The sequence below is a fragment of the Lagopus leucura genome, unplaced genomic scaffold, assembly GCF_019238085.1.
Source record: "Lagopus leucura isolate 7727_CA_CO unplaced genomic scaffold, USGS_WTPT01 Super-Scaffold_100016, whole genome shotgun sequence".
NCBI lineage: Eukaryota > Metazoa > Chordata > Aves > Galliformes > Phasianidae > Lagopus > Lagopus leucura.
In genome coordinates, this window is record NW_024962270.1 from 2,498,199 (window position 1) to 2,569,548 (window position 71,350).

The window sequence follows — 71,350 nt, forward strand, 5'->3', positions numbered from 1 at the left end:
ACCCCAGCTGAAACCAGGGCAATTAGTAACTCAAGGCTTCATTTTATTAACATTCCCTAGTCTATGCTGTACATGTGGCTAGATGTGATTGGCGCTAACATAATTACATTTGAAACAGCATTAGAACATAACTGCTCTAATTATATTAAGGCCATTTTTTTCTGTCCTTTGTCCTAAAATATACCTTCATCAGGCCTTAGTCAAAACCTTAGTTTCATAGACATTGCAAACTGGAGCAGTATTTTATCGTCCATTACACAGCTTACACAGTCACACACACTCTTGTTGCAAGTTCAGTAAGACAGATCTTCTTCCAAGACTGAATAATACATTACAATTCTAATGCTTCTTTCTTTCCTTCTTTGTATTTTTTTTAGAAAAGTTACAGAAATCTTTAGGGAACAAACTGCAGCCTGTATGGAAACCAATCCTTCTTATACTCAAGTCAAAAGTTCAAGGCTGATGAGCTATGACCACTTATTTTGTGAATGGTATCTCAGCTTCTAATTTTCTGATTGGAAATTAAAACAGCAGTAAAAAGCACCTAATGCTGGTCCCTAGAGTAGGAAACCAACATAGATGGAATAACATTCTGTAAAAGGTGATATTTTATGAAGTTTTTTAATGGCTTTCACCTATAATGTCACACTTATGTTGACCATATGAAGTTTAACAACATATTTAAGCTTACAGTACAAACAAGTTTATACAGAGGGCAGTACTTTGGTACATGCTTGCACATTCTCATCAAACATATTGGCATTTTACCAAGTTCATCATACTTGGGGTTTAAACTGGATAAGGGGATCAGGAGAGCCTGGAGGATGAGGACTAGTGAATACATAAATAATCTGGTCACATAAGACTCATTTGTGTGGGGTTTTGTTTTCATTTTTAGAAAACCAGGACAAAAAGCGTAGAAAAAAAATCACAGAAATAGATCTGCACAAACAAGCCCAAATCAAATAAGCCTAAAACAAAACACAAAGCACTAACTCCATGTCTCCCAATGTCAGAGCAGAGAAGGAATTAGAAGTACATCAGGAAATGCAATCAGAATGGATAAAAAAGGAACATAATTCCCTTCAGAAATATAGTAAAAAAAAATTAATAACCAAAAAGATCAGTTTAATACTTCCATGACAAAGAGCAATGTTCTGGGCAGCTGTCCCTTCATGGGTATTTATAGAAATTCAGAATTTTACTTCATAAATTCAGGCTACAGGGGATCAGAGCAGCCATTCTTTCTGGCATTGACTTTGTCAGTTATTTCTAAACTGCTGCTCCATGATGCATTCCTCCCAGATCACCTGCTTGGGAGTCTAATTGTGGATCCTTTCTAACAGTACAAAGTGGATCACAACCCCCTCAGCTATAAACGGAGCTGCCTGAAATAACAACTCAGGTTCAGCTGAGAAGGTACAAGAGACAAGCAATTATTGTTTTCCCTTTATTTCATCAGCCCATCCCACCCAAGCACAGCATTCTCAGCGAGGAGCCCTCGCGCCTCGGGGTGCCCTCACTCAAGATGGCGCCCATCGCCTCACGCGTCATGGCGCAGGCGCCGCGCCGAGGCGCCGTTGTGACGCTGCGGCCTCGCCTGGGGCCGCCTCCGAAAGGCGCTGCCCGGGGACGCGGGAGCTGTCGCCTCGGCTAATGCTGCCTTCGCTCCTCCAGGCTGGAAGATGAGGCTGCCGGCGGCCGGCCTCCTGCTGCTGGCCCCTCTTTGTGCGGCTTTCTACCTGCCCGGCTTGGCGCCCGTCAGCTTCTGTGACGACGACAAGGAGAGCGAGGGCTGCAAGGTGAGAGCCCCGACGGGAGGGCCCGGCACGGTGCTCCCTGCTGCCCGCGGGCACCGAGCGGGACTGCGGGCCGCCCCGAGGGTCCCTGTCCTTACTGCCTGATGGCCCGGCCGGTCCCTTCCAGGAGACAACCCTTCCACCGGGATGGAACGCCGCGCCGGCTTCTTCCCCTGGCGCAGCCGGCGGTGGCCGTGGGGCAGCGTTCCGTGCTCCCACTTCGTTTTGCGGTCGGTGCTGAGGATCCTTCGCCAGTCCTCTCTTCCTTATTGCAGGCCCTGCAGAGGCTCTGGCGTGGCCCAGCGCCGCGGTCGGGCTCTGTCAGAAGTGTGTAACTGCCCTGCGATAACTTCTGGCAGCTCCTGCCAGCCGGCTGTGTGTTTCATGCTGGCTGTGCGTCTGCTTTCGCAGGTTTGGGTTTTTCACACTTCGTTTCTCCATTGCAGTCGCTGATTGAGCTCTTTGTGAACAGACTGGACTCAGTTGAATCAGTTCTGCCCTATGAGTATGACGCGTAAGTACATCCCAGTGTGCACTTGTGCTTTCTGTTCTTAGTTCATGGTGCAGCTCATGTCACAGAGAGCATTGGATGTACCGGTGAGTTTTTCTAAGGGTCTTTATGTTGGAGCTGAATTTTAGATTTAGTATCAACTCTTTGCCACATTTGAAAGTCCTTCCTACACGTGAAGCCTAGGAAGACAGGTTTGTGTTCCTTCTTTCTGGAAAATGAAGGAAAATATTTTACCTGCAGCCACCAAAACTTTGTATCTAATTCTTGTTTGTTTTACTTTAGTTTTGATTGTTGCTGGTGAATACTGTAATTTTTTTATGAAGGCAGGTAATCGGTCTTCTGAAACTGATATGCAATCAAAGAGTCTTGTTCTTGAGCATATAGAGAAGAGAAATTTGTCACTGTTGTATGTCGCACACTGCACTGTTGAAGTCTTACACTGTGGAGTGTGAGTGTAGCAGCAAAGCCACAAGCTAGCTCAAAAAGCCAACAATGTCTTTATTTGCATTAAACTTTCTCAAAGGCAATGAAGTCAGGCCCATGTATTGAGGAAAAAGTACGTATTCAGCAAAGATATGTGAATTTCTCTTTTTCATCACTTGCTGCTACCCATATTTAAATAACAGACATTGGGAACAGTTGTATCTTCTGCTTTATATTCAGCTGTATTGGACTATACTGAGTTGAAAAGAATTGGTTAGTGGCATTTGGCAGTGTGGTGAGTTAATATTGACAACACTTCCCTTCTTTGGAACATGATTCACATTAAATGCTCTTTGTGAAGATTCTTTTGGGAATGGAGAGGGGGAGGAGTAGTAATTTTTCTGGTATTTTTTGCAGAAGAGTGGGTAATTTGTGGCATAGGCTTTATTTTTTCTTAATGTGAAACACGCTATTGTTTGTTTAAATTGCCATTTGGAAAGAGTGTTTGGACTAAAAGCCTTGCATTTTGCTAAATGTACTGTAGCTAGGAAAGATCTTGTTTCAAACTGATATCAAAATAGAAGTGTTTCTAAATAGTTTCTGTGAAGGCACTCAAATTTTTGTTGACAATGGCTGACTTGTTGAAGGAAGCACAAAACTGCCATGTTACGAACAGAAATTAATAAGTTGTTTTAGGCTATTATTTACAATTAGACGTTAATTAAAAATTAAAGGTAACCTTTTCCCCTTTTTCCAGTTTTGACTTCTGTCAAGATAAGGAAGAGAAAAGACCGTCAGAAAATCTTGGGCAAGTGCTGTTTGGAGAGAGAATAGCATCGTCGCCTTATAAGGTTATTTTATACCTTAAACGTGATCCTGGTTTAATTGGAGTGCTGTCTTTTTGAGGGCTATAATCCACAGGCATAGATGAAGGGTTAATAACTGTGTGGCGTTGTTGTGTTTTTCTCTGTTTAAACTTGACATTGTTTTTCTAATAAAAACAAGCAAAAACTGTTCTTACCCCAAGGGCATCTTAGGATGGCTAATGGAAGTTAGGATGCTGGGCCAGCATTCACTCTTCTTTACCGTTCCTTTGTGACAGAGGAATCTAGAAACTATAAGTAATGTTAGGTGATATGAAATCATTCGTTTTTAAACTGTAATATTGGGGGCTGTAAACTGCTGGTTCAGGAACTGTTTCAGGTACAGCTTGTTTGTGCTGTCAGGAAATTTCCAGAGTAGGAATGAAAGCCAAGCTGGGGCTTGATCCCTGCTTTATCCTGCTTGTGTGCATTTAATATCTGTTGTCTAAAATAAAAACTTTCATTTTTGATGCATGTCATTTGTCTATGAAGTCTTCGGTAAAATAAAGATATGCAAGTGTTCTGTAAATTAGGTGTGCATTGCTTTTCTGTCTTGTGTACAGTTTTAGCAATGACTTAAAAGGTAGCATCTGTTAAATACTGGGCAGTCAATTTAGGAAAATTACTGGTAGTAAAGGAGATACGGTCCAACCAGGGCTCTTAATGCTGTTCACCTGCAGTTTCCAAATTGAGAATTCCTGATGAAGCTGAAAACTGAACTATGATTTTGTGTGAGCATTTCTAGATAATCGAAATCCCCACAGAACAGTGAGGCAGCAGAGTTTGAGGCTACTGCTGCTCAATCACTGGGGACCTAGCCACTTCTTTTCATAGAACTCTTAAGGAGATGATGCCTCCTCCCTTGTGTAAGCCGTTCCTGGAAACCTCCTCTTCCTTGGTTGACAGTTTCAAGTCTTACAACTGCTGGCCACTTGAAGCTTTTAAATGTGAAGCATGTGTTAGTTGGGTTTAATACTCAGAGCAGGTCAAGTATTGTAACAGTTACTCTTTTTGAAATGGTTATGCAGTATGAGAATTGAAAAAGCTCTACCATTTGTTAGCACTTAAGCCTTGATCACGTTAGAATTTTGTGTCATGGTTTTAATTAAGTATATTAGCTCAGTAAAGCAGGTAAATCCTAACTAGGTTAGGAATGTTATTGTTTGGTGGTATCTGCTCTTAAGTACAGATGCTTTGCAGCCTGTTGTGTTTTTTACAACATTGTCTGATAACTTAATCATAATGTGGAAAACACAGCTAGGATTAACATGGAATGTTCAGAAAAGGTATAGTTATGTAGCAGATGATGAGATTATCAAAATAAAACGAACCAGTAGAGAGAAAAGCAATCATTTCCTACTAATGTTCAAATTTTAATTCTCAAGGTTTATTTGAAGGTAGTTTATCTGGCTTGTTACAGACATTTCTGGCACTTTCAGAATGCTGGCTCTGGATGTATAAAACTCTTGAAAAATTGGTTAAAGCTACTGTCTGGGAAATTGTGGTTGGGAAGCTTTTATAGCAAGGAGGTGAACTATTTTAAAGAAGTTGGCTTTATGTGGGGGGGAAAAAAAAAGACAAGGTTTTTGAAGCAAAATCTAAATTACTCTTCTTGTGTATTTCCATACCAGTTCACTTTTAAGAAGCAGGAAACATGTAAGAAAGTTTGTACGAGGTCTTATGACCCAGAAAACAGTGCTGATAAAAGCAAGCTGGCTTTTTTGAAGAAAGGAATGCAGCTGAATTATCAACATCACTGGTAAGCTGAGATACGTGTTTGATCTTTCTTTTTCTGTTCAGTTTTTAGCATGATGTTATCTATATCCTAAGTGATTGCTTTCTTCCTTTTCCTATCTGATTGTTGTCCTCTACTGTGCATCTTTTAATGCAGAGTTTTCAATAGTGTACGTGTGTGTGGTAAATGTCAGTGTGAATAAGGTGCAAGGACTTGTTCTTTGATTATTTCTGTCTAGGATTATTGATAACATGCCTGTGACATGGTGCTATGATGTGGAGGATGGACAAAAATTCTGTAATCCAGGATTCCCAATAGGATGTTTTGTTACTCCAGATGGTAGAGTTAAAGATGCTTGTGTTATAAATGTAAGTAATGGAACTTTGTCTTTATCGTAGTAGATCTGATTTCATTTGAGGTTTTATTTCTGAGCATTGTTTTCCTGGAAAAAACAGGTAACCTTGTAAACATAGTTAATGTGTAGAATGTGGGTACTGACAAGCCTGGATGCTTCTTCTCTGTGCAGCATCTCAGTTATGTAACTGTCCAAAAATATTTATTTGAGTGGGTTTTTTTTTACCATTATACGTGAAGCTGTCTTATTGACTAAAAGCCTTAGGAGATTTTGTTGTTGGAATTTCATATGTATCCATCCTCGTACCTATTAACTGTGCCAGTGCAACTTAAAGTTGTTTCTGTGTGCAAGACCTGCTTTTTATCAATTTCACACAGAAGCTTTCTAGTGAAGATCTAGAAATGAGCAGTGTTGTAATTGTAAAAGTTCTATGCCGAGCACAGATTACAAGCTAAATATGTCAGGATTTTTTCCCCAAATGGCTGGAAGAAGACACAGCTGTGATAGAAGAGCTATATTCACAACAATTTGAAATGTGTCACTCATCCTGGGAGTTGTATGGTGAACTGATACCCTTAGGTATAATGGTGATACAGTTTTACTTCTCCTGATGTGGAGGACCACACTGTTCTCAGTGAGAATCTGCTGTGACTGTGCTCTGCCACATGCTGTTTGCAGATAATGCATTTGTGTACTTGTATTTAGCAGAATTCATGCGTTTATCATGAGTGTTCAGTTAATTCTGTCCAGCTGGATTCCAGCTGGGTTACTCCTCTAGCTCCATAGACTATTGAAAATGGCCAGCGACTTGAATAATTTGTTGTAGCTAAGTGTTCAGCTCTATCACTTCATGATATTATACTGTAGTTTATGGAGAGTAGTTTTTGTATTGATTTAATATTGGTGTATGCTGTCTTGGAAGCTATGTGATACATGACAAAGTCAGCAATTTAAATGAAAATCTTGTCTTGGAAGAAGGATCTTCATACATAATTGGCAATGGTTGAATTTCTTAATGAGTGCTTGGGGACTTCGTAGGGTGCATGGTGAAATGCTGCACATGTCCTTTGTGCTAGCTGTGCTGTGGATGCCTGTAGCTAATATAGCTGCTGTGCTCAGCCTCCATTGTAGACTGTAGATTCACATTGCAGTGAGAATGTTGCACTGCGTAGCAATAGATAAAAGAATTGTTACATGGGCAAGTAAAGACATGGCACAGTGGTTGTAACTGCAGTCTGGGCTGTGTTGGGGAGTATCATCTAGAAATATACCCAAATAACTACTCCAAGAGATGTAATTATTTGTTTTAAATGGGCAGAAGAGAAGCTGTTATAATGCAGTGGCAGAACTATGATTAATCCAGCTAACATTACTGCCTCAAGTGTTACTTTGAAATTGAAGGAAACAGATAAAAATACAGGGTTATAGTGTGATGCAGGTGTGATTCTGGTCTTCTCCTGTCAGTGAAAGATGAGATATCTGGATAACTTTAGCTCAATACACTTTAATATTAGTGTTGGGAGGGACAGGTGAGGTATGTTGTATGGCAATTGGAGAATGTCTGATTTACAAAAGAAGAAAGGAACTTTTAAACTTCAAAATTCAACCAGAAATCTATCATCTTGGTCCCTTGGTTCAAGTTCTAATTGAAGATTTCTAAACAGTACACTTTTTAGAAGAAAACTCGAGTCAACTTGAATTGACTCTGGTATGTATCATCTGTGATTTATTTTCTTTTTAGTATGAGCTTTATGCAGTTCTTCATAATTCCAAATTGTGGAAGGGTGTGAGTAGCAGAACAGCTACTGAAAATGAAACGTAGCTTTTAGAAGGACGTGGTTGATCAGCTTCAGTAGCTGGAGTGTTTTCCAAGGAGGTTTTATACTGTAGGAAGTGCAGTGGTGAATCTGAATTATGTGTAACTCGATTGAGATTTTTGAACTTGTTTTGGCAGCTTTTTATGGTAACTACAAAAAGGTGGCAAATACTTTTAAAATCCTGTTAGCAGTACGTTATGCTCTAACTATTAAATTAGCTCTTATTTATACAACATGTTACTATATAGTATATAAGAAAATGCATGTGTCTTCTACAAGCGTGTAGACCGATGTGTTTACAGTCTTTCCTACTCCTCTGTTGCACATGATCTTATTCTGAAGTTCATGACTGCATTGCGCCCTCTGCTGTTGGCAGTTTTTAATCTCTTTATGGTATTTTGCAGTCAGAGTTTAACAAGAAGAACACTTTCTACCTCTTCAACCATGTTGATATAACAATCATGTACCATAGTGGGAAGGATGAAAACTGGCCTGGTGCAAGATTGGTGATGGCACGACTGAGACCACAAAGGTAATTCTGCTTTAAAGCTGCAAAATTTAGTGCTAGGGAGGCCTAACAGTAGTTTTAAACTTAGAAATGGTTCTTGGTGTCAGTGAGTTCTGAGGAACTGATGATTCTGAACTGTGGTGAAGTTTTCATTATACTGGTTCACAGCTGGAACTATTTGCAGTCATGGAATTGCTCTCTGCAAACATCACAGAACTTGACTTTTCAGATGTTCAGCAAAGTCCCTCCTGAATGGAAGAACTGCATAGGTGGAGTCTTATAACCTGAGATAAATAACAGAAGAATTCTCATGTTTATATTGATTTGCATCTGATTGTTGATTTATTTCAAAATGCGTGCTTTCAAATCCATGAGAAATGTCTGTTAGTTATTGTTTCCCATGTCACCTCTCTTATTTTTGATGCATTGCCTCCTAAACATACTTAATACAAATTAGTATTTGTACAGTTATGTTTTTTCCTGTGTTAGTTTGGATAGTGAGGTACAGGTGAAATGTCAAGTTAATACTGTCATCCAAAGTCGCAACAATATCTAAGAAGACTAACTTATCTTCCTAAACAGCAGCTTTGTAGATTCTGTTGACCAGAGTTGAGATGCAAGAATTCAGAGAAATAGACTGAAGCAATTATGGCCTCTTGTCAGTCTGTTTGTACTTACCAGTATTTGGGAACTGCTCGTCCTCTTTTTCTACAGAGATTAAGTGCGTACTTAACCTATGAGACTACAACTTCTCAAATCATGCAGGCATCTGCAGTATAGTGTGATTTAGATAGAGCTCATTTTGTCCTGTTGCAAAGATATGGTGTATATTTAGTGGACTAGACTTCCTGTGCAAGTTTGTTCTCCTATTTTCCTCTGTTCCTGGCTGGCAGTGAGAACACTGTACCAACCATCTCCATTTTTGATTAATGCTTTATCAGTTGTATCCTAAGTGGTTGAGAAGAAAGAATACCTGTCTGTTCACTAGTGATGCAGACCACAAGGGGGCACAATTAGGTTGCATGTAACCTTAATTTTGTCATTCTGACCTGATTAAAAACCTGTCCTGATTACCTAAAAATTCACTCTAAATAGTAGAGCAGATGTGATTGTATTTTATTTCACTATTTTTTTCCTTAGCTACAAACACACGGATGAAAACAACCTGAGCTGTGAAGGTCCACCTATGGAGATTCCTGGAGAATTCACCAACAAACTGAATTTGATCTATACTTACTCAGTGACATTTGAAGTAAGTATTGAATCTGTTGTAAAATACATAATTCCTGAGAAGAACAAAATTGAAACAAGTAGGTAATATGTTGGCAGCCATAACTGGGTAGTGTAAATTCCCTGGGGATCATCTTGTGAAGCAGTTTTCCCAGAACCTATTAAGGTTTCCATTACTGTAATTTAAGTGATGCTTGGAATGTGTAAAGCCTTTTTCCCCCCCACTGGCATCCAGTTTCAGATAGGAAATCATATCTTTTTTTTTTGTAAACTATATCCATGTTTTAGAAAATTGGGCAGCGTGATTCCCAAATAATTATGGTCATTCAGGATTCTGATGGTCAGATGATATCCTCAAACTGTAATCTTTACTTTCTTATTGAGAACCAGCTTTTTTGGTTTTAGAAAACAAATAAAAATATGTAGACTTTGGTTTTGTTCTATTAGGAACAGGTTATTAGATTGATTAACTGGAGTTGTTGTATTCCTTGAGATACACTCTATGTTTTCAGAGTTCAGTTAGGTTTGTGTGAGTCTCACGTTGAAGAAATGTCTGTACAGTGTTTGGGGACTTATGTTTTAAGTATTTATGAGCATATCAAGAGGCTGTTTTTCTAGTGAGGTTGCAGTTGGTGTGTTGTTTTGCTGTACTTTTCTTTACTTGCTTCCTGTTTGTTTGGAGTGGGTTGCCATTCGTCTCTTACTGTATTGTGCTTTATTCAGCCTGCTGCAACTTAGGCAGGAGGAGATCACACTTTCTTGAGAGACTGAGTTCTTTACCCCAGCATGGAAAGTGAGCCTCATGTGGGGAGCTGTTTCAAACTTTGGAGCCTCAGTTCCAGTCTGTCCTAAAAGCCTGATTTTTCTTCTGTTTTGGGCTATGATCTTAAAGGATTTGGTTTGAGACCACCAGCTTATTTTGCATAGCTAGTTGAATGGCCATCATATGGTAACAGCTTTTGTTGTACCAAATTGAGTTTGATTTGAACCAGTGACCCTGAGGTGCAAGGCTCTATATCCTCTTACTTTTCCCTTGAGTCTCTAAATCCTCCTTAAACTCTCTGATTTTACTACATGAATGAGCTTCCTATATATTAACATTTTTGTTTAAATCTTGATGATGAATTGCAATGCAGAATTGCAATATTTACCCATTTATTCACACAGTGTGTTAGGCCTTTGGGCTATCTTTTCTCTTTTTCTGCAGCATAGAGCAGGTAAGGCTTAACTGCTGCTGATTCAGACACTTCCAGCAGATGGCATTCAAGGCACTTCAAAATTAACTTTCTGTGTTATCCATTAGTCTTGATTTGGAATGAAATAATAACTGTTTATTTTGAAACTTCAACAATTAAAGTATATTTAGAAGGAGAATATTTGTTGATGAAGAATATTTAAAAAGAGAACATTAGTTTCAGTAAGCTTAACTACCTAAATAGGTAAAATGCATAAATAATTAATGATCCTTTTTTTGATATGACAGCTGATTACGAGAAGGCTGTGGTGTTTAATTCATTGCAACAGGCCAGATATTCAGCTCTAGATGTGTGAGAGGTATACATGGTTGTCTCACTTGTTTTGTACACTCGTGTGCTGAACTTCTAGCATGTGAGCAATTTGACACTCAAGTAGGGAACTTTAGGTCTGGTAAATCTGTCTAAAGTAGCTGTGAGCTACTGATAGCTGCTGTGCTGGTGAGGAATGATTTGTAGCAATTACAGCTGTTTAGTTGTATTGGGTTTTGCACCATTCTTGATCGAGGACATGAAATGTGTTGAACGAAGTTGATGTTTCAGGTGTATGCTATGTTGGGAATACCTTGAGGTGATGACACAGGTGTTTTCCAGCTTGGGAACTGCAGGCAGCTATGTACCAAATCATGGAAAGATGAAGGGGTTGGTGAAGCTTCAGTTTAAGGTAAAATTCTTTGAAAGGCTCAAGAGATAAAAAGAACTAATTCAATAGGTAGGCCTAACATCCAGGGTTTATACTGAGCTTAGGTATTATTGCTGAATGGAGGATTTGTGGAAGAGATTTTATGTGTCTTCCTTCTCAGAGCATGCAGCAAACTTTAATTTTTGCTATTCAATGTCTTCGTAGGAAAAGAATAATATTAAATGGGCTTCCAGATGGGACTACATCTTGGAGTCTATGCCACACACAAACATCCAGTGGTTTAGGTAAGATTTGCATTTATTCATTGAACAGCACTGCAGGGGAACACAAAAGGCTTCTGGAGATATACAACTCCTGCTGTAGTAAAACAAAATCTGTTAGCCTTCAGGCAAGTAAAGTTTCTTGTTTTCATATGCATAGTAACTTATCAGTGTTGCATCTCCTGGGACTAACTATAGTATTGCATTTCACCAAAGGAATGCACCATTAGCGTCCAAAAGGAAAGCAGCCTCTGTGGGCTTAGTTCATTCTGTAAAACTTTTGAGAAGCTGCTGCTCTGCAGCATTCTTATTGTTACTGTCTGGCTTCCTCCATCTGTGAAGTGAGAGGTATGTATGTGTACTGCTTGTTTTGTACTCAGCAGCTACATAAAGTAGAAAGAAGGGCTTCTTTTATGAGGAAAAGAGGCGTATCGAGTAAGTAAATAACTTATCTTGCAATGTTAATGTTTTGCAATATTAAGTGTTTGAAAAGGCTGATTAAATATGGATTAAATATGTATCCACAAACTATTTACTGCTGATGGAGATTTAATTTGTTCATAACAGCTTTGATTGATTGGTAACTTCCAAATCAGCTTTGGGAGCTGTAGCTGTTTCACAGGGAAAATCACTTTGGCAATATGTAAGAAGGAAGATGGTGAAATGCAATATGTCTGTCTTGAGAAATAACATCATAAACTGCTATCCTTCTGTCTCCTATGAAGTCATGAGGATACAGAACTTGAAACAGCTTATTGTATCTGGGTGGGAAAGAACTGAAATGTCTAATGGAATTGTTTAGCTTACATCTGAGTATGTAAGACTATTCCTTGGACTTGAGCTGTGTTTGGGGTTTTGAATTGGGGGTGCATGCCCTGAAGTCTGAGTAAGTAAACTGAAAGTTTGACTTTTTCTTTGTCCACAGTATAATGAATTCCCTTGTGATTGTTCTCTTCTTATCTGGCATGGTGGCTATGATCATTCTGAGGACTCTTCATAAAGATATTGCAAGATATAACCAAATTGACTCTTCTGTGAGTAAGATTTACACTTTCTATGTGAGCACATTTTCTGCCAATATCAGTAGTAAGCTATCAGTTACTTTCTGAATACAATCTGAAGAGATGCGTAACTATCAAGAATTTATACATGCTAATATATGTTGGGGTTAAAAATAGCTTTATTGCCATCTTTTCTCACAGCAGGAATAAATGGGCTGATGTGACAGCCTTATTCCTTGGGTGTCACTTGGTAAACTTGTGATATGCAAGGGCAAACTCAACAAAGTAAAGCTGTTGTCTGTTTGCTTTTTTTTTTTCTTTTTGCTAAACCAATGGCCACAGTATACAGTGCAGACATTGAAAAGCTGAAGGAAGGTGTTCTGGCAGTGACTCACCATCAAGAGGTGCCAATTGCTTTTGAGAGGCTGCGTTTTGGAGTCAGCCTGAACACACAGCTAGCAGTTATGACGCTGATGTGAGCGGCCATATGTTACACACTCCTCATCACTCAGAGTGCTCAGAAGCCATTTAGACATGGTTCTGGGCAACCTGCTCTCAGTGGCCCATTTTCAGTAGGGGATGATCAAGATCACTTTGGGAGCTTCCTTCCAACTTCAATCAGTCAGTGATCCTGACAGTGGCAACCTGGGGTGACACCAAATATTCCTTCTCAATGCAGCCTGTTTTCAGTAGTATTAAATGGCTTTGGTGTAAGTGCTGCACTAATTGTTGCAGGCACGTGCATAGCACAGAAACAAAGATTTTGCTGTGGTCTTGATGTGTTTTCCTTCTAAGCATTCATTTTGAAGTCTGAAAAGCCAAATTTGAGAAGAGCACAGATATTTTTACTGATAGGTGTCTTCTTTCCCTTTGGTAAGAAATCAAGCTTGAAAACTGTAGCTGCCAGGTATTGTCCCCATCTGAAGCTGCGTTAAAAAGCTCAGTTATTATAACTTTTCTAGTTCCAGAGTGGTTTGTAGTAGTTTGTAGTTTAGTTTATTCAGAAAGTGAGTGAGATAGCATGTGGCTTGTGAAGTTTAGGAAGTTTGTGGTCTAAATTTCATGAGAAATACTGTTGTATGCAAGAGAAAATAAATACTATAAATAAATAGTATTATAAAATATATCAATACTATTGTAGGCAAGGGAAATCCTTTGAAAATAACTTTTAACAGGTGATTATAGCAAAAAGCAAAAATAATTGAGTGAAATCAATGTGAGGACTGGTGGTTATCTTCCTAAATATTACAGGAGGGATTCTGATTAACATAGGCTAACATAAATTGGTATCTGCAAGTCAAAGATGAGGAATAAAGTCATATACTACAAAGGCTGTAGTTACTGGCTATCTTGATAAAGAAATACTTTAAAAGACACAAAAATGTTTCATATTGAAACTAAAACATCTTAGAGTACTTCTTTTCTTCTGTGTGTTTTTGATATTTAATATCTTATGTTAATGCAAATACAGGCAGCAATTAAAGTGGAAGCATTTTTCAGCATTTTTTCAGCTCTCGTTCTGTGAAGCTCTTGTTTGATCTCTCCATTAAGTCATGTTCAGTATCTATAACGCGTCGTCTTTGTTAGCTGGTCATTCTTCATGTGATGGAGTTGTGGAAGTGTGCTTAGTTTTTATGGATAACAGCAGCAATAGGTGTGACTTTCAAAAAAAAAAAAACACCAACCCTCTTTTTCAACCATTTATAAGGGACTTAACAATGTGCTGCAGTTCAAGGAACTAATTTTAGAAAGGTGTGAAGTAACAGTACAGGAGAAGAGCAAGGCTGAAGCTGCAGTGAAGGAAATTAGCATCTCACACATTGTGAACATTAGTGGTTCCACTCAAAGAGATAAATGCATGACCCTGTGATTATAGTTCTAATATGTGTGTTTAATGTTCAGTTAAAAGCAACTGGCACTAACTTTGTGTGGTGTAGATTTAGTGAGACAAAACATTAGTGAAGTATTTAGTTTAGCAAACTGTGTGCAGTACTTCTGGGTTGAATGAAAGCCGTGTGAGGAAGGAACTGATCTACTTCAGTCATTGTATGTGGTTATGTGGTTTTATTTTTGTTTCTCTGAGGGGAAGTATTTGTTTTTTTAGCAACTTCAGAGAAAAGCAGAGCTGACTGAGGATCTCTGCCATGCCATCCACCCGTTCACCTCTGTCAGTGGAACAAAGAATGTTTGTGCTTGTCCCTAGTGAGTCTAGGGAGCAGACTTTCTGCTGGAGTACAGGGAACAAACCACTTAATCCTTTTCAGTATTGTCATTGAGACTGATATGCCTTACGAGAGGGAGGGAAAAAAAAAAAAGCTTGAACTAGATTGGAATGGTATAATCAAAGTTAAATGGAATGCTTTGTTTTGGTTTAAATGTAGAATGATGTTACGTGATTTGGCTAATCGCATTTTGTTTCTTTTCTCACTCTGAGGATCTTCTTGATAAATCCTGCTTTTTGCTTTCAGTGAAAACCATTAGGGGGTTAAAAAAAATCGATGAGTGATGAATCAGATGCAATTAGTCTGTCTTCAGAACTGAACTGGACTTTAAAGATGTATTTCACATCTTGCTGGTGTTAATTCCCTACTGCGTTATGTATCTTTGCTAAAGACGTTGCTGATTTTGTACAGGAAGATGCCCAAGAGGAATTTGGCTGGAAGCTGGTTCACGGAGATGTGTTCAGACCTCCAAGGAAGGGAATGTTGCTGTCTGTCTTCTTGGGTCAAGGAACACAAATTTTTATCATGACTTTTATTACTCTGTGTAAGTAACTGGTTTATTAAGGTAATGTGTTTGTAGCACAGTAGTGTAAGAAGGATACAATGTTTTCAGGCAGTGTTAGAAGCTTTCTCATGTAAGTTTATCCTGTTGCAGGTGGTACTGTTCAAAATGTCCTGGTACCTGGGTTACCTCGTAGTCTTTCTGACTGTAGAATTGAATCTTCACAAACAAAAACCAACCAAAAGCAGTTCATCATGGTGTAAATTATCCAAGGATCCAGTGTTGCAAGTTCAAAGACACATAATCAAAGCTTTAATATTCTCAGAATGTTTTTTTTATCTAATATGTTTGACACAACAGCCTGCAGCCATATAGAAATAAGAGCTAGAATGCATGCCAATGAAATAATTCTGACACAACATTGGGATAATGACAGCCTGCTGTAAATAGCTAGACAGATACACGACACTGGTACCTGTCACAAGTCACTGCTTTAGTATGTTATCTATAAAGTATATTATAATTCCTTTTTTTTACTGTACCAAAGAATTGGAAAGTGTATGGATACTTATTACAAAAGCAGGATTTTTCAAACTTCACTCTTTTTTTTTCCTAGACACAATGAGCTGTCATTGCTGCCAGAGATCTGCTCCTTTTTTTCTTTTCATTATGTGATGCTCTGAAAATAATATCAAGTTAAACATTTTTTTCCTGAGGGATTTGTCCCTCGTTATTGATCACAGTTATTGTAACTTCAGTAGTTTCTTGTGCAACTGGAGTGGTGTTGAAAGAAATGAAGGGCAGAGAAAATCCTTCTTCTGCCAAAACCCAAAACTTTCTACTAGAGATCACTGAGAAACTTCTTTTGCGAGGATCTCAATTTGTTGGCCTTAATAATTTGGACTTGGACAGCTTTTCCTTAATAGAGTTATTTTCAAAGCAATACCTTGAAACGTGTTAACCATCATGGTGGCCGAGGACTTCTTTAGAATTTCAAACAACTAACTTGGTCTTAAGATGTAAGATATGTTTGTTTGCATGATATAAGTATCATGCTTATACGAGATACATACAAGATAACATACAAGTATGATACCTTCATACTTATTTCTAACTGGAAAGGCAAACAAACCACAACCCTTAGTGTTGTCAAAGTTTTTGGCTTCTCCAGACTTAGTTCTCCCATTCTTTATGCCATATACTGAACTTATTTTATTACTTATCACTCAAGAATAGTGGCCACATATGTTTGCAGCAAGCAGGAGTGTAGGGATGTTGGAAGCAGTCTTTTTCAAGCTGCACTTTAGTTCAAGTTCATTCATCTATGGGAGGTTCTGTTTTTCAGTCTTCTGGCTATGGCACAGTTTCCCTTTAAAAGATAAGGTGCTTTGTAATTTAAAAAAAAAAAAAAAAAAGGCAAGCATTGACAGTAGGGGTATGTTCATATAATGGAATATATGAGAGCTTGTACCGAGCATCGTTTGAATATTTGCAAGTCTTTGTTCTGATATATTTTACAGAGGAATTTAATGTGTCAACATGTCTAAAGATTTTTTTGTATCTTTAGTCCTAGCTTGCCTTGGTTTTCTTTCTCCTGCCAACCGTGGTGCTTTGATGACCTGTGCAGTTGTGCTGTGGGTCTTACTAGGAACTCCAGCTGGTTATGTGTCTGCTAGGATGTACAAGAGTAAGTACAAGCATTTGTTTAATGTGGCACAGCAGGTTAAACTCAGAATTGCTGGGCTTATATAAACTTCACACTGGAGCTGATGTCTCAGACAGTAAACCTGCTTTGTGCCATGTTGCTGAAGAGTTGGAAAAAAGTCTGCATCTTGAAATTGTTTTTACTTTTTTCCCTCAGCATTTAGAGGCGAGAAGTGGAAGACAAATGTTTTGCTTACAGCTCTGCTTTGCCCTGGGTTAGTATTGTTACCCCTTGTTATTTTCCTTTATCCTTAACTCTAAATGAACACTTATTTCTGTGCTCCTGTAGCTTAAATGCTTTAGCTCACGAAGCTAGAAGTTGTTTTGGTTTTTTAGTTTCTGAGGCCACTCCAAGAGCAGGTTCAGGATATAGAAATGGTGAGATGCGTGGAATATCCTATCCATCTCTTGCTACAAATGCAGAAATAACATCTGAATGTACTGTACTGCTTTAGTTGGTCTTGGAGTTCTTGTGAGTGACCTGTTGCAGAATGTTGCTGAGGAAGTTATCACTGGCAGTAGAGCTCTGCCTTTAAAGACAACAGAACTTAAACCAAAACAGATCTAATAATCTGGAAAAGTTTATTATGGTTTTGAATAATCAGAGTGCAGAGATTCTCATGAAGTGGTTATAATCTTTTTGAAATTGATCATTACCTCACATTACCTGTATTTATGAGATTGCTGTGGTGTGTATCATCCTATGACCAATGCTGCTGTGCTTGGGAAGTGGGAAAGCACTGCTACCTTTTGTTTTCTCATAGCTTGCAAGACCTTTTGAGAATTAGGTCAGTGAAGAAAGGGAATATATTTTGTGAGTCTCTTGTATTTCATTGATGCATCTTTGGCTGCATGCAGTACAAATGTTTTTGGAAAAGGTTGAGGAGAAGGTTGGAAGTCATTTCTTAAGGTATTTTTGCAAAAAAACCATGACAATAAAATATAAATTGGTAATGTAATGTGAATTAATGTAGAATTTCATGAGATGAAATGTGATGCATTTGTTAACAACTGAGTGTAGTATTTTTTGTGAGGAAATCTTGTTTCTAAACAAAATGGGCTTCAGTCTCCCTGCTGTCATTTAGATATTATCTGGAGAGAGAAGAATTTATCAGTGGAAGAAATATCATGCTGATCATTTAAACTCTCAAATAAATTAAGTTTCACAGAGGAAGTAAAATGATTGGGGACGGTAAAATAGGAACAGATGTCTTGATTATGCTGTGCTAGTTCATGAATTTGCATAATATCATAAACAGCCTGGGGCATTTACAGTCTCAGTAGACTGATGGGAGTTCATATTGCAGTATTTTTCTCTAACTTTGGAGGGGGTAACTGGGGTCTGTATTACAAGTGTTGGCAGATTATAAAGGCTACCAAGACTCCTCAAATGGATTTGATTTTTATTTCGTAATGTATGAGATGCTTATATCACAGGTAACTTGGGTGTGCTTATTTAACAAGTCTATTTCACCAATTTCAACAAGCATAAGCTTTCACCTAGGAAGAAAGGAGCCTGACTATCAATCTAATTCCCCCTTCCTCCTTCCTTTTTTTTTAATTAAATACAGCAGAGTATGCATGTTCACTTAAGGGCAGCATAGATTCTGCCTAAGAAAGTGTTCTTCAGTGAAATCCAGAGAGCAGTGCATTTCACCAGAGCCCTTTCTTTTGGATCTGCTATGACAAATCTCTGGCTTCATAGGCAGTGGAAATTCAAGCAGGCTATGGGGTTCTCCTGCAGAACAGTTTGATTATTCTCGCAATGGGATGTTGGGAATCTTCAGCAGACTTCTTGTAGTTGTTCTCCCAAGGCAAGGCAGATGCATTTAACTTGGGAGGAAAGAGCAGGTCTGGAGAGAAGTCACAGCTGGTGATTTCTTTGTTTAACTACTTCAGATCCGTGGGCTGCTTAACTGTGCAGTTTCATGAGGGGTCAGTACAAAAATTCTTGTTAGAAGGAAGAGTCCATGCTGTAGTCCATCCTTCTGATGCCGTGTTGCTGTGCCATGTGCTGTGGCATGATGTGTTTGTTGTGAGACTGACAAGGCCTTCTAAATATGGGATTTTTCTATCACTGAGTATGTGTTTTTAGAGAGAAATCAGTGAGAGAATGAACATAAAGGAGTTAAAAGATCAGCCATAGTAAGAGAAGTGATTCAGATAAGTTTTTAATTTGTTTTATTGTTTAACATACTGTGTATAGATTTTTATAATAGAATCTTTTTGTTGCTTTGTGGTTTTACGTGTGGAATCTTTCCTTAAATGATGGCTTTACCATAGATGCTTGCATTAGAGGCATTGAATGTTGCAAGTGTTTTTAAAAACTGCAGCATTGCTGAAAGTAACTAAGGCTGTTAGAGAATGAAAGGCTGTATTAGGAAAAAAAAATGTTGGTTCTGGCAAATATTTTAACTGTTTTGTTTTCAGTACTAGGTATTTATTGATATATTATTATTCCAGAATATTTTGATGTATTTACTGATTTATTTTTTTTTTCTTCAGGATTGTCTTTGCTGATTTCTTCATTATGAACCTTATTCTGTGGGTGAAAGGATCTTCAGCTGCCATCCCTTTTGGTACTTTGGTTGCTATCCTGGCCATGTGGTTTGGAATTTCAGTCCCACTGACCTTCATCGGTGCATATTTTGGCTTCAAAGAGAAGGTAGGGCTCTTAGCTTACACTTCAGAAATAGGTCTGCCTTCTGCATCTAACCATTGAATCCCTAGTGCAAGAAACAAGGCCTTGTAATTGTGAAATGATTGTTTCTGAAGATTTTAAAACTGTTTATGTGCTCATAAAGTTTCGCTAAACTTTTTTTCTGACCATTCTTCAGAGTCAGAATTTGCTGGTGCTCATGTGGAAGTCTCACTGCCTGTTATATTTCAGTAGTATTTCAGAGTACTTCAATTTGTACTTCAGTAGTTTGAGACAATGCCAGGCTGCTAAGAATTATTTTTCTATTAGCAATTGAACAAGTTATTTTCTTCATGTTCTGACTTGCCAAATAACCAATAGCTGCAGTGTCTAAAGAATGTGTGTGCATTTTTGGTAACGGTACAATAGGAGTGTGGGTTGTTCTTTCAGGTTTAGTAACCTATGATGGCTTATGGCTGAAAATAACCAAAATTTAAGTCCATCTTTAGGTGTTGCATACTAGGGGAAAGTAATCTTATTTATGATGTAACAATTTATCTTTTAATCACATTAATTTCATTCAAAGCCTATTGAACACCCAGTTCGTACAAACCAGATTCCTCGCCAAATCCCGGAACAGTCCTTTTTCACAAAACCACTGCCTGGTATCATCATGGGGGGCATCTTGCCTTTTGGCTGCATTTTCATTCAGCTCTTCTTCATTCTGAATAGCATTTGGTGAGTATTGCTTTTTTTGTTGTTCTGGTTATACTGGTTTAATGGCATATGCCCAGTGGGTTTGAACATCCCAAACCATTGAGTATGAGGGATAGCAGATTCTTCTTCTTTTTTGTTTTTTTATCTTCTTGCAGACTTTTTTGGAACCTCCAGAATCTGTTTGTTTGTTTGTTTGTTTTCTCCTCCATAGAATAAAAAAATGACAAAACTGGTTGTGTTAATAAGAGTAATGCGTGAAATTAGAGTTCCTTGTCCTATCACAACAGACCCTGCTAAATGCAAGCATGAAGGACTAGATAATTAACAGAGCACATTCAAGCAAAGAGAATAAAGATCATAGGAACTGGCCAATAGGCCAAGTTTTCCCTGTGATAGTTTTTTGTTTGGTTGTATTTGTGGGTTTATCTGGCCATGTAACTTCAGAACCAAAAATGATACTCTTTTCTTTATTTCTTTTAGGTCCCATCAGATGTACTACATGTTCGGTTTCCTGTTCCTAGTTTTTATAATTCTTCTAATTACGTGCTCTGAGGCTACAGTTCTGCTGTGCTACTTCCATCTTTGTGCAGAGGTAAGAAGTTTCAATGTAGCTAATGCTTTTCAGCTGAAAAAAGGTTGAGGTATTCTCCCATGCTGTGGTATGCTGGACTCCGCAAACGAATTGTACTGTCAGCCCTCAGCTTGCTTATCCTAGCCACTTCTCTGAAATGTATTTTTTGATTCAAAATGTTGGAGTAGTTTTTCCAGTAGTTCTAAGGCTGTCATTATAAACTGTGCTGCCTTTAATGGTGCAGGCGTTTCTGCAAGTACGTGGATGTCAGCACCAGCTGTCTGTTTCTGTTCATAAATCGGAGACTGCTACAGAAACTTGTCAGGCAAGGCTTCAGCCTTCATTTGATGCTGGTGTTTGACTTGGTAGTAGAAAAATTTTCACTTACCTGAGACAGTGTAGGTAAGGACTTTATTTTATGCTACCATTTGCAGTAGTTAAGCACAGTTGACAGCCTTGATCCTTGAACAACTTAATGTTCATGGTTGAAGCAGTACAGCTGACTATGAGCAAGGAAAGGTGGCTGTGTGAGAAACATTTTGGATTTACCTTTCAGATAATCAAATTTATTTAATAAAACAGTGATGTTTTTTCAACTAACTTTTCCTTATTTTCTGCTTTCTATGTGATGTCTCTTATTGAAAGGTTTATTGTTTCTTGCAGGATTATCACTGGTGGTGGAGGTCGTTCTTGACAAGCAGCTTTACAGCTGTTTATCTCTTTATCTATGCAGTTCATTACTTCTTCTCTAAACTCCAGATAACAGGAACTGCTAGCACCATCTTATACTTTGGTTACACAATGATCATGGTCTTGATTTTTTTCCTTTTCACAGGTGAGTATGGTACTCAAAACTAATGCAGGAGTTTCATTATTTGTTGTAAACTTCACCTAGCATTTCTCAATTCAATCTGAAACTTAATTCAGTCAGTGTTACTTTTGTATCACTCAGTGTGTGGTGTTATAGCATGTCATAATGAGATATCCATTTCGGTTTTTTGTCTAACTTGAAATTACTTTTATTTACAGTGCAATTTACCTTCATTATATATTAGCAGTGAGCTCAAACCATTGCGTTTTCAGGGAACTATTCTTGTTCTTGTTCACTTGTTCTTAAATACCAAGGGTATTGAAGTGATCTCTAGTTAGGTGGCATTACCTGCTGAGTTGTGGTACCCTTTTTTAATGGCAGGAATGGACCTTACCTGGCAGAACCAAGGCTCTTATTTTTAGTAGTCCAGCTTCTGTTTCCTGATGGTGTTCGAGCAGACTGCCTTCTACACAATTACTCCATTATTCATAATCATGTGGCTCAAACTGTAATTTTGAGGCTGATTTGACCTGTGCCAGTTCTACTGTGTGAAATTAGAAGCGCTTTGAAGCTCCTACTAGTCAGGAGTGTTTCATGTTGGTGTTACTCATACTGCTGCTGTTATATATGGAGTTTTAATACGCTAGGTTTAGTAGTACCACTCGGCTTCAGGTACTAAAGTACTGCAGTGATAAAACTAAACAAAATGCTAGTTCCTGTATGATAGGTTGTTCATAAAGCCTTTATGTTCATTCCTAAGACTGAAGAGAAAAGGGAAGGAAAAAAAAAAAAAAAGGTCCTTGGGGACCATCATGCCATCCATGTTATTACTTAACATCCACCTGCTGTTTGAAACCTGCTTTCTGTTGCATCCCTTGATGCAATTTAGAAAAGAATGGCTGAAGTAAGTAACGAAAGTAAGTCTTAACATCAGACTTTGCCAGGTCAGTAGAGAGAGGGACCTCCCTGTTTCTGCTTCTAATACTGATTCAGTGTCAAGAAAAAAAACCAAACCAACCAAAACCAGCAAAACACTGAAGAAAATGTCTTTATTTGTTTTAATAATGATAACTGGCACTTATTCCTAGATTTTTATCATTGTTGTTATTTAGATGTGCCTTTCTTCTAAGGAAAGTCAAGAGAAGCTTTTGTTTTTTTTAAGAGGACTTAATTCTTCTAATTTTTAATTATTAGAGGGCAAACATAGAAGTTGGCATATTGCCAGTTGAAATCCTGCTTAAATCCTGGCTGAACAGACAAGCTCCAGATGTCCTCTATAATATATATATATATACTAAAAACAAAACAACAAAAAAAAACCCTGTAGTCTGAAATGTTTTAATTACTTTTAAATTAAAGCAATATGTTAACGTGTCTGGGTTTTAGTGTAGGTTAGTTGCTGTTCTGCCAATTTCAATTTCACTTACAAGATGCAAATTGGTAGAATTAAAAATATCCCTTTCATATATAAAATGATAATTGAAACTGTCATGGCAGCTGCTGAAATGGTATTAAAAGCTTCAGATGTGCTGATCCTGGAGTTCTTCACGTGGAGGCCAGTGAGGCCCCAAAAGTGCAATAATAAATGGTACTGCTGCTTATTGCTGTGCTGCTGTCCCTGTGGCAGTGCTCTTTGTTTAGAGCTGTGCTAGCAGTGATGGTGCTGTGTTTGTAGTTCATAAGGAAAGCAGCTGCGTGGGTGCACTTACACTTTTTAAAGCTTAGAACACTCAGTAGGAAGGTGGAAGGTTTGTATGTAACACATCTTCATTAATGTAAAATGTTGTGCTAAATTTCTTTCCTGTATTTAGTTTGATGGCTGGTGTTTGGGCTGATGTGAGCTGTTACAGGTAGATTACTCAAAGTTAGGAGTTTTCTGCTTTATTTTTTTTTTTTAAATATTCCTTGATAGCACTTGCTTTGGAGCATAAAGGTTTAGTGCTTCTCAAGCTTATAGAGGTCAGATTACTAATACAATTTCCTACACTATAGTAATAATTCCTCATGTATGTTTCCAAAATGGGACCTTGAACTGTTCCACTTATGTTAGCAGTAGGTATTTTGGTGTTCTGTGTTCTTGCACATTAGATCTCAACAGCTGTGACAGAAATATAAAGGGCAGTGCCAATACCTCCTGCATGGCAGTGTGTTGCTGTGAACATCACCTAAAAGATCATAGTGAATAACAAAATAGCAGCTGAATGCTTGTATGGCAACAGCGACAGTAATATAGTCTGACTGGTGGAAAACTAACAATTCATGTGCACACCCAGAGAAGACAATTTGATTTTATGTACAAAGTGCAGCTAATCTTTCAAGAAGTAGTAAGTATGGTTAATGGGGAAGCTACGTGATTACATGCGTTTTATGCCAGGAGACAAAAAGTGCTGATTGTAGTCAGAGCGTGTTGCTTTAGTGACCTCTATTTTCGAACATCGTTTTCACTTGTGAGTTAATGCCATTTTCAAAATTGAGTTTTGATCTTCTGGGTAGATTGTGTTCAGAATCCGAGATTCTGAAGCACCCACCACTGTGCAGTGATTGAAACCAGTATGATACAGAGAGCTTTTAAGGTACATAAGAAGTATCAGCCAAGTGCAGGGTGCTTTTTCTGTTTGCTTTCTTACAATCTGTTCGTGCTTTGAATTCCTTTTTCTTCATTAAACAGTAAAGCTGGAAGAAATGAATAGAGCAGAGAAGTCTGCCTAATGTATTTAGGCATTATTCTGTGGAATAATCCTTGTTTTTTAATATGGAATTTAAACTATTTACTAATAACCTTTCCTTACCCAGTTAGATACCAGCTTGAGCTTCTTTCTGAGTATAAGAAAACTGTTTCTTAGAGTATACACACCACTGTATTCAACAGGGTGGGAACTGGAGACCAAAACCTCAAAAAGCAACAGATGTCAGGATCTCTGGTATAAGTATAAATTGGGCAATAAGTTGAAATTCAAGAACCCAGTTGTGAAGCTGTCTTGAGTAGTTTCTCTAGCCAAGGAACAAACTGCTTTGCATGAGTCAGATCTTTTGGCTGTGCTTCCCTTGGATGAAGAGTCCTGTACCGTGGACTGCAGGGCTCTAGGATGGCATGTTTCCTAGGTGAGGAAGGGTTGTTTAGAAAGGTAGAATCATAAAAAACAAGGGTCACTCATTTGGGGAAAAAATAAAGGTTTATCTGCAAAAGTAAGTTCTTAAATGCATGCTATTCAGCTGCTTTTTCATGTTATTGAAGCCGCTGAGTACTTAGGGCTGGTTAAAGTAATCATTATCCACAACATTAAATGATCGTGTTGGCTTAAAACAGGCTTTACTGTCTCAGTGGGAATACAGGTGTCACGCTTGGTGTCTCTGTGCTGTGATGTTTAATAGATGTGCATATTAAAGCTGCAAAAACCTTACAATGGAAAGGAGTTTAGACCAATCGTAAAGTAACTTCAGAGGTTACTTCTTTGAACTAATTTTTTTTTTTAAGTACTTAATGTTAGAATTTAGCTACTTTAAAGAAAAAAGCTGTATGTATCTCTTCTGTCTCCTTGTGTTCATTGATGTGTGTCAGTGAAGCAGCAAGCTGGAGTGCTGTGCTTTTTGTTGATAGTGCCTCGAGACTTTGGTTTCAGTTTGAGTGTGTTTGAAAGAAAAAACGTACACGCGATGCTCGAGTGATTGCAGCTTATCTAAGTAGGCCTGCTACTCTAATGAGAGCATAATATAAGCATAATTCAAGTGAGGAATTAATTATTTTGGTGCAGGATATACTTAGAAATATTCTCAAGTTTGAAGAGCTGAGTATGTTTTTAAGAAATACATTTCAAACGTGGCTACTTGAAATGGCAAGGTTGTATTTTAAGCAGTACAACTAGCAGTGGCCATTTTACTGGGTCAAGCTGCAGTTATGGGCAATAGCTTGTGTGTTTATCTGTGTTTTAAGGTGGACTTGGTCAAAGTAGTTCAGGCAAAAGAGGAACCTGAGAACCTGCAGCGTGATTCAGCACTGTGCTATAGATCCAGTATGTTGATTGTTGATCTTTTTGTTTTTGGATAGAGCTCTAAAGTTGGTAACAAACAGCACATTTGTGAAGTGGACTAAAATAGAGAAGACATTCTGGCTTGAATTTTTTAAGTAAACCAGTCTAGTTCAGAGTTGTTGTTATTCTTCAACCATTATTCATTTGCACATCCCTTTCTGATTGGGATATTTGCACTCCTTTGGAAAACTGGAAGCCTTTTGACAAAATTTGTGGACCTCTTTAGTGACATGGATTCATAAGCACCTGTAGGTCTGAGATGGGGGGAAAAGACCTGGATTTCAGTGGAACCAGGCACTGTGCTGCTTACATTCTAACCCTAAAACAACAGTACATAGAAACATTATAAATAAATGTTTCTTTACCTCATGTCTGCTGCTGTCTATTGGTATTGATTCTGTAGTACCAACACCACCATGTGCTGATCTCATTCTTTGGACCCTCCCATGTCAATGAGAAAAAAAAACCAACTGTGATCACTGAAAACTCACCCTGTTGACTTGCTGAGATTAATTCTCTCTTCTAAGTCTTCAGTTGGATTCTTGAGGTGGATTTCAACCTCGCTGTGATTCTGTCAGCACCTTTCAAACCATTCTGATCTCCAGGTATTAAGGGAAGGAATCTTTTGACTGATGACATAGTTTGGTGCTTTGTTTTGAAGTTGTGAGTCTATGGATTTCAGCTGTGTAAGATGTGCTTGTGTTTGTGGAAAGGAAGAAGAAATTATTCTCCTGCTACCCCCTAACTATAGATATAGGGCTAAAGAATTGTGAAAGTAACAGCAGAAGGAAATTCAGCTGACAAAGAAGGTAGTGAGTATGTAAGGCTGTATCTTGGATTGAGAATCTAACCTTTCTCCCTTGAGTTTGTAAGTTCATGGATCAAATGTGATGTCTGACAAACACTGCCACTTATCTCTTGTGCTAGAAACAGACTTAGGCTGCTTCCAGTACGTTGGCAAAATTTCTGATCAAGTTTTAAAAAAAGAACTGGGGATATTCAGTCTTTGATTTGCTAAACTAAACAGACCTTTTTAAGAGGGAAGTTGAAGATCAGTGTTACTGAAAACTGCGGAAATCTGTTTATAGATGAAGTGCTGGTTCACAGTATGGAGTCTGCTGTGAACGAGACTGTGACTTTTAGAAAGCTGGTGTATTGGAAAGATTCAGTGACGAGGGTCATCAGAGGAAAGTGCTGTGGATTTAGAGTGTGTTCCCATATTAAGTTGTGGCACACTCAGAAAACTCATTGTGTCGAAATTATACAGTTTTCTTACAATATTGTAATTTGGTTGTGGAACAGCAGATAGATTTTAAGGTGCACGATCTGTTAAACATTTGGAAGAAGCATTGCTTTCAAAGCCGTAGGAGGCTCAAAGTGGGCTATATTATAAAATCAGCTAGAAAGCAGATGCTGACAATCATTATTGGAAAAAAAAACAGGAGAGTAAGGCTTAGAGTAACAATGCTAATATTGGAGTATTGGACACAGTAGGAAGGATTGGGAATTGACCATAAACTGCAAAGACTTTGCAATGTCAGGCCTACAAAGGAATTAAATTCCTTCTGAGGTTGGTGTCTGATCTCCTATCAAGAGCAGTAAATCTGCTGTCACCTACTGTTTCAGAGGATGATAACTGCAAGCTCGGAGGGAAAGGGTAATCTGTGGCACATAATAATAGGCTGTCAGAAAGCCTTTAACTGCAATATACATGGTAGCATGAAGGACACAAGAATTGGTGTATAGATAATAAGCATCCAAAGAGAGATTTCTAATTTACCACGTGCATCAATGCGACCTGAAAGACAGAAAGTGTAATGAATGTAGAAGAGACAAATGCCCAATAATGAAGCTCCTATTTAGTACATAAGTCTCAATGAAATAATGGGAAAGGTTGGAGCTGGTATTAAACATGGGCTGTAGTAGCAAAAAAATATGAATGTAAGAGTGCTGGAGGTGAATGCACCATCTTGCAAGTACTGCAAGATGTATCTGGTGAGGTTGTCTTGGGACTGGCGTACAGACCTTACTTTTTTTCTGGTAAAGATTAGTATTTGTGTGAATGTTTTCCTGTAGGTAAAAGTGTGAGAAATGGTGTCTCACTTAAAGTAGAGGCTTAGGACTTGATTATATGAAGTTAGTGCTGCTTCTTATTCTGTACTCTGGAAACTTGAGCCATAGGACTCGACATATGCTCCAAAGCACTTGCAGGGGGGTTGGGTGCTGTCTTTGGTGCTCACTATTGGGTGACTAAAGAACTGGATTGGTAAGAAATTGAGGAAGGTTATACCAAGCCAGACCACGGCTCTGCTCCGCAAGCATCCTAACAGCAGTACTCCTAGGCAGGGATGTGAGAACAGAACATGTATGCTGGTGGTACTTTTTCCCAGCCTCTCATCAGCCGTGGCTTAAGGGCTTTTTTAACACTAAAAATGATGTAAGTAATAGTCTTTGGATTTCTTTGTTTATTAATTTGTTCAGTTGCCTGAAACATTGTGTGTTGTGGTATCCATAATGACCTGTGGTAAGCAAATCCGTAGTTTGAATACACTTTACATAAAATTGTTCATTTTGGTTTGTTTGCTACTGCTAGTTCTGTTTGGTGCTTTCTCCCAGCTGCAGTGCTTTAGTGTTAGGATATACAGAGCATGGAGGTCACTGCTCTTTAGTGTCAATAGAACACAATGGACAGAAAACCAGACCAGGTGACTTTCTCCCAAGTCATGTTTTGTAAGCTGGCTGTGAGCTGTAGATCTTAAAATCAGAATGACTTCAGGTAGATGCTGACTTTACTTGTGTATAAAACTCAGTTTCTTAAATGGTGCTTGCGTGCCTGCTAGTGGTGCCAGCATCACCACCTTCCATGTATTATCAAGTAATCTTCGGTCTAAGTCAAGAACTTAAACTAAGGATGACTATGTACTGCTAAATCTAACAGGTGTGTTATTTGGGATGGTTAGCAGGGTTACAATGTTATGTTCTGTCCTGCTGGAAAATACTTGTTAGACCTTTTTCTCTGGGCACAGACTGGAGGATAAACTAACCTCTTTCTCATTTTAGGGACTATTGGATTTTTCGCCTGCTTCTGGTTTGTAAGTAAGATTTACAGTGTTGTGAAAGTGGACTGAAAAGCTTCAAAGTGTCTTTTGAACATATCTCCCTTGCTGTTTGATAACTTTTTTTTTTACCATGTATTGAGAAACATGCTGTGTAGTTCTAAGTTCTGATTTGTAAAAGCGAAGAGCAGACTGCAACATAAAATACAGGCTTTCATGGAAGGAAATGGCACCACTGGAAAAATGTTTACATCACAGTACTCATGGAACGTGTTAATTCTAATCATTCTAAAAATTGTATCCAAAATTTGATTTAGAACAAGTAAAAATCCTATGAACTAGTTCATTTCTGAAATGAGTGCATTATACAGTCCTCCAGCAGGAATTTCTTGGTGTTTTTCTTTTTTTTTTGTTACCTCTCTTGATTTCCAGTTATATACCATCAAAGCACAGGACTATCGAGTAATTCCATGTAAAATGTGAATTTTTAACTTAACTATGATTGTACATATTATCCTGCACCTTCTTTACGACTAGATATCTTCTTACAAATGTACATGCATTTAGTGTAATGTAGACTTTATTAAAAATACCGACACTGGTTTTTGTTCAAATAAAACTGTACAACTCCACCTGGCTTGTTTCTTTTCATGTTAATTCGGCCTTCACTGTTTGAATGTGGATCACATTGACTTGACCCAGTGATAGCTCTCCACTTTGTGTTGCTTATAAACAGTTTGACTATGACTTTCATTGTGCTGTTTTTCTTGTGTGGGTAGAAATTGTGCAGTCAGAAAGAGTGGTAGGTCACTTGAATCCATAGTTCTAGGATGGGCAAGAGGCTTCTGAAGCTGCTGTGCTTTAGCTGTGTGCTTACTCTTCCTCCTGAACACTTTTGCTTTGCAAAGCATTGTTCAGAGCAAACCCTTTTCCTTCTTTCAGCCCTCTGAAACACATACCTTATTGTTTTTCATCCTAGGGAAAACAGTGCAGCTTGTCGAAAATTTTAGCCTTGAATCAGTGAGGTTGGGAATAGATAACTCTTAAAGGTGAAACCTCATCTTTCCTCTCTGCAGAGCTTGTGTTTAAATGCTGGGTTGCACAATATGGAGTATTCTAATAGCTTCTTGAGTTATAAGACTGCAGACATTCTTCTCTTGAGAATGTCAAGGCTCTAAAGAGACTCTCCAGAGTCTCAGAGACTCTGAGCAGAGTCACTGCAGACATAATTCAAATGGCTGCGTTGCTGGCCCTGCTTGAGATGAATAAGGGGATGTTCGCTCAGATTAATGGGTGAAATACTCAAAGCTTATTAACTGGCATATGGAAACATTCATTGCTGGAAGCTGCTTTTCAGAGTCTAAGCCAGCAATTTAACAAGACCCAAAATGACTCCATATCTTCTCATACAAATACCAGATAATTGCAGTTATTTTTGAAAGGATATTAAATACTATAACTTTGGGATGGGAATTTCAACTCTCACCTCTTTTTGTAGTTATTCCTTCCAGTTCTCTTACAAGTGGCATGGATCACCTGGCTGAGCTGGAATGAGTGCACGCTCCATCTTCAGGACAGTGCCTGTGGAATAGGAATGAAGAAAGTGATTTGGAGAACAAGATAGGAATGTATAGTTGAGAGGAAGCTTGGGTAAAGCATGGAGCCACAGTGGAAACCTTACTGCTGTAGCAGCTAGAGCGTTAGCAGGTGTGGCTGTTACACTGTTCTACACAGGGCTGTACTAATAACTGCTGCTTTCAAGATATTGGGAAGACTGCTGGTAGAACACTTTTTTGTTATTTTATTCCAAAGTGAAATGGGAAGAAGTTCCAAATGAAAACTTGTGGGGTATATACAACTCAAATACATGTCATTCTGTGTACTGTCAGGAATTTGTGCTCATAAAACTGTCCCAGTATAATAAATTTTCTTCTGTGGAAGGCAAGTTGATAAGAAGGTCTAAGCAATTCAAAGTTAGGGTACCAGGAGGAGCTGGTAACTATGGAGGTAGTTTCAAGTGAGATTCAGGTGTGGCTTTGATCACAACTTGGCCTCCCAAATGTTTTCCCTTGTACCACTAAGATCTCTGCTTCTCTTCTGCTTCTCCCAGAGGCAGAAAACTATGGAGCTGCCATTAGAGAGATCAACTTGCAGTTACCTGCTGGTCCAAAAGCACTGTTCCCTCTGCTAAAGGCTTCATGCTTGTACTGAAATTGGCACTGCTTTGTTTGGAAAGGTCCTTTCTATTAAAGTTTTTTTATTTTATTGGGTACTTAAATTTTTTTTATGAGAATTGTTGGCTGAAGCTCCTTTGCAATTTTACAAGTTCAAAGGGAAATGAATTCATGACAAAACTTGGAGCTACAATTGGCGTAAAATCCCAGCAGGAAATTTTGCCAGATTAATAAATATGTATTTCACAGGAGGCAAAATAAACTGAGTTGTAAAATTACATTCACAGAGCTTTCTGTGCTCTGTTGTGAATATTAGCGAGCTAACAGGAAGGCTGGGTTAAGGAAGTCTCTCAAGCTTGCAAGTAGTCTGGAGCCACAGCTGTAAAAGTAAAGTCAGTCATTCTTGTGCAATCATCAGAGAATGTTTTTGGCTCCGTTCTTGCAAATCTGAAATTGCATAATTGAGCAGCTTTTGTGGTGGAGACAATGTGTTGCACAACTCTAATGTCTATCTAAAACAATCAGGAAAATGCTTTAGTTTTGGTCACTTTTTTCTTTAATGTTTTCACTGCCAAGGCAATTATTCCTTTGTAATAGTCTGTCGTAAGCTGTATGCATGCATCTATTTAAAGAGAATTTTTACAGAGATGGTCTGGGGCAGGTGCTAATATGACTGACTAATATCCAAACAGTGGCTGTTAGAAAAATCCAGAGGTGAGGTGGCACCTGAAACCACAGTGACCGATGTGTGTTTCTAAGATGGTTTGTCTGTGGTTGTTTTCCCATCTGCATCTCCCAGATTCACTGGCTGCACTCTGCTTGCCAAGAGGCAACTGCCCTTCTCATCACCAAAGTTCTCTACATCTAAATGTTTTTGCTGGCTCCAGGTTTGAGATTGGCAGTTTGGAGAGAATCTGGATGTTAGCCTTTGGTAAGAATTTTCTGGCATCAGTTTTGGCTGAGGAAAAGCTGAAAGCTGCCTTTTGGCTTCCTACTTTCCCTAGAGGAAGCCACTAGGCTGCAAGTTAAATACAAACTGTTAAAAGCATGTATCAGTTTAAAGGTGGTGTAAGCCCTAGCCAGAAAGCTGTAGACAAACTGCTTGGTTTAAATGTTATTGGATGCAGAATGGGCTCCAGTAACTCTGATTTTCCAGTAAGCCTCAGTGCTCTTTGGGAGTTTGTAAGTGGTGTGGATGAAGATCTCGTTCACTGTGTATTGAATCAGCCACGTGCCCTGAAGATGAAGTGGTCAGCATGGGGACTTGGATGCTGTAAGTACTGAGGTTGCCAGTAACTGGTGTGTGATCTTTAACCCACTTTGTGTTAACTTGGGAATAACAGCCGTGATGTGGAACTAACAATTAACTCATCTACTGTAATTCAAACGATGGACTTAATAAAGCATTCTCTCTCCTGTTGCAGGTACTTGGGCATTTCTGCCCTGTATTTAAAAAGAACAACAAAAAAAATAAAAAGTCAAGCTAAGGTTTTGTTTTTCTGAAGCAGAAGTACAGACATCTACTTACCTTTTTTTGCAGTGCTCCCAGTAATGGACTCAGACGATGAAGGAAAGCAGCTCCCTTGTAAGACTCTTCTTGTACTAACTATCCAAATCTCTGTAGAACATCTTGTCACATTTTAAGTAAAATTTGACAAGTTATAACAGAGCCTCGCAGAAAGAAGGATGTTCACTGCAGATGTTTTACATTTAATTCCACTTGCTTGAATAGTTCTGAACAGATATGCAGCTTCACCTTCGCTCCTGATTCAGAATGTAAACGTCAGAACAGGGCTGTGCTGATTTACAATGAGGGTGCAAGTCAGATGCCAATTTGCACGTGGCGTTCATGCATTGCTGTTAAAATCTCTTGGAAAACTAGATACTGTGCCTCTGTGTTCTCCCCTAGCAGCTGCAACTTAGTTTTCCCTTACTTTGCTGCATCTGGGGCTGCCCTTTTGCCTTCAGCAGAGCTCCTCCTATCTGAGAAGTGGGAAAAGTGGCAGAGAGCAGGTAGGAAAGGGCTTAACGATCACATAGAGCTTTCAGTGGGATTACAGCCAGCCCTGCAACTTTCCCAGAGACATGGAGGATCGCTCTTAGTACGACTCCTTTGCACCCAGGTGGGACGTCTTTGACTTTGATGGGATAAAAGGAGGCCGGATGTCTTTCATGTTCTATTGAGATGCTGCAAGCCTATATCCAAAACCTCAGGTCGGGGTCACGGTCTGTTTTGATAGCTACAGTTATGGTATTCGCAGCACAGCACTGTCTTCCCAGTCTAGATGCCTCTTAGTTACAGGCTGCACGCACTGATTAGCATTGCTCGTACAGTAGTGGGAAGCCATTAGACATTCCATGAAGTTATTAGGGCCAGGATTTTATAGATAACATTAGCCTCGGAGGAGTTTACCCAAGGTAATTTATGTTCTATTTGCAACTAAAGGAAAACCTCTTAGATGTTTGACATTATAAAACAGTAAAACAGGGAGATTTATTACAAGGGCAGAGATAACAGGGCCCTTGAGCTGCTTTGTTTATCATAAAAAGTCAGGTTAATCAGGTGTGCACATGTGCCTCCCATATTTTCTGCTTCGGTTTTGCTCCTGTGCCGCTCCTTGACAGGCACTGCAAAATGCGAGGAGGCACCAAAAAATATTTGGGCTCCACAGTTTGCATCTCCCTCTTGAGCTACCATTAATAGAGAAGGGACATATGTAAGCAGACTACAACTTTTCCAAGCAAAGGGCTGTGTAGGAAATGAGCTGGCTGAATTCTCCCTCTGCCTGAGAAGCTTTGCTCCCCGCTGTCCTGAGCCCAACAAGCCCTGCCTCTTCTTTGTGGGCTTTCTGTTGTCCTGATGTTCCTCCTGCCTGCTGTAGTAGTGAAATTGTGCTGAAACAACTGCCTGTTACCCTTTGTGCGCTGCAGAAAGGAGCGCTAGGGAAGAGTGAGAGAAGCTGAGGGAGAACGAAAGCAGGTGATATGGCCCATCATGGGTCTGCATAGGCTGTGAACAGCACCAAAAAAGGGAAAAGCAGCAAATTGGTGCTACTAGTGCAGCTGTGGGTGGTTAAGCAGCAAAGCCCATAGGGCCTCAATGTGAGTGCTCCCAGCTGTAGGAGGAGAGGAGCTGGTATGTGTTGGGCACTTCTGCTGGTCCTGTGCTCCCAAGCAGCAGGAGAAGATGTGAGTTCATCTTTTCTTTCTGAAAGGGGTGCTTGGGAAGAGGGGGGGGGGGGTGATCACATCAGTGACTCCAGGGGCTGTGACGTGATATGGGAGATAGTGGAGCAGGAGTGGGCTGTGTGGTGAGGTAGGTGCTGAGGCTGTCTCTGAGCAGACAGGCTGCAGTGCCACCATGGTCCTGGCAGTATCCCCAGGCTGCAGTCACTGCTGCAGCAAGTGCAGGGTCCTGGGTTGTAGCAGTGAGAGGATCCTGCCCTCAGAGATGGCAGTGGGGTTGTGTTCCTGTTGCATTTGGTGCTAGCTTCTCTCTGTCCAGGAGGGCTATAGGGGCGTGGGTCACATCTCACTCTCATCCTGCAGTCTGTGGTACGTTCAGTTGCATCTATAATACATTCAGGGCTCCCACTCTATGGATAAGCAGGCTGAGGTAGCTGTGTATGGAGCTCTGCAGCGCTGGGGGTGCAGGCAGGGTGCCCTGACCTCCTGCACTTCAGGCTCTACTCCAGAATGTCCTGGCAGAAGGTTCTGTGGAGGCATGTAGTGGGTCCATGGCCTTCTGGCCAAATCGCCCTTTCTCTCTGTGTGTGTGGGTGCTCTTTGCAAGTAATCTGGTATCTGGGTTTCAGCAATGTCCTCACTGTCTCTGAAGTAGCTTGATGGTGGGGATCTCATTAGCTGCTCCTTGGGATCGAGCCACACAGCCTAGCCCCTTTATTTCTCACTTCCTTCAGGCTCCAGAGGTTCCTCCTGCTCTCCCTTAATGAGCTGTGCTCCGTGGGGCTGAGCAGGGAACACACAGGCACGGACCTCTTGGCTGAAAGAGTGTAATTGCTGGAATAGGAATGAAATAGCCTTTAGAGTGTTTGCTGCTAATTAATTGTTGTTTGTGGCGGCTCAGAAGTGGAAGGGTTGCCGTGTTACAAACATAACAGTGCTAAATAACCCGTTTGTAGCTGGGGGGATCTACATGCTGATGGTTACTGGTGGTATGTCATGCAGATCTCTTGAATTAAACCCCCCCACTCTGCCCTGTTTTGCACCTTTTTGGCAGTGTTTTGCACTTTCTAGCTGGTTAAAAATGGCTGGTGCCTCCCGCACCTGTCAAACAGTGCGCACCAGGAACTATCAAAGAACTAATTAACCTGCCAGACTACTTAACATCACAGAAAGATTTCTTGTTACTAAATACAGGACATACCTGCCAGCTGGCTTCCTTGCTTCGTAATTTAGAAAAGGTGGAAAGCTGCTGGGGATAAGGGGAGGAACCTGTGCATCCAACTGGCAGATGGATGGCTGACAACCAAGCGGCCATGATTTACAGCAGGGTAATTTTCCAGCTACCACAGTTTGTGTTAGCTCAAATGAGAACTGGCAGTGGTTTGAGTTAACAGACTGAGTGGAAAGGGGCTGGAGAGGTGGCTTCCATCTCTGCTATGAGAGCAGTCACCTGTCCAGCCAACCAGAAGGGCCTGGTGGGCTCTGGCTCTGTGGCCACCTGGACAAGGTGAGACCAGCCCTTGAAAAGAGCCTGAGATGGCTGGGAGGAAACTTGGATTGCTTCCTTTGCTCCTTCTTTCCTACTCCAAAGCCTTGCTCCTCTGTTGTGCATGGCATCCCGGATGCTGGCTGTGCTGTTAGCTGCTCCTCGAGGCACTGGTGGAACATTGAAGGATGGGACATGTTTTCCAAGAGCTGATGGGATGAGTTGCCAAGCATCATGGTGATGTTGGGCCTGCTGGACTCAGAGGGTTGAAACAGGATTTTTTTTTTTAAAAAAAAAAAAGGAAATGTTTCTACTTCTCTGTCTCGCTAATTGCCAAGGGATACTTGGGTCCTTCCATCTGTCTCTACAAGAATGCAGAAGGTAGAGCAGGAATGTTATCCTAGCAAAGCTGGAGCAGGATGGCAGCTGGGGTGACAGCAGTGCCCACCCTGTGGATGTGGGGTGGTACAGCAGCAATGGAAGGGTGATTAACAGAGCACTAATGATGCATGGGCAGAGCATCCGCAAAGCCAGGGCAGCCTGAGGGCTGCGTGTGCTCCCCAAACTGGGCGCTCTGCTCTCCGTAAGGCGAACTTAATTCTCTGTTGGATGATTTTCTCAGCTCTAGCTGCCGTACAAAGAGGTTTTTATTCCAATGTGGCTTATTTTCAATAATTAAGGGGGATAATAAGACAATTACTGGCAAAGTACATTGCTAACAGTGTAAATATTCTTTGTTTTGAGGTTTTCCCAAGCGTCCAAGTTCCTCGATGATTCTCGTTGGGAAATACAGCATGTGTCAGTCTTTGCAAAATGGCATTAAGAGGAGCTAGTGGGAAGGGTCTGAAATATTATTATTTAAATATGAATGATGTTCCTCAAAAGTTCCATGGTAGCTGGCTAATTATCATGTTACCAAACCTGTGAGCCTCGGCATTTGGAGGGGCCTAACAGGTGGAAGTAGGTGGATGGGCTTCCATCCTTTCTGATAGAAATAAGTGTAATTTCACCGTTATCAGCTTGGTTCTCTTTTGAATTTTGTATATACTTTTTTTAAAAACCTATTTTATGTAAATCTCTCAGAGATTAGGAGTTGATTTCAAAGATCATCCTCCATAAAGTCTCTTGATCATATTTTATGGTTCCTGTGACACACGAGTGTAATCTCATATCCTTAGGATATTTATGGCATGTTCGCCTAATTCCCCATGGTAGCTAATCTCACTTCTTTACCTTAAAAATATTAAAATATCTTTAAAGCAGGACTGGTAAAAAGGCAACTTTTACGGCCAATCTTCAGCTCCAATTGCTCCTGCTGGGGAAGTCATAATGATGAATTTGTGACATAATTTCTGTGGCAACATGCTGAGATTTCATAAATGGGGATGGTGATTATAGAGCAGGATCAGGTGAAGCTGGATTGTGATGGAAAAAGCCCTGATTCAAATGCAAATTGTTCAATAATGGCATAGGGGATACCAGAAATTACTGGCAATTTATTTTATTTGGGTTAAGCTCCTCATTCAGTCTTCTCCAGTTAGAAAGTCACTCTTTTAAGGAAGCGAGCAGAAGAAGAGTGTGGAAAACAAATCTTTCTTCTCTTGAGAGAACGAAATTATTCTAATTCAATAACAATTAATCAGTTAGTGTAATTAATAATAACATTTTCTATGATTCCTCTCATTCAAGCCTCCCCAAGTGCTTAGCGGAGCCCCGTTGATTCCACCTTCCTGCTGCAGGATCCCACCAGCAGCCCCGTTTCCTGGAGCAAACGATTCTCCCAGGGTTGGGAGCTGATGTTCAGCTCTGTGTTTTGCAGACCACCTCCACCCAGCCGGATTTTGGGTGCGCTGTGGCACCACGTGGTGGTGGGATGTTGGCCGCAGCCTTGGAATCAGTCTGGTTGGTGGCTTTCTGCTGTCTGGCACATGGAGCAAGGAGCAGCAAAGCGCAGGTGCAGCTGCCACCAGCCCCGTGGACGCGTGTCTGCGGTGACACCACCACAACTGGCTGCTCGTTGATTATTCTTGCTGACATTGGAAGCGAGCTGGTGTGTTTTATGTTGTTGTTGTGTTTTGGGTTGGTTTTTTTTTTTTTTTCTTTTCCAAATAGCTTGGAATTTAAACTGTTTAGCTGAGGATTAAACTAATTGCTTCTGCAAAATGCTGTTCCCGCACCATCTCGCGCTCATCTGTTAACCGGGGAGGGATAACTGAACCAGCTGCCAGATGGTCCCTTGGATTTGGGTGGCCAGGAGCCAAGGAGCTGCCAGTTGGCTGTTTGTTGGGGTTCTAGCAAAGAAGTCACGCTACGTGCACATTCCCCTCGGTTACTCCTCTCTGCCTTAATGAAGATACTGCCTAATGCAATAAAGCAGCCATTAGCCTCCTCCCTGCCCTCCCCTCCCCCAAAGCAGCCCGTTTATAAGCCTGATCTGATCTGACGGGAGCAGGCTTTTCCAGGAGCCTGGGCTCTCCGCACGCTATGTGTGTAAATGCACTTTCTCAAGTGTGTGAGGTATTCGGCCCCATGCCCGCCGGCTGCCTTTTGCTGCACCGTTACAGAAAGATGCTGTCATGACAAAACTGATGTTTGGAAGTGTTTTTGACTCAAGGAGACCTTATTGCTTAGCTTTGATTATTTAATAACACGTTCAAAATGCATATTGGCACTGTAGCATTTCTAAAACTGACCCAACGTGCCATGCTCAGTGTTTAAAAAGCACGTGTTCTTCTTAGCTCTGCTTGAAGGAAGACAGGTGCCCTGCTGGAAAGGTTGTCTGTAGGAGTGGCATCCTTGTCCTAAACTCAGAGCATCTTTCCTTGGGGCTGGACCAGTGCTTGGGAACCTCAGAGGCAGAGCGTTTTGCATGGACTGATGCTGATCTAAGGTTTGTCTTGCTCCGTTTCTCCCCATGCAAAGGTCAACCAGGATGGAGATTGCATCCAGTGGGTGCTGGAGTTGCTTCCAAGTGTGGGACTGCTGGCTCCCTGAGGCCTGATGCTGCTGTGGTGCTGAGCTGTTGGCCAGCTCTGGCTATGCTCCCACTCTGTCCTTGTGCAAGGCTTCTTATAGCCTGATAGCCAGAAAAACCCAGAGCTGCCTGCTGGGGTAGGTAGAAACAGAACTGAGTGCAAACGTTTTCTTTTTGGCAGAGGGTGCTTACTGAGAAATGAAAGGTTTATATGATTTATGCTGGATGCTGCTGTGTAAACACTCAGATCCACTGCTGTGTGTGAGCAACATGAAGCTGTTACTTTCCTACCTGAGCTGAAGGTGGCAGGCTGTGATGTTCATGGGTCTGTCTAGATGAAATAATGGCTAGTAAAAATAATTGATAAAAGCAGTGGGTATTGCTTGCAGGTGACTGTAATCCAATCCAACAGCTCTGGATAGCCAAAGCCTCATTGGGAGCTCTTTTTGAGGAGGTCTGGGGTGGTACATTATGGAACGATTTTCCTTCTTACATCAGCAGATCTGTGCCTGCCCTGGCTGTTGATCCCACTGGTGTGGGGTATGGGGAGCCCAGAGCATAGCAGCTCCGGGTAAAGCTTTGCTTTGGGGCAGCCCTGCAGCACAGAGGGGATGCGCAGGAGACTCAGTTACAGGCTGTGGGGGGAATTTACAGCTTCAGCACTAGAATGCTGTTGAGCAGCTGTAAATGTATTTTCTGGTTTGCTGTCAAAAACTGCATCAATGGAGAGGGGCCCTTGGGCTGAGACCATGCCCCTGGGTATAGAGAGGTAAAAGAGCCTCTTGCAATGTGACTGGAGAGTAAAACTAATTAATAAAAATGGTGGGTGATGTTTTTGGGGCAAGTCAGACCCACCTTAAGGAGAGGCAGTGCCTGAGTGGAGGTTCACGAGCGATGTTGCACGGATTGAATGCTTGCGCTGCTCCTGAAACAAGCAGGGCTGGCATCACCAGGCATCTGCTATAGGCATAGGAAGTAGCACTGGCCTCAAAAATTGTTCTTTCAGTCTCTCCAATTGGGGCATGGGATGAAGGGACATGCTCTGCCTATGCCTCTCACTCATTGGCTTCGCTGGGCAGAACTGCCTGGGGATAAGAATAGCACAGGGCTATATACGGAGATGTCTGTGCCACAGTTGAAGTCTGCATCCTTTTCTTCTTTCTCTGGAAGGGCTCAGGGTTCATGCAGGCAGTGATGCAGACTGGTGGTAAGCATATAAACCAACCCAGATGTGGCACTGTGGGGAAAGAGAGGAGGTTTGGGCTAGGAGTTTGTCTGTTCTACACTTGCAGGGATGCAGATAGGGTCTTGGCAACTTTGTGAGGAATATAAAATAGAAGATAACATGCTAACATAAGAGGGATGTGCTGAGGGATGCTCAAATGGCAGGGCCCAGGGGGTGGCCTAGGTGCAATATTGGATGTATCGCCAAGTCAATGCATGTGGGTGTGTGAATGCCATCAGTGCAGGCACATGCAGTCTCTGGGAAAGGAGTTGGGTGCTCCTCTGTCCTTGGAAGGCGCTTCTGAGAAACTGGGGATGAAATGTGAATTGCACCTCTTGTGGTTGTTTTTAAGGATGAATCAAAGATAAAGGCAAATGGAGATGCTGAGAAGGTGCACATATGGAAGAAGCTCCTTTATTGAAATTACAGGCACACAAATCCAGAAAAGCTTCAGGGGTTGGGTCTAAGAAGCTTACCAAAATCGGCACCTAATCAGCGTGATCCCTCCTTGCCCGGGCTGTGGGGAAACTGACCTTCAGAAACCTGGGTCTGGGGTGAGCCTGGCAATCCCTGGTGACACGCGAGTGGCCCCACTCCACCAGGATGTGACATGGGGCAGAACGAAGGCAATGGGTGAGTGCATGTACAGAGCCCTGTCACTCCATCCCTGCTGTTAACATGCAAGGAAATCTGGGAGATCAGCACTCGAAGCTCTGTGTCTTTCATGTAATGTCTTGATTCCTCCCAGCTCGTTTGGGATGTCTGGGGGTCAGATGAGAAATGGAACGTGATCAGAGCTAGCCTGGGGGAAGCTCCCATTTACATGCATTTCTCTCTTTCTTAAAAAAAAAATAAAAAAAGGCTCCAGCATGTGCATATGTAGCAGAAAGTGGTCTGGTCAAAGAATACACCCTCAAAGCAATTTCAGTTCTGTCTTGGGGATGTGCCTTGTGCTTTGCATAAACTGAACGCGGTCCAACATGCGCTGCGTGTTTGAATATGGCTTCATGAGCACGTTCAAATGAGAGACTAGTATTAGCAGGCACTCTCGCTCCAATTTACGCTAAAAGCCAACAGATGGGGGAAGTAAAATGCCAGGAAACCAGGCCCTGATCAGGTGGCATTGGCTGCGCTCGTACTGCATGTAGACAATAGGCTGTATTGCGTATTTGGAGGCTGATCTTGTGAAAATGAAACCCTGCTGGTGCTAACCCACAGAGGCTTTGCACACTGGGAAAATGGCCAAATTCCTCTGGAAAATGGTGAACCTCCAGCTGGGGGAATTGATGAAAATTCATTCTTGCCAAAAAGAAGAATTTCATCTTTTTGCATGACAAAGAGTGGCTCTCGCTGATGGAGATTCCCCCTCTCCTGCCACCCCACCTCGCACACACACAGGAGAAAACACATGGCATTGAAATACCCAAAATGCCGTGGGAAAAATTAGTGATCTGTGCCCTGTACCTGTTAGGGCTAAGGCAAGGAGTCAGGGGTTTGAGCTGCAGCAGGAATGGGTGGGGCTTCGTGCTGGAAAGCCCTTCTGAGATGCAAGGAGTCCCTGGATGAGATGGCCCAGGGCATCTCCAGCACTGGCAGGTTTTAGAGCAGCATGGTAAGTGTGTTTGTAGAGATGCAGGCTCGCATGATATATTGAGGGAGGAGAATGGAGCAGGGCATCTGGTCCAACTCCATATTGCTTGTGTAGACCTCGGGCTGCTGCTTGTACTCAGCTGCTGGAGGAGACGGCTGGCTGTGCAACTCCCAGCACTGGCCTCATCCTTTGTTTCTGGAAAGCTTTGTAGTGGTTTGGCTGCTTAGCAGTTGGATCTGGCTTGGTTTTGACCCTTCTGCAACCCTTTCTCTCCAGCCAGTGTGAGACTAGGCTTTTGCTCTTTGTACCAGCTGTGTGAGTGAACTCCCCCAAATCCCCTGCTCCATCTCCATCCTATCTGCTGCCCTGCTGGCTTCAAGGAGACCAGATCTGCAAGGACCACACACACAAGGCAAGATCTCTAGAGGGCAACAGCTCCTCACTCCTCCACGGGTCAGGACTTCCAGGGAATTTTTACCTAAATAACTTCTCTAGACCAATTTTCTGAAGGTTTTCTTTTTTTCTTTCTACAATTTCAGGCACCTGGTTTCTAAAGTGAGTATGCAATCCACTTGTGTTAGCTCAGCTCCTCTCCTTGCCTGGCACAGGCTGCAGGAGCTGAGTAGCTGAACTGCTCACACAGACACCAACTAGTAGTAGTTCGGTTTTTAAAGTGCAATAGGAGCTTTGGAAGGATTGAGCTCTTCAAGCACAGCTTGTCTGCCTTTCTGAGCAGAAACCTGATCTGAGCACCCCTGTAAAGCCCTGTGCTATTTGCTTCAGTGATGAAGTTCCTTGAGAGTATCTCATACTCTGCCTGATAATAGAGTCAGAAGGTAGGTTTGTCCTGAAATGCAGTGATTTTACACGAAGGGAAATGTTGTATGATGGCAGAAGGTTTTGCAGTGTATTGCAGTGTTGCTGTACCATGTTTTGCTGTCATGCTGAAGGAGAGTGGGTTGCAGAATGAGCTGGAGGATAGGATGTGGCTGTGATAGAGAAATGCTCCGTTCTGCCTCTTAAAACCTTTGTCTTTGGCACTGGATTTCAGCTTGTGGTAGGAAAAGGATGAAGGCAGTGGGTGAGGATTCAGGTGGTTTTGAATGTGGGTAGGGGCTATAAACAAAAAAATGACCTGGGGTCACTCCTGTCATTATCTATCTTGAACTATCTACAATGGGCTGAACTTGGGAGTAATTTGCCTAACTTGTAAGATAATGTCTGCACCTACACTTTCAACCCCCTTGAACTGTGTCACTGTGCTCCCTGACAAATAATGTACAAAAGGGCTTCTCCCTATAGGGAAAGGTACATGGCAGTGCAATTGTAGCCAGGAGCGAGTGAGTTTCTTGTTTCTTCTGCAGGTGTGTAGCAATACCTGCACCTAAGTGTAGAGAATGGCCTCGAGATGCTCCAGGGAAGTTTCAGGTTGGATATTAGGAAAAACTTCTCCAAAAGAGTGATCAGATACTGGAACAAGCTGCCCAGGGAGATGGTGGGTTCACTGTCCCTAGAGGTGTTCAAGGAATGTGGAGATGTGATGCTTAGGACATGGTTTAGTGGGCAACAATTAGTGGTATGTGGATGGCTGGATTAGATGTTCTTAGAGATCTTTTCCAATCTTAATGATACTCTAAGCCATTCTATGATTCAACAGCCCACTTGCATGCCTCCAGCAGGTGATTTCTCTCAGGCTGAGGACTTTTGGCAGGTGATGAAGAGGTTCTGGGGTGATTGGGAGCATTGGCTCAACAGAGGCTCTAAGCATGGGTGCAGTGCTCTTTAGTGGCCAGATGGCAATCTCCCCTTGCTTGTCCCTCTGCATGGGAGTTGTTTGTGGACATTCAGCAGCTTGCATCAGGGCTTCCTTCAGGTCCCTGGCCACTGAGGGCATCCCCAGGGCCAGCACCCTGCCAGCAGCTGTGCTCCAGCCTTAGGAACCACCCACTGCCTTTAACAAATATGGGCTGTGCGGAGAAATGAGAACATCTTTAACCACTCTGGAGGGATGTAGGTCATGCTTACATGACTTGGATGTTTACTTGATGAACAGCAAACTGATGCAGTCTGCCCGTTCCCTTCCAGCCCTTGGGAACCACTTGTGAAATGAATAGCAATTGTTCTCTGCTCAATTAGTCATCTGTAAGTGAATGCCTCGTGGTGGCCATCCCCGGAGTGGTGCACGATTAATGCGCTTCATCGACAGCTCCACCAGAAGGATCTCACTTTCTTTGCATGGCAAGGGAGAGGAGAAGGATACAATGGCTGCTGAGTTGCCCTTGGCCTCTTGAGAGGAGGCATGCAGGCGTTGGGCAGGATGCTATTTAGCTCTGCACGGTGCTCTCGAAGCACATTGAGCTTATTAGAAGTGTATGTTGACTCTGGGACTTCAGTCTGACTGCATGGCAAAATGGTTAGGCCAACAAATATGTGATAATGTTTTTTATAAATGTGATAATTAGATAAAAGAAGAGGGAGTTGGAGTTTAGACTCGAAGACACTAATTAAATTCACATTGACAAATCAACATATTGGTCTCATATGGATTAAAGCAGCCCTGAAATGATTCTTTTGTTTAGATTACACTAATTAAATTCACACATTTTGCCAACCCACAACAGTTACCTTAAAGCACAGACTGAAGCTAAAGCTCCGAGATGCATTTCGGCGAACGTGCCGAAGTCGGAACGTTTCTGCAAAGCTGATAGCTGAGAATCTGCAGAAATTTTGGAGCTAATAGTTTGGAAAACGTTCTCCCCTCCCAACCGAACGCTGTCAGAATGATGCATGCTTTTACTTAAACGCTGAGTGCTTAACTGCAGTTTTAAATTATGCTCGGTGATGAGGTAATAAAGTATTTCAGTAAATATGTCTCAGAGGAGAACTTGGGAAGGGAAAAAAACACATCTATTTCCAGTAGCCAGTTTGTTCAGGTCAGTATTTAAAAACCATAGGTCACACGTCAGAGAATTACGGCCTGCTGCTGGCAGTATTTCTGAAAGTTAGGACTTCATAAATACATCAACCACTCAAGGCAGGGCTGCCCCACGGCAGCAGCTGAGCGGAAGCCAGGGGATATTGGCTCTAAAACATGAAGCTAATATTTGTGTTCCTCCCAGAGCGAGTTTCTTTCGGGTTAAGCCTTAAAACACTGTGGGTGCCTCCTCCAATATGCAGGGAATGGGCTGTTCCCATCAGCTCTGTAGGGCAGTGCTGGGCACTGCATCCCATCCCTGGGCCTTCAGCACAAATGTTGCTGCCTTGTTCACATGAGCCTGAGTCCTAACCATTTATCTCATCTTTGGTGAATATTCTATTTTCTGTCAGCAAACACAGTTTAAGCACTTAACAGCTAAGCTTCTTAAATTCATAGCTGATGAGGGAGCAATTAGGACAGGATTTTAATGAATACACATGAATGGGGTGGGGGGGTTCCCATTGCGGGGGAGGTTTGCAAGCTTGGTCTAGTAAAGTGTTCGGGCACATGGCAGTAAAACACACTGAAACAGGAACTCCTTACTTTGGGGCTAATTACGCTGATCTTTGCCATGTTATCTGTTTGAACTCTGGCTGTCAGCTGGCCCTGCTCTGCTCGTGGCTGCCCCTGCAGTCAGTGGTGTTGCACTGTGAATTGGTGTGCACCGTTGCAATAATTTACTGCTAATTTACTATTTCCTTGATTACTGGGAGAGTTATTGTCCTCCCAGACGTTTTGGTAGTCACAGGGATTGGAGGCTGGTGCAGAGAGACTTGGGGCTCTCTCTTTGGGCTGCACTTCCAGTGTTAGTGTTCCTGGCTGCAGGGCAGAGGGACAAGGAAGGGCTCTGTGAGGGGCTGGGAAGGCTGATAATGCTTTTCACGAGTGGGTTTTCAGCTTTTTTTTGAGCTTCTGGCTGGCTGGAGTATGCTATAGAAATGCAAATTTCATTCAGTTCTGTCTACTGGTGCAGGTGAATTGCAGAATTTGTTAGGGATGGATAAAGTTGCACCTTCAGGGCTCTGCAATAGAGGCTCTGTTCTCGGAGACAGCGCTGTGCCCCAGCGCTCTCCCAGCAGCAGCACACTTCCCCATGGAAGAAGGACAGGGCTGGCATGCTGGCTTTCCAAATAGCCATCAGCTCCAGGACCCAATGCCCTCCAACATGGAGCAGCTCTAGGTTCTTGTTCTTTCCGAAATCCTTTACAGATGTTAATTAATTAATCCTGCCTGGTTTGATCTGTTTGTCAGTGACTTGCGTTTGCTCAACCTCAGCCACGCTGAGCTGTTGTTGCATTTGAGTGCTGGTCCTGGGGGGTGCCAGATAGCACTCCTTGGGTTTTTTTCTGGGGGGGAGGAATATTGTTTGATTGCAATATAGGGTTTCTGCCACCCACCTTCACCAGGATGAGGTTTCTGTCACACTCTGTCACTGGCTTGCTGGATGTGGCACCGATTCCCCCCAGCAGCATCCATCTCAGGACTCTGTGCTGGGCAAATGTTCTTGTTTGAGCACCAAAAGCTCCTTAAAGTCTCAGGTTTTGTGTGGGAGCATAGCTGAAGCTGCAGTTCTTCTTCAGCTCTGCTGGTGACAGTGTTGTCTGAGCAAAAAGCCACAGCAGCTCACGAGGCTGCAGCTGTGTCCATCAGACGGACACCAGGGCAGGGGCACGGGCTGTGTGGTGGGAGGGGAGGTCGGGCAGGGATGAGGGGAAACGGATGGGAAGAAAGGAAGGCTTGCATGAGGCTCCACTCCGTGTCAGCTTCACATCCAGGCACTAGCTGGCCGAATCTAGCCAAAGTTCAGGCCAACGCTGCTGTGACAACACAAGATATGTGCACAAGTCCACGTCTTTCCCATACCCTCACACCTCAGCTGTGTGACTGCCCTCTGCAGAGGCTCTGCAGGTGCTGAGCTGTGCCCCAGCCCAGCTGTGAGCCGCGTCCTCACCAGGAGCGATGCTCAGCCATGTGTGAGCTGCGTCGGGAAGTCTCACAATAAAAGAGGCCAAGTGGAAACTTTGATGGGAAGTGATTAGCTGGTGAACTATATAATTGCGTGCTGCCATTCTCCCTTCATGTAAACGTAATGAGTGCACGATTCAGGTAATGAGCAGAAACCATGGGCCCAGTGTACCTGCTGCAGAGGAGCCCCTGCGACTTGGTGTGACCCCTGCCTGACTCAGACCATCAATGTCACCCCCAGGACACCCAGCAGCTCTCAGTTGTCACCTGCCCTCTCCCTTGGCGAGTCCCCCTCCTGCTGATTACCCCTGGAATTCAAACAGAACGTGGCTCTAAATGTAAGTTTTCCCACCCTGAAGGAGGCTGACAGCTCGGATGTTTTTTGGGGGCGCAGCGATTCCTTTGTGGCCTTCTTACAGGCTTCAGTCCCAAAGCTGTCCCTTCTCTCTTTCCAGAACAAGCTTTCTCCAAAAAGAGACCAACATAATAATTTGCTTAAGACTCAGATTCACAGCAGCAAAAGATATAATTGCACCCTTTGATCTTCAAAGATCTCATCCAATGTCTGCTGAAGTCAGTGAAAGCCACTCTGCTCGACTTCAATGAATGTTTATAACACGCAACTCTGAAATATCCTTCCATTTTATCTATATGTGTCTGATGCCTCTCTGGTGAAAATAAACTTCAGTGTTTAAGTTTGGGCGTTTTAACATAATTTTACATGGCATGAAAGTGTTTCATATTTGAACATGAAAGGAGTAAAATCTGTTTGCCCCCAAAAAAACCCTGCTGCCTAAGAAGTGTGTGGCATCGAGCCCAGATCACCTAATAGGAGTTTATGCAACACTTGTAGCTGCATCAGCATTGTAGTAAACGAGTGCTCTGTTGCTAATGAGCTGCCTGCCAAACAGCAACGCTGCCATCTGAAAACCTTTCTGGTCCTTGGCATCTGCCTGTAACAGAGATGTGAGATATACTAAGCCTCAATATACAAGGAAACCATCTTAATTATGCCAGATTAATTTTGCTTGTAGTCCAGTGTTTCAGTATACTGTAAGAACTGGAGCTATCTCCATGTAAATGCACAAAATAATTATCTGAGGTTTACCTCTGTGTGGGGGTTTGGTGTTTCCCAACCTCAGCAGCGAGTGTTACAAACTAGTCTGGAGGGGAAAGGTTTTAACAGCATGAGGATTTTGTAATATAAATCAAATATTAGCACAAGTAAGATGATATCTTTCCCAAATGAGGTTTGATGACATTATTAATCTCGATAGTTCTACATGATTTTTTTGAGCGTGTGATTTGAATGTGGGATTAAAAGCCAGGAGATGAGTCACTGAGATGAGTGGGTTCCTTGGGAAATCCATGCAGGATTTCCCACGCATCAGAACTTCCACGTCCCCTGGGGTAAGTGCAGGATTTCGTCCTATGCAGGCAGTGAAGGAGCTGCTCCTGCAGAAACCCCAAACCAGAGCTGCCCATCAGATGCCACAAGCAGCAAAGCAATTCAATGTGTGCTCAAGCATCCTGGTCTCCCAAGTGGGAATGGAGTCCCTTGTTACTGTGAAGCATGCGCTTGTGCTTTAAACGAGCAGGAATGGTTTTAATGACACACTAATTGCTGCCAGCACTACAGCATCAGCACATTTTCTTCGCTTGTGTCACCAAGTAATGGAACTTACCCTCCTGTGAGCAGCCATTGCTCTGCCATCTTGTTTTCTCTTTTTTTTTTTATGGTTTAACTTGTGTCTGGTTGTCTTTTTCTCTATCATTAGGACTTTGCATGACTTGAACACTTCTATTTTGTGTTGCTTGAGGCAGAGGGGGCATCTGGTGAACCCGACGGGTTGAGCATCTGCAATGCTGGGTCCCAAACATCTTGAAGACCCATTGGGTTGCATTTCAGTGGTGTGTTTGACATCTGATAGCTTTCTTTTTTACTCCTCCTCTTAATTTCCTGATACATTTTTTTAATACGGGCTAATTTAAGTGGCGGGGGGGGGGAGGCCTGTGTTTGCCTCTTACATATTTCTCAACAAGATTGCTGTAGTTTTATTATGTTGCGTGCAATTCCCCTTGAAATGCACTCTGCTGTGTTTTGAAGGCAAAGAATGCTGTATGGAAAGGTAGCTTCTGATAATAGACAAATTTTAAAAACCAAATAATGGAAACCTTACTTTGCAGGCTGATTTTCTTTCCAGTAACACCCTTATTACTTCCTTCTGGTGCAAGGAAACTTGAGATCTGCAGTGATGGGCACTGCTGTGGAAGACATGCCTGTTGGTGGCAGTGGTATTGCCCAGCAGAGTTAGATCAAGATACAGTTATCTAATGCTGCATCACAGCCAAAGAGCATAACTGTCCCGTGTTCCTAGAAATACTTTTGATCCCCTGCCATTAAGGATTACATTACATACAGCCAGGATAAACTGGACATAGCTTGATTTTAATGGTGCAACAGTGACAACCAGTGGCCAGCTGGGCTAATCTGAGACAAGTGCCATCTCTGCAGGCCAGGACTGAGCACCTTGGAGTCATGCTGGCAGAGATCTGCCCCAGCAGCAGGGGATGCCCAGCCAGAGCCTCCCGTGGGTGGCAGCCTCCAGTATGTTGCACTGCAACGTCAGGGAGATGCCAGCACAGTGGCTTTGGGCCGGGTGTCTGCAGCCACATGGCTGTGACAGTGGTTTGAGGACAGTGTTTGGTGTAAACGGCAGGAGAATGACACCTTCAGAGGCTTAATCCAGAGCCTCTTTCCACCCACCGCATGGAACTGCTGGTCTCCAAAGCCTTTATTTTCTTATTGCGTGTGACCTCGAACATGGCACGGATGGCACATGGTTGAATGCCTCTTGTAAGGCATTTCATGTAAGGAGGACTGGAAGCAATCAGTGCCCATTCCCCAGAGGTCTGTCATTCAGCAACTCAGCTGGGCCCCAGGGAGATCTGCATCCCACAGGTGCATGGGTCGTCTTGAGTGACCTGGCCACCAGAGCTTTTGGACTGGGACACCCCGGAGCAGAACTGCCATTTCTAAGTGTTGTAAGTCACAGACTTGGCTCGCTCTGTGCTTATTTTGTTTTCCCTCCTCTCCACCTCAAAGATGTCTTTCAGACTCCCAAGTTCTCGCCCTGCTCTTTGTTTGTGGTGGGCTGTGCCATGGCACAGATGCTTTTATCCCAACAAAAGCAGAAATCCCAGCGTCTGCCTCCACCTAGGCTCTGCTGTGTTCTGCCTGCAGGATTCTGGAGGGCTCAGCGCAGTGTTCAGCACATGAGCTCACACCACCTGTCTCTTCCAAGAGAGATTTAGGGCTGTGCAGGACGTTATGTGTCCTTGTGTTTGCAGACTGTTTGGGGCAGTTTTCGGTGCTTTCCTGGAGCACGTGGGGCAGACAGCTTGGGCTTCTCCCCTCTGTATTTGGTAAAGGCTGATCTTGCTGCACATGGATCTGTCCATAACAGATGGGTGGTATAAGCTGTGCACAGGAGCACGTGTATTCCTAAGTAAAGGTATGAAAAGCTTGATGTACAAAAGATTTGAACCAACGTTGAGAATCAGGGACTGAGATGAGCCCTTTGCAAGCTGGCACAGCCCAAGTGGATCAACCCTTCTTGTGCTCCATGGGCATCAGTGATGCTTCTGAAACGCCTGAAGCAGCTGTGGGCCTCCATGAGCAAATTCTGCTGAAATGTAAGGCTCTGAAGCTGCACGTGGGGAAAAAAATCCACTGTTATTCCTTGGCCCAATGCAAACACTTTGGTGTGAGTTGATTATAAAGGTGCCAGAGCATCCAAGTGCTGAGCTGCACCCTGGGCTTTGCTCAGCATCCCATCCCGCTGCTGGGCCAGGACAGGGATTGCAGGCAGCACCACGCAGTGCTGGCCTTGTTCCTCTGCCCAGACTGGGCTAAAAGTAAAAAGTAAAACAGGAGGTGAAAACCCTTACTTCTGTTTGTTAATCTTTCTTCTCCTATCTTTCTCTCTTACTTCTCTCTTTCTTTCTTTCTTTTTTTTCTTTCTCTTTCTTTCTTTCTTTTTTTTTTCTTTTTCTTTTTTTTATTAGCAGAGCTCCTTTTTTCTCTCTCTTTTGCCTCAATAGAAAGAAAAAAAGTTTTGTCAGCACTCCTGTTTCTTTTGTTGTTTTCTTTTTCTCAGAAGTCTTTTCTGCTTTTATCCTAATCCCAGGCATGCATGAGGGAACAGTTGTGCTCTGTTGTTTGTCTGTTCTGCTAGTTTTGAACCAGTAGGGCTCCCGCTTTGTTCTCTTTATTTTCTGAACACAGAAAGGTAAAAGAGTAGGAATAGTGATTGAAACTCTTAAGAAGAGAAACCTTCGATATTTATTTAGATTTCATTCACTTTCTTTTTTTGCCGTGTTGGTAATAATTAAGGGATGGTGACAAATTAAGGAAAAAAAGAAAAGGGAAAAGGAAATAAACCTCTTCTCAACTCTCCTTCCAAGGTTAGAGTTTGGCTGCCCAGAACGTTTTAAACTCGTACTCCTTGAGATGCTGCATCTTTACTCACATTTCTCAGTTTATTCCCTCTCTGAACTACAAACAGTTCAACGTGCGCCACGATTTTATCTTTTCCAGCGCAGGGAATCATCTCTTTGTAGAAGTACTGAGATCCAAATGCACACCCAAGGAGCAGCGTTGGGTTGTTTCACCTGCTGTAAGCCTGCCTGGTTTTCAGCTCAGATCTGAGCTCTCAGCAGTGTATTTGTGCCCTTAAATCCACTCTTTCCCCTTCTGTCTCCTTGGGGTGCACGTCACAGCACCGTTGGTGCAGACATTTTTTTTCAGTATTTCTTTACTGGTTTGGCATTCCAGATGATAAACGGCCCGAAACGTTTTAACAAATTAAACTAAAAGTAAGCGCTGATCCATCTGTTTCTGTTTCATCCCCTCAAAACAAACCTTTTATGATTTTGGTATCCAACATGCGCTTGTTCTCTGTTGCCATGGAGATGCTGTAGGCCTGAAATTTTTTCACAGGCTCTTACGATGAAGTTTTTGAAAACTGTTTTGATTAATTTTTCCTCCGCTTCAACTTCTCCCTCACTTAAACTGTTTCCCCTTTTGTTTCACACTTGATTTATGGCAGGTCGCTGTCATTTAAATAGATGCGCGTTTTGAAATTCCTCCTTTCTGTTCTAATGCAAAGAAAAAAATAACCCATGCAAGTCATGCTCAAAGACTTGGTTATTGTTGCTTGTTGGATTTCTGCTCTCTGTGGTTGTCGGGCCTAATTCAAAGTAATTCAGGCTACTCAGTGGGGGCAGTGCATAGCTCCACAGGAAATTATGATAGCAAAAGTCTTCCTGTAGAGCTCTACACTTGGCACTACAAAGTGCCTCGGGCTGCAGTTACCTGAATAGGGTTGAATTAGACCAGACAACCGCATCATCCCACTTCTTAATCTATTAGAGCGATATACAAGTGGCAATTGTTGATTGCAAAAATGGGATTAAGAGGCTCTTCAAGTGAATTGATTTTCTTGTGAGAACAAAAAGAGGAAAGAGAAGGCTCGTTTGAATCACACAGCCAGAAAGTTTCGTGAATGGGTTCCACTCCAAATGTTAGAATTAAAGCAATCAGTGTTTCCCCATGGAGCACGCAGGTGAGAGGAATAAACTGCTGAAAAATAGAAAATGATGTCTAAAACTTAAAGTTGATGGTGTGCAGTGCAAGCCCTGCTCCCTTCTTCCCCTCTCCCTCCTCCCAGCAGTGACAACAAATCCTTCTTTCAGCCTCAGCCTTTGGTGCTGTTCATCAGCCTCATCTGCTGATCAGTCTTTAATCTTCATTTTTACCAGTGCTATTCATTTATTTTGCTTTAACTCAGGAAAGCAAAGAGGAGGGAAGCTGCCTTTGCTCCTGGTTTTCCCCCAGCCTTCCCATGTGTTCCCCTCACCCTCCTGAGCCCAAGCAGTGCTGTGCCCTGGCTGCAGTGGGTGCCACCATTTGTACTGGGCAGGCTGGGAGCTGTGGTGCTTTGCACGTGCCCTGGCCACCCCCAGGTGGGTGTTTCACCCCAGGGCCCAGTGTTGGCTGTGCACAGGCAGTACCGGATGGCAGCAGCCCTGTGAAGTGCAGAGGTGACACTGGTGGCAGTGGGTGGTGGGAGCATGGCATGGGAATGAGCCACTGCCTGGCTGGGAGGAGACAGTGGGCGAGAGACCTTCCCTCCCACAGCCTCTGTATGGGCAGAAGCAAATTTGGAGGAAACAATCCCATTCTACTGCTTTACTCGATGGTTCTGTATTTCTGAGCTATGGTCTTGCGAAGTCTTTTCTTTTGAGTTGGAAAGGGCCAGGTCATTCTGGCACCAGAGACCCTTGTAGCAGCCAAAGCACAGGACTGGTGTGTGTGTGAGTGCTGTGACTCCAAATGAACCAAGAGGGTAAAACGTGCCTCCCAAGCAAGGCTGAATTTGTGTTTTTCCTTTGGCTCCTCCTGCAGCAGCTGCACCACGTCCCTTCCCAGTGTGTTGCAGCCCCATCAGCCTCTCTCAGCTGTACAGCTTCCACAGACTGCAGTTTCCAAAGATCTGGTTCTTTCTTCATCTCCTTCCCCCCCAACCTGTGAAGGTCTCAACCAAAATCTCAGCAGTGGGATACCAGGAGCCTGCATCCACAGGGAGCGGGTGGGCGTGAATTCCCTCTTTGCCATAACATTGCTTCTGTAACTGTTATTAATTGCTTCATATTTAATTACCTAAGATTGCACCAGGTCTGTGTTTTCGCATGCTATCAATTATGTCATAATAAATGAATTTCCTTTTCAGGATCCCCCCCTCGCTGATGACTGGGCTTCTGTTCCTCCTTGACTGTTCTGACTTTGAACAGGTTTATTCAGCTGTTGTCTGCTAAGCCCTACAGAAAAGAACAATAGCTTCTGATCTGCCTTTTATGGGTTATTGGGAACTGGTGGTCCGCACTACAGCTTTGGTCAGTGATTAACCAGAGTGAAAACAAACTACACAAGGCTAAGTTGATGTTGGAGGAGGAATGAACCCACTTCATTAAGGCTTTAAGAGGAAAACCTTTTCTTCTTCAATGCTTGTTCACAACTTTTCAGGTCTCTATTTAATCACGTAATTCTCCCTAAGTAGGAAGAGAAGCTTGCCTCACAGCAAGAGGTCTTTTGCCACATGACAACTTAGAAAGATAAATTATATATAAATATCTTCATGGTTTTGTGGAAAGGAAGCCAAATTCAGTTTTACTGTGTGGAGCTAATTTATTTGTTTCTTAGGAGCTGAGCGCTTCGCAGCATCCCATGGCATTGGGGGAAATCCGTGCTGCTGTCTCCATGACTTTAGGCATGTGTAGGGTGAGCGAATCACACCTGGGCAGAGGTGGACATGAGCAGCTGATGGGCCCAAGGGCAGAAGAGGCAACAATAATATCAGTCTTCCAAACAGTGCCAATGAACCATGCTTATTAGGATGGGTTTATCCAAACCTAATGGATGGGGGAACTCATTCTGTTAGGATGGGTTTATCCCATCACTCCAAAATCACACACTCATGTGCCCTAGGATGCCCGTGCTTGGCACCCAACTGCCCAAGGGAGCTGGGCTGGTTGCTGGAGCAAAAGGCAGGAGGTGTGGGAGGGTGAGCTTGGTGCCAATGGCCCTACTCACTGTGTGGCCAGCCCTCATGCTCATCAGGGCAGCCCGTGGGCTTTTGTTCAGTGTGATTCTTACTTTTTTTTAGCATGGCAGTTAATTATGGCTTGGGGAATATGTGACTCGGGCTCCAAGCACAGAGGTGATAAATCATCCTGCTGGTTCCTCTGTGGCCATCCGGCAGCAGCGGCACTTGTTGCTCCTGCAGGTCCCTGCTATTGCTGTGAGCCTTCCATGCCGTAAAACCCTAAATCCCCTTTCCAGCTCCCTGCTGCCAGAAGCAGAGACAGCCCTTCCTCCTGTATCTGCCCCAAGCACCGTGCAGCTCTAAACCCGGGGCGTGGGGTAAGCCCTGACCTGGATGGATGATGTCTGAGGTGGAACTTCTGGTCCCTTCCTGGGGAATCTGTGGCTGAAGCCACACAGGTGGGGAAACAAAGGGAGAAAACAGGCAATGCATTTGCAAAAGAAATCTGCCACTCTCCATAAAGACATCGCAAAGGAACAGGCAACAACCTCATTAAACACAATAGAGGTGGCACAATCTTTCCTCCAGTTATGCATCGTGAAGCAGGATTTTGTGCAAAACTATCATTATTTTTTTTGCTCCAGGTGTTTTGTAAACCAATTAGTTTTGGGTATGAAAATGTTTAAGTCTGTCATTAACTGAGTACCTTGAACACGAGTTAGAGGAACTTGTTGAAATGATGTAATGAAGTGTTTTGGCAGCAGCAGAGGGGAGGAAGGTTGCAATGTGCCAGGGAGGAGAGATGCTCTGCTGCAGGTAACTGTTGAGCCCAGTGTAGGGTTTGGATGCAAAATGACAGCACTAAACTGCCTCAATTAATAGTTAAAACGTACGTTTAAATAATACATCAAGGGAAACTCCTTAAATTGCAAACTTGAGGTTTTTGGGGTAAGTTCACATTCAGACTCAGGATTCAGATGTGGGAAGAGTTCAGGTATGTAACATCCTGACATGAGACAGGGATTTCAAAAGCTTTAGTTTTCGTGTTAAAATGATGAAAAGAGAGGTAGGAAAAGAGACTGCTAAACAAAACAGCACCTTTTGGGGAAACAAACCCTTCAGCATCTACCAAGTAGTTTATACCTAGATTGCTGCAAAAATCGGGCAGCAAAAAGCATGAGAGATCTTTCAGATAGTGCTTTCAGAAGGAAGGCAAAGCTACAGCCTGAGCAGAAAGAGGAGGAAGGCAATGTGCTTTGGTAAAAGGGAGTATCAGACTGGTGTTCACTTAGGGGTCTGCAGCTCAGTGCTTGCTGGGGGTTGGTATGGGACAGCAAGCTGTGAAGAGCAGAGAAAGAGCCTCACCCAGTGTGGAAATGTGACAATCAATGTCCATTGCATCTCTCCTGCCAGCCTCTGCCATGTCACCTGCACTGTGCCATCCCTGTCCTGCACAGAGCTTCTCCCAGGCAGGGAAGAGTCTGCCTGTGCTAGGGAAGCTTTTTCAGCATTACGGCTGGAGGCAAGGAGAAGCCACTGAGCTCTTCTCTGCTATCTTTGCAATCTCACTCTCAAGTGGAAAATTCGAGTGGTCCCACTGCTGCCTGGAGTGCTGGTGTGTGGTGCCACTCTTATGGCAAGCGGATGTCATGGAAGGGGTGGCTCCTCCCCATTGGGTGCTTGGGGAAAAGGCAAGCTCACTTCCCACTGGCCAACCCCAAATCCTCCTTTCTCCACATCCCACGGGTGGCTGTGCTACACCCTGGCTAATTGTCCCCATTGTTTTGTGCCCTTGGCCGCGCTGACGTCTGTCTTGTTCGACTCCAAACATAAAAATCTCCCCGACTGAATAGAGGCGATGCCTTGGTGCAAAAGGACGGCTTTCTCTTCACACATGAGGGGTTTGCTCCATTATGCTTTGACGTCCTGCAAAGAAGTTGCCTCGGCATCAATGGCATCTAACACGGTGACACATGTAGGGCCTGAGGTCTCTGGGAGCAGGTTTAAATAGGACCATTGAATCTGCCCGCCCGCATGCACGTGACTGCCTGTGGCAGGAGCCAGCCATCGATTGAGCTGTCAGTGCATGCAGATGGACCAAAGTTTGGACTTTCTGCTCCTTGTAGAGAGCCAGAACTTGTCGTGATGGAGGTTTCTCAGGGACATTGCCTTCTTTTGAGGAGATGAAGCTGCCACCAGCCTGCCCAGCGCAGAGCAGAGGCGTCCCAGCGCTGTTCAGGGACCCATTGCATGTGTCACTGCTGCCCTGCTGCCTGTGGCTGTCTCCAACCTGTTGAAAGGAAATCACTTAAACTTAATCTGCATAGCCGAGCACTGCACAAAAGAGAAAAGTCTCTGTTCAGGGTTATTATTAGACTCTGGGGCTTTGGAGATGTTGTGTTTAATGGAGGGAGAAATAGGCAGTGTTTATCCAACAGAGGAAAGAGTGTTTACCCATAAGCATGTCTCTCTAATTTCTGCTTACAGGCCTAATCACAAGCGGGTCTGAGCATCAAAGGCAGTTTTACCAGTGCCGACACAACAGGGATTTCAGCCTCTCCACCATGGGACAAGAAGAGGCCCTGAGCACCAAGGACGTGTTTTTCCCTGATCTGCTGCCACACTTCTGCAGCTGGAGGTGCCCTTGGAGGCCATGGTCTAGCCCTGAAGAATACAAGGGCTGGCTGCGGGGCCAAGGGAAAAACAAGCTTATGTATGCACAGCAATAGCGTTGGTGCTGCTTCTCACAAATGCCAGTGGTGGGCACCCAGCAGATGGGCCAGGAACATCTTCTGGAGAGCACAGATGTGATGTTTGGGAAACTCAGCCCATATGCATAACAGTGATATGATGCCCAAGGAGGGATATGCTTTGTGAGGAACGTGAGTTTTAAGGTCATTTGGTGTCTATTGACTTTTGGCTGCTCTCTGTGGCTCCAGAACCTGACTTTCATCAGACAACAGCCAGACAGAGGCTCCTGATGGACAGGATAGACAGCATCAGTGTTTGCATCAAGAAAAGCGTGCTGAGAGGGCAGGGAGCTGCTGCTTCTGGGACCTTGTGATTCTTTGTGATGGAAAAGAACAAGAGCAGCTTTGAACCATGCTGGACTGGTGAGGTAATATGGAATCTTTGCTTTTCTATGAGTAGAAGTGCTTTTAGTTCAGTTTGCCTTGTTAGAGCCTCTTTAGCAAATGTACAGAGGGGAGTGACTGGGAAAAGGTTTGTAGAATGCTTGTCTGAGTGATGGAGGATGTGTTTGAGCCTTGATTGGCAAAGGTGGGATTTCTTAGCATGCATCAGGAGCCTTGAATCTTACTGGGGTGCTGCTGAGATAAGGCTTGGAGGCGACACGGTGTTTGTAGGACCATTGGGTCCCTTCCATCCATGACTGTGGGGACTCTCTGGCAACTCCACCCCTGCTTCTAGGTCCTATTCCCAAAGCAGGTTCCTGCCTGGTTGGTGACAGCCTTGGCCTGATACTGGCTCTTGGATGTGCCCCTGAGTGGACGAGGAGAGCTGTGCTTGGGTGCTGAGCAGCTCCGTGCCTGCAGGGGCAAATCCCAATGGAAAACCACTGCCTGCACAAGGATTCATGGCTGCAATCGTGGGGACGCTGCCACCAGACACTGCCCAGAGCTGGATTAACTTCAAACCCCCAAAAAGGGAGGGGGAAAAGATCGCTTCTCTGACTGTGCACAGCGTGTTCCTGGCTCCGGTGCGTCAGGATTAGTGCTCTACAAAGGGCGGGTAGGAGCATTATAGTGAGATGGAGACTCTCCATAGGAGGCACCCATACATCCCAGCTGCAGGGAGGGGAGGGGGAAGCATTGTGGCCCGGCCAAGTTTGCTGAGCAGCCGACTCAACCCAGACACAGGCGTCAAAACCGACAGCAGCGCGGGTGCGTGCAGGTAACATCCCTCACTGCTCTCCTGTGTGTGTCCCAGGTGCTGGCTCCCAGCACAGCCCTCCTCCATGCATCACCCTCTGCTTCTTGCGAACATTTGCAGGTTGCTTTGTCTGTTGCTGTTTTGTTTTGATTTGAAGCTGGAAAAGCAGAGCTATTGCGGGTTGAAGGGTTGCAGAGAGGAGGTGGGAAGAGAAAACTGTGTTGGTGCGTGTGTCGGGCTGTAGGAGTGGTGTCTACTGGGAGCTGTAGTTAGCAAGGGCTGGGAGCTGCTCACAGTCAAGTGTGAAATAAGGGCTGAGGGTCATGCTGCAGAGCAGCTCATGGTTCTTCATGGCCAGGCAGACTGACGTCAGGGCTCCTGTATCTCTGCGTGTTTTGGGAACAGTTTCTCATGGGAGTGTGTTTTCCTCTGTCTTGGCACTTAATGAAAGTGAGCACACTTGTGCTACTGCTCGCTTGGTGCTGCTCTGTGCAGGTAATGCCTCCGTCCCCTCCCAGGGCTCTGTGTGAGGTTCAGTGCTGCCCAGCAGCCAGCACAGTGCTGCGTTCCTTGGTGAGCTGCTAGGGCAGCCCACATCCTAACGCTGCCCCAAAGATTTCAGGGAGAGATGGAGTAGAGGGCAGTGTGAGGACAGCACTGGGGCAGAGGAGGATGCTCCATGGGCACCCAGTGCATCCTGCTGGGGCTGGGAGAGAGTGGGGAGCAGCAGTGGGGCTCTGGGGAATTAGTTACCGGGCTTAACTCGCTTCATCTGGCTCTGGAAAGGCGTCAGACGTGAGCACATCTGTAATTATCTATACCATTTTACATGTATATAATGTCTGAAGACTTTTTGTGAATAGGGATCTTGGAGGGTAAATACAGGACTGAAACCCAAGAATCTTAATTTTGCCTCAAATTTTGGCTGTACTGTTTCTATAGAGACCAAAAGGAAGCTTTGGCTCCCCCACTCAGCTATTAAAGTTTAGTGCATTGAAAACTGTCTTCATGCTGTGATACCCTTTCAAGGAGTAGAATAGGGTCTGAGCTAATCCATGAAAGTTGTCATGCTATGAACTAGTAGTCAAGCTTTTTCCTTTCAATTGAGTCTAAAACTATACTGTACTTCACACTTGATTGGCCCTTCAGATGGCAGGACTCAATATCCCTGCTGGAAATAAGCTCGTCTTCACACAGTGATGTTGAACGTGGAAAGATCTTGTTTCTGTGGCATAATTACTAGCGCTGCAATATGAAAGTCGTCAGGATAAGACTTTTTTTTTTTTTTGTGTGTCTAATTAATATAAATCAAACTTTGTTTCCTTCTCCTCTGGGTTTTGGTGCATGTCCTGCAGCACTGCTCTGGGCACATTGCGGGCAACCTGGAGCTGAGCAAAGGCTCTCACCACTTTGGGAGCCCTCTGCTCACTGTTGCACGCACAAACGTAGCGAGGCAAAGTCACCATCCGCACACCGGCCTTCCCCCACTGAGTGTACTGTAGCAAAGGTAATGAATGGGTCTTTGGGTCTTGTATTTTTTTTTTCTCTCTTTTCTTTTCCCCTCTTCCATCTAGGCTGTATAAAGCAGGATGGGGGGGCAGTTTTTTCTCATAGAAATTAGCTCTTCCTTTGACCTCGTGCTATCCGTGTGCGGAGTGGATTGATAACCGGCCATGGGACCGTCCCTGCAGCCACCAGGCTCTCCACTGCGCTCTCCCTGGTGTGAAGTGACTGTATTTTTATGATTACATTTTGAAATGGGGAAATGCCTTGAACTGTGCAGACCAAAAGGGGGCACCAAGGTATTAAAAAAAATGTGATGTTGATTTGGGCAGTTTACCTATAGGAACTGCAGCCGCTCTTGGGGCAGCTTTCTTGCCTGGCATGGTTATGAAATAGAAAAACTATTCTTCTCCCAGTTTATGCGGATTTCCAGCATTTTTGCTGCACCCACACCATGCTTTGATGCAATCAGAAAGCTGCTGCAGGGATTTCTCTTTGGGCATCTGTTGTTGTCATTAACCTTCATCAGTTAATTTTTTAAGATTTGGGGTGTTTCTAAGCATGCAGCTGGGACGTGTGTGCTCTCTTAAAAAAGGAAAATACTAATAGAATTGTGTAAATCTTTAAGGCATAATCTGCTTTTTCTACGTAACTCTGCCCCCACTTCAGAGCACAAGTTGCTTGTTTCCCTTTGGTTCCATTCACATCCACTCGGTGCAAGGGGATTTCTCCTGGGTTGGTGTGAGAGGGGAGGGAGGTTCAGGTACAGCCGGCGTTACCCACCTCTCCAGCTGGGAGGCCAATCCTGTTGCAAACAGCCCCATTTCTGGATGGCTCAGACCTCACTGTGCTCAGGATGAGGGTCAGTGGGACCAACTCTGCCCTGTGAATAATGGGGCACCGGAGCGGCTGCTCTCACGCTGCGGTGAGAAAAGCACAAGGAGCAGAGCAAACACATATCCTTCATTTTCAACCCCTGTCCTACGGACAGATTTTAGAAGTGTTCCCAGAGTGAATTCATGTGACGTAGAAGCGTGTGGAGCAGCGGTGCTCTCGATTGTGTTTTTCCTCCCCTCGACCACGCAGGGTTTTATGGCGCGCAGTGTACGTTTATAATCTCCAATTTTTACAAGCATCAAACATGTAAAACGCCTCCCAGATGATGATGGCTATTTTGTAATCACTGTTTTTTATTTGTGCCTTTCTACTGCAAAGTCCTTCCATAAAATTGGTCGATGCAATTATTTTTCGCACCAACCCAGGGCAAGTTTGCTTTCCTTATTTTACGAAACCGCATTTATTGCCTCTTAAATTATAACTTAAAGTGAAAGATGTGGCGTTTTCAGGCACTGAATATAATGCTTTATAGTTTAATTTGTTCTGAGACCTAATCTTTATTTTTAGTTGTGTTACGGTACCTTATTTATTGGATCATATATTAGCTAATGCAAGGCAAGCAGACGGCTTAGGTTACATTAATAATTTTGATACATGTGGCTAATTAGTTTCTGTTTTCTGTGGATCTCAATTAAAAAGAAAAAATCTGCATATCTGTTTTAGATTTCAGCAATAACGTTCGATGCACCAATTACCTCAACAGAACAATGTTCACAACGACTCAAAGCTGTGAGAAATATATTTTTTTTTCACTGGGACCAATGTGGCATTTAAAAATGTGGCTCTCCCTTCGATATCTCACAATTTGCTCCCAAAAGGACACGGGCATCATATGTGCCCACCGCCCTCCGAACGGCCGTGTGCTGCTCGCCTGTTTTGTTCTCTATTTCAGAACTGATGTTTTGCTCCCTTGCAATGGGACGTGGAAACAGGAGAGACTGAAAATAGAATAAACTATTTTGAGTAATTTAGTTGGAAAAGCAATTTCTTGAATAGCTAATTTTCCTCTTCCAGTTTTGTTGCAATTTTAACTCACTCCGTTCTTTCGGTCTGTTATGACTGTATTATTCCAATTTAGCTTTTCCAGCCAAGCAGTTTCTGGAAAGTAATCACTTTCCCTCTGCTTCTGCAGTTTGGAATCGCAGGGTCACTCAGATTGGAAAAGATCTCTAAGAGCACACAGTCCAAGTGCTGGGGTGTGCTTTGGGAACGGGCCGCTACAAGTGTTGGATTTCAGCTGTTCTTTCGATGCCATTAAAAGCAGAGCAGTGCTCGGGCTGAGAGCCGTGGGTCTGTTCTGCGCTGTTGGGCAGTCGTAACTCCACGCAGAACAGCTCCTGCCGGCTTGTAGAGCTCTGTCAGAATTTATTAAACCGGTTAATAAAAACGGGAAGGTAAAGAAAAACCATTGGAAGGCGACCAGTCTCTGTGCGCAGACAGCTGATTTCGCAGGTTAAATTCCCTTTCTGTGACAGACAGCGTTTTGCCCTCATGTAGAGAATACCGAGATTATCTTCCCATCTGAAAATGTTGTTTTAAGGGAAGCAGAGAGGGGAAAAATAAAAGCAACCAAAAAAGAAAAACATCCTCAGTTTTGCCCCATGTATTTGTTATAAACACAGAATTATGTTTTCTTTTTCCATTTCAGAGACCAAGAGGTAAACACAACCACTTTCCCTCCCTTGCGACTGAAATTAATGGGAAATGCAAATACATATAAGAGGTGCAGGCAGAATTTAGAAACAGATTTCCCCCCCTTGATTTGCACTCATAATTTGGGGTGGTGTGGGGGAATAACTGAAACGGGGCTGCTGCAAAGGGCTCACACTGTTTTATTTTTCCTGTCCCACACGTGTGTGCGCTGCAAGGGCATCGGGGACCCGTGCTGCTGCTGCTGGGCTCTGCACTTTGTGCTCGATTATTGCCAGCATTCCCTCTGCCTGCCGTATGGGGAGAGGGAAAAATCTGCCTTCGTGCCACTTTGCAGTGCCTGCAATTTGACTGAATTCAGCTTCGTGGCAGATGGATGTCAGGGAGTGAATGTAGTGCTGATTTCTGTGTGCTCTGCAGGAACGCGGGCAGGTTTTTGTTCTGTTTAAAAGCAAAGCAACAAGCTAAAAACCAAGCCGCACGCAATCTGCATCAACACCCTCCTTTTGGTGAAATGCTGATGGTCCCGGCTCGGCGCAGGGAGGCTGTGAACTTTTTAAGAGCTGGGAAAGCACATCATTAGGGCAGTAACCCAACTGTATTTTAATTTTCAGGGTACAGCACAGCCCTCGTTTGCTGTGCCTCTGTCTGTCTCCCTAACCCCGGCACAGAAAGGAAACTTAATCTCCCAAATGACCCCGCTTCTGTTCTTCAGCTCATAAAAGTCAGAAAAAAGTCAAGCCAGAGCCCCCTGCATGCCGGCAGACGCTGTAAATTACGCAGGAGCGCTGACAGGATACACCTTCCATGGAGCAGTGCTGTGTCTGACTCGAGTTTATTCCCTTTTGTGAGTTTGTGACACGCTCGATACCGGCTCAATGTATCCGCACGTACAGTATTTGATCTATAACAAATTGTTTTATTATGCACAACGACTGGGGATAATTATGACGGAATACACATTTTTAGATGTGTTCCAGTGCCTTGGATGGCTCGTTACCTACACGGGGAGGGAACTGTCTGCGTTTCTGGGCGCAGAAGCAGAGGGACAAAATGTAATAGATGTATTTAGAAATAAAATACAAGTGCCTCGTTCTGAAGTGGGCAAATTAAATGCATGGCAAAGGAACAGTTTTAATGTCACCGTGTACAATCAGTGACTGGAACGTAGGCAGATATCGTTATGTTGGTTTTTTGCTGCCTGATAGCCTAATATTGATACAGGCTGAGGGAAGGGATGGCTTCTCGCAGGGCACTTGGGGTGGGAGCCTCAAATATGAGCTGCATTCAGTGGTTTTATAAAAATGTGTGAGGAAAGAAAAAAAAAAGAAAAAAAAACCATTCCATTCTGCTCCTTGCTTTGACACCACCTAAATTAAATGCAGAGTTGCGTTGGCTTTGCGCGTTGTTTTCTCGCTCGCTTGACATTTAATACTGTTGTATCGCCACCGCTCATCTCAGCTGAGATACTGAAGGCAAACGCCCAATTTAGACCAAATGTGTGGGGAATGACATCCCCAAAGCCAACGTGGTGCACAGGGAATGCCGGATGCTTGTGTGTGCCCTGAGGATGGGGATGGGAGAGGTTTGCAGGGATGCTGTGAGCGTGGGGACCGAGCGGGGCTCCAGCACAGCTCGTGCCGATGGAGCTGCTCTTCTGTGGGTAATTGGTACTTCTTAACGAGGGCGGATAAAATGCGCTTTCTCCATAAAACTCTCATTAAGCTTGGGTAGAAGGTAGATTTTAAAAGTTGATTGTAAACAACGTGGTTCTCTGGGTTTTTTACTGTCCCTGCTGCCGCGATGCTGGCACATTCAATAAATGTCATGTTATTGTATGTCTGAAGTTCAGAAAAAGGGGGGAGTTTAGTTGCAATCTGTAATTAAATCCAGCAGGAAGTATTTCCTGAGTGGCAGAGACCTTTCACACTCTGTTACCTAATTCTTTACAGGTGATTTTTTTTTCCCCCCCTCTTTTTTTGGCACCGGGAAGCAATAGACATAGCAAAACTCATTGGATTTCAGGGCGAGAAAATGCTCTCTGCCATCTCACAGAGAAACTGGCCAACATCCTTCTGGTGGGAAAAAGTAATTTTAGGTTTATTTCTCCCCCCATCCAGAAGTAAAATATGATTGAAGGGCCTGGAAGAGAACGGTTTTACCCCTCTGTCGGTGTAAAAGAGCTCAGTGCGAGGCTGCGTGTCTCCCTTTTGTGTCGGGAAGTGAAGTGCAGAGCAGGGATGGGGCTGCTCCCCCCAAGCAGGGCTGTGCTCAGGGCTGCGGGCTCACACCCCGACGCCCCAGAGACCCACTGCCTCCCTTCTCCCAAGGAGGAACCCTCCTCTGCCCTGAGCCTTCTGTGCTGGAAAAAGGGCTTTCCCAGGCAAAACAACTTACTCTGTGAGGAGCCTTTTGTGGCCGGGCTCTTGTATTGTTCATTTAGAAAGTGGCCCTTTTCCCCACAAAGGATAAAGCAATGTAGTTGGAATGGCACGGCAGCGCTCTGGCTGTTGCATGAGGGTCTGATTTGATATATGAGAGCAGTTCCTACGGCAAAAATCTGCTGCAGTTCCTTCAGAGCTTTGCGCTGAGGTTCTTGCCCGATGTTTTGATAATGCCTTCTGAAAAATGAGTGACTAGAGAGCCCGTTAAAACCATCTTTCTTCCAGGCAAATAAATGTATAAATGCTCCCCAAACGCGCTTGCAAGCAGAAGTGTCAGCTAGCGTTCTCCAGATATTTTGATGTCAATGAGATATCATTTTGCATTGACAAAGATGGAAATTTAAAGTAATGACTTGGTACAGCAGCCTTCACAACTGCAGATAAAAACGCAGCAAAATTCTTCATTGTTGATAGAAGAAGATGCTTTCATTGTGAAGCATCTAAATACAAAAGCTGTTGCGCTCAGTTTAGTGACGCGGCAGTGGTGATCTGTCCCTAAAGTGCTGATGCTAGAGGAGACAGCAAGGGTTTGGCCCTGCAGTGCTCATGGTGCTGGGGGCTGGCACCGAGGGATGCACAAGCCATGCTTTCCCCACCCAGGCCTGGAGGTTTGGTGCCAACCCAGGGCTGAAGGTTTGGTGCCAACCCAGCCTGCATTCCTCCCTTGGGTGCCGGGGTAAATCTAGGAGGGAAACAGCCTCTAGGGCGAGCTAAGGTTTTGTATAACGAACAGAGCAACAGTTTCTTATTGCCTCAGCACCACCATCACCGTTTGCTCTGTGGTTGCAGTCCCACGCAGGGCAGGGATAGACACTGTGGAGCTGCATGGAAGTGATGCTCGCTGCTTGCAGCACAGCCGGGGGTTATTCTGTGTGTGTGTCTGCATTGCCGTGGCTGTGCTTTCTGCAGGGCTGTGGGCACAGTGGAGCTGTTGCAAGTTGAGTGCCATGAGCGGCCCATGCCCTGCAGGAGGCTTTTTCTGCGCGATGGGTTGGAGATCAGCCAGTGAAACAGCATCAGCGATGCATGGAAATGAGTGACCATCGTGATGCTCTAATGAAGGTGGTTTGGCCGGGTTTAACAGTGCTTTGGGTACGCGGTACTTTATTCTGATTGCCCAAAATGCAGCACTTTCCTCCCCGTTTCCTCAGTGGCTACAAAACACAGGGCCTGTTCTCTGGGGAGTGGCTGATCTCTTTGTTGTAACCGCGGAGTCCAAACAGCTCGACTAATGAATGTATGATCAGAAAATACAATAAAGCGGGTCGGATACTCTGCTATTATCTGTTCTTGGCACAAAGTGGAAGTACCTCATCTACACCAAACCTCGCTCATTTACACTTCGCTTATCTGCAAATTCCACAATTTACATACACAAAACAGCAGTTTCTCCACAATTATTAGCACTGATTAATGGCAGAATGCTGTAGCGAGACTTTGTATTACTCCAACTCCATTACTCCAACAAAGTAGACTACAGCCCACTTACCCAAAGACGCTTTGCTTGGAAGAATTATTGATGATTAAAACCGAGCTACACTTGTCAAAATAAATTACCCAAGCATGTTTGGAGAGGCAGCAGCCTTCCTCCTGCCACCATTTGCCTTCCTTGCTCATTCACATTGTGGGGGGACTTTTTGTGGGACAGCAGCACTGGGCCATGCAGGAGTTCAGGGAAGGGATTTGGATGCAGTTGTGTTTCCTCACATGCTACTGATGTTACATTAATTGCAATCAAGCCTTACATCTGGAAGATTGCGGGGCTGGGGTGTTCACGGGGTGCCTCAGAGCTGTGGGGTGGCTCTGGCGGAGCAGCATGGTGTCACAGGAGCTCCTGTGAATTGTGGTGGCACAGCAGCGTGGTTATTGTCACCAATGGTGCAGAATAAATGATGCTGGTGAAATTTGCTCCAGACCCCCTGAAATAGGAAGGTAACATATAAATAAATGGTGCGGAGTGCTGAACGCCCTACTTTCCCTTCCCATAGTCTCCCGGGGGAGGACTTGGTGGTGCTGGGAGATGGGATGCGACCTGATAAATGCCTCACATTGCTGTGTTCAGTGGGGTGGAGGAGAAACACTACAGTACTGGTGCTGTAAGAGATGGGGGTTGAGGTTGTTCTTACTATAGGGGAAAATTTTGAGATTTTAGTGGAAACTCCTTAATGCTAGGACAGATGGGAGGGTCCCAGATATGGCATAACTCTGCAGTCTGCCCCAAACTGTGCTGGCAATGCTGTCTGTGCATGGATTGGTGCAGAACAGAAGCCCCTTTCAACCTGTTGGGCTATCTTTGAGCATCAGGGAGCCATTGCAGGTGAGCTGCAATGTATATGCTCTGGCTGCTTTGTGCACCTAGCTGGGTGCTGTTGGCAGAGCTCATTGCTGCTGCTGCTGCTGGGAGTTCTGGAAGGCATGAGGAGGATGCTGGTGGTGACCAATGCATCCCTACAGATGGCTTACTAGAGAGAATTGTGTGTTTGTTCCATGCCTACACAGCTGCAACAAGGGGTTGGTAATGGGGTAGGGCTGGTGGATGTTTGGTCCCCCTAGCAGTTGTGGAAGCAGTGGGCTCCAGCCTGGGGTTCAGTGCTGGGCTATGGACACCATTTGTGTCTGAGCACAATGTGCGTAGATACCAAGCAGGGCCTGCACCCTATGGAAGAGCAGAAAGCAGTTGGAGAGAGCAAGTATGGGAGTAATGTTGGGATAGGGAGACACTGTCCAGAAAGCTCTGTACGGGGACTTCTCTTAATTCCTATTGTGGATGTCACAGGGTCACTCACTTCCCTTGGCCAGGGACAATCCTCCAAATATGTGTGCATACCACCCCTCGTCTCCAGCAAGGTCTGTCTGAGCTGGGGCTGGGCTGAACACTGATTTGGGTTCCTAGGATTGAGGGTGGTGATACAGAGATGGGTGGAAAGAGGACTTGTTTTTTGCCAGTAGTGTTTGGGGACAATATTACAGGCAGAAGAGAGCCTCCCAGGTGTAGCTGCCTTTTTGGACCAACGCAAAGGAATATGCATTAAAACTCACAAATATTCATTACATTGTATGTGGTTTTTCTTGGGAACATGCTGAAAGAAGAGCATATCTCACAATCAGGCAGGAAAGAGGAGGCAAACCTGAAACTTCCCCAGGTGCTTTAAACAGCAAAGTGACGGTACAGGAAGAAAAGGAGAAAAATCACCACCCCTTCTGCAGAAAGAAGCAGAAAAGGGTGAAGCAGAGAGATTTATGGCATTTCTTCTTCATATGTAGAACTTGATGTTGGGGTAGAGAATGTGGACAGCGTGTCCTGGAGTTGGTGTGTCCTCAGCCGTGGGCTGCACTGGTGGGGATTTGCAGCATTTCAAGGCTCATGCTTAGAGAAACCATATGTTTGCAGGCTGAATTAAGCCTGTTTTTAAAAAGTAGAAGGGCAAAGTTAATGATATGGGGAATGGAGTAGAGGTGATGCAATAGCTTAATTGAAAAATTAACTTGGGTGGGTGGAGATGTGACTGCTGCTCTCTGGATTGAAAACTGGCTCAAAGAACGTAAACAAAAGACAACGAGAACCAGGATTTGTCTGGGGGAGGCTCTGTGTGTCTGTAGGCATGTGTTTCGTGTGTCCATGGTACCCCAGCACCAGGATGGGTTGGACAGCAGGGGCACCCCCTCACTGCTCACAGTGTTGGAAAAAGACTAAGGAAGTTTAGAAATGGGCACAAAAACCAACTTTCTTGGGAAAATTCAGCCTAGCAGATGAAAGCGGCCCAGTCCTTCCTGTGTGCACGGGGCAGGAGATCTCACAGAGTGCTGCAGAGCACAGGTGTGCACGCACCCAGCAGCCCCAGGAGCCCCCTACCCCCAGCCTGCTGCCTCCTCGATGTGGCATTTACCCCAAATGCAAGCAGTGCCCATGAACCATCAGATCAAACAGATTTTTTTCCACTGTGCTCCCAAACCCCACCTATCTATTGGAACCAGCTGCATCTTTTCCCACAGGAACTTCCAAGAAGGGATGGCTGAGCACCTTCCTGCAATCACAGAGGTGGCAGCTCCCCTCTGAATCATACTTTGTCAGAAATAGGTGAATGCAGTTTTCCCCTGTTAGAAGTGCTCAGCAGACACTTGTTGTCGAGTGCAGCCAGGGTTGCTTTGAGGGTCCGCTCAGACGCGCTGCAAACTTTGCCCACCTCTCCAGGCTGTGTTTAAGGAGCGGCTGCAGATCGGTGCCAAGGATTAATTCAGCATTGTCCTTTGTGTGTGAGGGTGGCATCTGCTTATTTATTAATTTTAAGTGTGTTGAATGTGCGAGTTTGTTCCCCCCCTCCTCTTTTTTTGGGGAATTTCTTGCATTTAGCGCTGTTTTGCAGTGATGGACACCTTTCTAGGTAGCGGCTCCTTACAACGTATAAACCCGTTTATCAAAGGCAGGATTTGCTGCTGTTGTTTTTCTATTAGGGAGGAATTACACTAAGCCTGTAGCAGACATTTTGTGTTACCATGGCAGCCCATATTTCCTACAGGGTTGTGACCTCTAATGACTACAGTGGAAAGCTAGGAAAAATGGGGACTCTTTGAAGATTAGTAAATAAATGCATACTTATGCAAAGTATCCGAGAGATGGCTAAACTATAGAGAGGGAACGGCACGATTCCTCATGTTGAGTAAATGGCTCTGTGTAAATACCTGTGTGTTTTAAAAAATCACCTTTCATTTCAGCAGGCTTTTGAAAGGCTGTTTTGTATCCATCAGAGTGGTGCACGGAACACATCTTCTGCATAGGGCCCAGATTATTTTTCGTGCAACGAAATAGGAAGAGTGAGTTCAGGATTTCAGCGATGCTGTTCCTCACCATCGAAATCATCCTTTTTTTATAGCCTTTTCAAATATTATTGCCGTCATGATTGAATTTTCAGTGTTCTTTTAGTTCCTCGTCGCTAGATAAAATAAGGCAGCAGAATGTACTGAACTTTTAAACAGACATCTCAGTGGGAGCTGTCTTTATTCTTTTAAAATAATGTAGGGAGAAAAAAAAAACAACCTCTGTTTTTTAAAAAGAACAGATTTATTTTTACATATGGAAAAAAGTATTTCCTTTTTATATAGCAAAACAGAAAAATTGCATCTATTGAATGGTACACAGTTCTTGTTTGGGGCCTTTAAAATACCTACTAAGGTATTTTATAGGGTTTATTTGTGAATTTTAAATGATGCTGATTTGTACTCCGCAGTGATCCACTAAATTGTATGAAGTCTCAGTAGACATGCTGGTACTCCGCACATCTTCAGTTAATGACCCTTTTCATGTAAGCACAGCTGTTGCGATGTATAAAATAAATTAGTGAGATGTGCTTCTTTTCTCCACATCTTCAGTTTGCTTTTCCGTGGGTTACAGCATCTTTCCCCATCAGTCGGTAACTTCTTGGGCTCTCACAGCTCAGACACGTGGCACAAAGCTCTGCCATCAGTGCCATCAGCGGAAAAAGGAACAGATTGAGGTCTTACAAAGCAAAACTAACATTGGTCAGGTCCAGAATCTCTTCTTCTTGTGTCAGGAGCACCAGATGAAGGCAGTGCTACTGCTCCTGGGTTGTGAACGCACCCACTGCCTGATGTTGCAGTGAAAATCAGTGAGGTTTTGGTTGCTGTGTCACAAGGGTTGTCCTACGCCATTAGTGAGCCCTGGAGGCTTTGCATGAGAAGGTCCACACTGGAGACCAGCAGGAGACTTTGGGCTGGTATGTGTCATGCTTGAAAGCAAATGCTGCTATTTCCCCCAAACTCCTTTTTTTATTTGAATAACAAACACTGCAAGCAATTCCATACTGAGCCTCAAGAGCATGAGTGCAGACTTCCTCCCAGCAGTGATTTTGCACACTGAGCATTGATCTCCCAGGGAGCACCAGGATGACTGTTTTAGCTGAAGCAGTAACACAAGGCACTTGGACAATCCTTGTCATGGACCTGGGAGAATCCTAGAAACTTTGCTGAGTTTTGCTCGGTGTGGGGATGGTGTGCCCCCTGTGTATGCAAAATGGTAAAGGCAGGAAGCAGATGGAGAAAAAGCTTTGGTTCTGGTGGTTTTCATCTCTTTGCATAGGTCTTTGTTTGCATGCACAAACTGTGAGACATCAGACACCTTCTACCAATAGCTCATGTTAACAACTTCAACTGGAACTGGGAAATATGATGCAAGACTAGCTCCTGATGTTACCAATCCTATTTTTCTTGTGCAACTTAGGAATGTGCTTATGAGCTAGATTATTTTGTTTTCTTCTCACTCCTCCTCTTGGTGACTTTTACTGTTTTGTTAATTGACAATCTTAGAATCACAGAATCATTAAGATTGGAAAAGACCACTAAGATCCTCATCCAAACCCAGCCCACCCCACCATACCATAACCGTGTCCCTCCATGTCACATTCCTACGACTCTGGAACACCACTGGTGACCCCACCTCTCCCTGGGCAGCTGTGCCACTGCATCACCACTCCTGAAAAGAACTTTTTCCTAATATCCAACCCAAAAATGTTGAAAAGGGGGTAACCCTCTCATGTCAGTAATTGTCTCTGGAGAAGGGATGGGAGCCTGGGATCTGGACTCCTGCCCTTGCTGCCCGGGTACAGCTCTGTTTCTCTTGCTCACTGCATGGCTTTTAAAGCTTTTTGTAGGATCTGGAGCCCTTCCAACCTGAAGGTTTGCTTGCCAGCCAGCCTCACCTCTTTGGGTGGGATATGCACAGTTCTGCACTTCGCTTGATCCCCAGCTTCTGGAAATCCTGCAATGGCTTCCTGCTCTCCCATGAGGCCTGTTCTACTTTTAAAAGCTCCTAAAAAGCTCTGAGAGAGAGGGAATGAGCGCATGGCCACCATCCATGCATTGCAGGTTGTCTGCCTCAAGCGTGAAGCGGCTTTACCCCCTGCCCGTCCTTACATACATAGTTTCCAGCCCAAACTATTTGACAGATCTGACCCACACTAGCTAATAGTTTCAGTGTGACCAAAACCGTGTATCTGATGAATTTACGATTCAACTGAAAATTCTTACTTACCGAAGTCCAAACACAGAGGGGAAGCTGGTGGTTAAGGCGGCGGGGAGGAGGAGAGGGAAATAGGCAGGTGAGGAATGCTGGGGAGCCT

General features: G+C 43.4%; 1 protein-coding gene across 1 annotated transcript; it reads left to right on the forward strand.

Annotated features, from left to right (window-relative positions):
* The first annotated feature begins 1,596 nt into the window (after positions 1–1,596).
* On the forward strand, positions 1,597–29,279 carry LOC122182977 (transmembrane 9 superfamily member 2-like). The gene is made up of 17 exons (XM_042876676.1): positions 1,597–1,802; positions 2,246–2,313; positions 3,491–3,584; positions 5,228–5,355; positions 5,570–5,699; positions 7,908–8,035; positions 9,152–9,263; positions 11,342–11,421; positions 12,323–12,431; positions 15,032–15,164; positions 16,690–16,809; positions 16,984–17,041; positions 19,332–19,491; positions 20,051–20,202; positions 20,662–20,773; positions 21,416–21,587; positions 28,652–29,279. The coding sequence occupies exons 1-17, from the start codon at positions 1,686–1,688 to the stop codon at positions 28,717–28,719; spliced, it is 1,941 nt and encodes a 646-aa protein (XP_042732610.1). The 5' UTR covers positions 1,597–1,685; the 3' UTR covers positions 28,720–29,279.
* The last annotated feature ends 42,071 nt before the right edge of the window (positions 29,280–71,350 follow it).

Excerpts from the sequence above, each read along its gene's own strand:
- LOC122182977 (XM_042876676.1), top strand. The coding sequence starts at position 1,686 with ATGAGGCTGCCGGCGGCCGGCCTCCTGCTGCTGGCCCCTCTTTGTGCG. Across the intron at positions 1,803-2,245 it reads AGGAGAGCGAGGGCTGCAAG|TCGCTGATTGAGCTCTTTGT; the intron begins GTGAGAGCCCCG and ends TCTCCATTGCAG. Across the intron at positions 17,042-19,331 it reads ACAGCTCTGCTTTGCCCTGG|GATTGTCTTTGCTGATTTCT; the intron begins GTTAGTATTGTT and ends TTTTTTCTTCAG.